At 52.7% G+C, this 60,948-nt stretch overlaps 3 protein-coding genes across 3 annotated transcripts in view; all 3 read left to right on the plus strand.

Moving 5' to 3' along the window:
* LOC135974682 (uncharacterized) overlaps positions 1-4,345 on the plus strand; it is a 5,629-nt gene extending 1,284 nt beyond the window's left edge. Inside the window, exon 2 of the mRNA XM_065563115.1 lies at positions 1,096-4,345. Within this exon, the coding sequence (XP_065419187.1) occupies positions 1,112-3,199 (2,088 nt within the window). The 5' untranslated portion in view covers positions 1,096-1,111 and the 3' untranslated portion in view covers positions 3,200-4,345. The remainder of the gene's footprint in view (positions 1-1,095) is intronic.
* A 1,765-nt stretch (positions 4,346-6,110) lies between these two features.
* Positions 6,111-13,928, plus strand: LOC135974683 (GRB10-interacting GYF protein 2-like). Its single transcript, XM_065563116.1, has 2 exons — positions 6,111-6,688; positions 10,648-13,928. The coding sequence occupies exons 1-2, from the start codon at positions 6,199-6,201 to the stop codon at positions 11,166-11,168; spliced, it is 1,011 nt and encodes a 336-aa protein (XP_065419188.1). The 5' UTR covers positions 6,111-6,198; the 3' UTR covers positions 11,169-13,928.
* A 15,442-nt stretch (positions 13,929-29,370) lies between these two features.
* LOC101934982 (tripartite motif-containing protein 10-like) lies at positions 29,371-52,569 on the plus strand. Its single transcript, XM_065564119.1, has 7 exons — positions 29,371-29,939; positions 32,622-32,717; positions 41,582-41,812; positions 42,585-42,607; positions 48,045-48,160; positions 49,422-49,454; positions 51,825-52,569. Exons 1-7 carry the CDS (start codon positions 29,532-29,534, stop codon positions 52,340-52,342), a joined length of 1,425 nt encoding a protein of 474 aa, XP_065420191.1. The 5' UTR covers positions 29,371-29,531; the 3' UTR covers positions 52,343-52,569.
* Positions 52,570-60,948: the final 8,379 nt, after the last annotated feature.

Here is a 60,948-nt window from a genome sequence, read left to right on the forward strand (position 1 = left end):
CGTGTCCTATTGCCTAGTTCTGACACCATCCTCTGAAGCAGGTGATGGTGGCTGCTGTCAGAGAGGAGACCGTATGCTATGCAGACGATATTCCCAGAGCTGATCTAGTCGGACAAGTCCTCCGTGCAGCCCTTTCTGCCTACTGCATTCAGCACATGAATTCCTTAGTAGTATTAACTGTTAGTATTACAGGAGCGCCTATGGGCCCCAACGGGGATTGGGACCCCTTTGGACTGGGCACAGCACAGACCCACAGCGAGAGACCGTCCCTGCCCCAGCTGAGATCAGGGCCCCATGGTGCCGGGCGCTGCCCAGACACACAGCGAGAGACAGTCCCTGCCCCAGCTGAGATCAGGGCCCCGTTGTGCTGGGCGCTGCCCAGACACACAGCGAGAGACAGTCCCTGCCCCACCTGAGATCAGGCCCCGTTGTGCCGGGTGCTGCCCAGACACACAGCGAGAGACAGTCCCTGCCCCAGCTGAGATTAGGATCTAACTTGACAATAGCAGAGGAAGGCAGTTGGACCAGTGGTTAGGCAGCTAATTTTAGACGAGACCCACATTCAGTTCTGACTTGGGGCCAGGTTTTTCAAGGTGTCTAACTCCCATTGACTTAAGTGGGAGTTAGGTGCCTAGACACCTTTGAACATCTGGTGCTTAGTTTTTCTGTGCCTCCGTTCCCATCCCTGCTATGAGGATGACAGGTCTGCCCTGCCTCCCTGAGGGGTGGGAGAGTAAAACATAAGAGATTGTGAGGTGCTTAGATACTGCTGTAAAGTGGGTCAGAGACATACCTAAGAGAGAAAGAAAGGCAGGATTATTAGCCCCATTGTACAGATAGAACCCAGGATTCTAAGTCCCAGCCCACCCCCATGCTAACACCTTAGACTCCACTCCCCTCCCAGAGCTGGGGGGAGAACCCAGGAGTCGTGACTTCCCCTCCCCCCCCCGCACTAACCCACTAGTACATGTTTCTTAGTAGGGAAGGGATCACATCTTCCCAGGTCTTTGTCCCACACCCAGCACAATGGAGCCTTTATCCTAATTGGGTGCTACTCTAAAATACACATTTAATAATAATTAATAATATTTTCAGGGTTACTGGCTGCACAATGGCAGATGAAGACAAAAAGTCCCAGGCACTGGTTAAAGCTGAGTTGAGTGTCAGCAAAGCCAAGGATGTGCGGAAGGAGACGGAGTTGAGGATGAAGTCCTATGCCAACTGGGAGGAGTTCCTCATGCCAGCCCCCATCTCCATCGCCATCCTGGGGCAACTAGTTTTCATTTCAGCGGGACAGGGTGACTTCTCCATCAATAAGAACCCCCCTCAGGGCGGCTTCAAGCACATCAAATACCCAGAATCCTTCAGGGCCTGCTTGTGTCAAGTCAGTAACCAAGGCTGGGCGGCCTTCAACACCGCACATGTCAATATGGACCAGATCAGACTCCTCTCCATGAGTGTCCCAGGACGGATGAAGGCGATTGTTAAAATTCTGTTCCAGGACATGGAGACGGTGAATGCCATGCTGCCGACGCACCTAAAGAACATGAAGGCCGTGGCAGACGACTGCAAAGACTTAGCGCAGGGGGTGAAGGACAAGTATTCAGATGTCATCTACCTGATCCAGGAGCTGATGGAGGCCTGTTTGAATGCCAAGAAAAGTTATGAGGATGAGCTGAAAGACATCCAGATAGCGCTGCAGCAAGCACAGATCAAGGAGAAAGCGGCCCAGGAGGCACAGAAGCTGGCTGAGCAGTATCACAACCAGATGAAGCAGCAGGTCGATGAATCCTTTAAGCAGTACAATGAAGCCATGAAAGCCATCCCCACAGGGTGGGATGCTGTAGGCATGGCTTTTGTGGAGAGTATTACAAATGTAATGACCAATACCATCACTGGGGCTACAAGCATGTCCAGGAGAAAACTTGACAAGATGCAAGCTGGGAAAATGGAAGGCAGTGCAGCAGATGACCCAGAGCAATTTGACCATGGAAACATAATACCGGCACTCAGCATTTTTGCAAAGTCAGGAACTCTACTGACTTTTGCAACGAAGCTCAAAGAGCTAATCAATGAGCAAAATGGCCTCAACATGAAGGAAGTCATCAATGAGAAAACTCAGGAAGTTAACACCAACTGGCTGAAAGACAATTTCCTAAAGACGAAGAGCAGCATAGACGGAGAGAATATGTGTGAGCCAAAAAATCAAGCTCAAGAGATCTGCGCATCTGGCCTCTATATCTGTGAACAGCTGGAAAAGATGGCCTTGTCCGAAAACAAAGGAATGGAAGAAGAAAAGTCTCTCATTGACGAGATCAAACGCTTATACCAAAGAGCATCAGAATTTGATTCTTACAGTAAATCCTCAGTGGGATCTCCTGCCTTCACCGCCAAGCCGCCAAACGTGGCAAAATGTCAGCAAGACTCAACGGGAGGATCCGGTGCCCTGCAAAATGCACATTTGAAGGTCGAACAGAGCCGGGAGATGCTGAAGTCGACCCAGGATGAGTATCAGAGGAGCTTTGAGAACTTCAAGAGGCAGAATGATGAGCTGATGGAGATCATGTGCACTATGGAGAAATGCAAGGTGCAAGATGTAGATTTTGAGGCAGCCAGGAAGATGCTGATCAAAGGGCTGGAGGCCTTGGGGAGCGTGAAGGAGCAGTGGGAGAAGATGGTGAGGTTCTTCCAGATGATCTCCAGCCTGATTGACTCCTGCCTCAGTCGGGACATCAAGGAATTTGTGAGCTCTGTCTCGGACGTACAGAAAATTGAAAATTATTCCTCCAAATCCTTCGTGATAGACACCATCTACACCCAGGCGTTCAATGCTTCCAACGTGGCCCACCTGGTGCACATGATCTCCGAGACCTACACTGAAGTGTCCAATAAATACCTGATGGATCGAGTGAGCAGCCTGGGGCGACTGATTGCCATGGAAACTTCTGATCCAAACTTCAAGTCAGAGCGGGAGGCATTACAGAAAGGTTGCAAAGAGGCCCGCCAAGCCATCTACGACATGGTGATCGAGAAGAAAAAGGAGTTTGATAGGAGTGTCGAGGCCAGGGTGGAGACGATCGACAGAGAGCTGAAGGCCGTGCTACCCCCCGTGAGCGTGGAAGAGCAGAAGGCAATTGAGGGAGCGGTGAAACAGGGGATGAAGGAGCTGACTGTGGAGGAAGAAGATCTGTTTGAGTAGATGGATGCATTGGTGGGGTCCTAGCTACTGGCTCACGCTACGGGCAGTCTCTATAATCAACCAATTATAGCCCCACCTCACTTCGCTCCAAATATGACCTTTGCTTTGCAAGACCCAAGCTTGAGAAAGGCCAGCGTTGCAGTCAAGGTGCTGTGCAAGGACACGGCAGACGCTGGTTCTAGTCTTTACTCTGCCACATGCTGTCCATTGTGACCCTGGGCAAGTCACCCTATTTCTCTGTGCTTGGGCTTCCCATCTGTAAGATAGGGATGTATTGTTACCGCATCTCAGCCATGGGGTAGTTGGGGAGATGAGACACTTAGGTAGTAGTTGGCCCTGATAAGAACCTACAGAGAGATTCATGGAGGGGGGAGATGAGGAAAATGCCCATTCTCTATGAAGCAGGATTTATAGATTTTTAGAAACATCACAAGCGACAGAGCTCCCGCTACTTGTGCTGGAGAGCAAACTCCACCTTCAATAACACAGGAGAAATTTGCAATGACAGAGAGGGTTGGAGGGGACTGGGAGTCAGTCTTTCCTGTGTCTCACTTTGTTAGCTGAAGGGCAAGTCACTTCACCACTCTCTGGGCCTCACATCTGCAAGATGGGGCCATAGCACTTGCTGGACTCACAGGGCCAGGTGTTCAAGGTACTTAGTCACATAACAGTGCAGATCGGCACCTGGTGGGATTTTAAATTGGATTGTGAGGGGAATTAGGCACCTAGTGGATTGCAAGGGGAGTTAGGCACCTAACCAGCTTTGGCACTTTTGAGCGTCCCACTAGGTTCCCATCTGCACTGTTAGGTACTTAAATCCTTTCAGAAACCTGGCCTGCAGGGGTCTGGCCTAAAAAGGGACCATCTTGTGCCCACTAACGTTGAGGCGAAACTCCCTTTGATTTCGACTGGCCCAGGGTTCCACCTGACAGTTGGAAGGAAATCAGAAGCTGACCTAGCTGCCTCACTTACGCTGAGTAGTTCCCCTGAGGCGCATGGGGGGATTCAGCCAAATGGTGGTGCACTACACACACCTGGCACGGAACCAACCATCAAGTGTGAGCTGCCCAGTTGGTCCTTGGATTTCCTGCTTTGCAGTGCCGCAGCACTGAGCGTTTTCAATAAAGCCTCTGGCATTTACTAGCATTAAGAAGCCTGTCATTGTTGTTATTTAGTAGAGGAATGCAGAATTAATGTTCTGTGCAGAATTTCATTGTTCCCTGCAGAATTGGTGCTGCAGAGCTCCTGGCCGCCATTAGGGGCTGCTGGACTCAGCAGAGTCTGGCTGCCCACAAATAGAGGACACAGTGGAGCGGAGGGGGAGCTGGAGGGTTCCCGGCAGCTGCTGTTCCCAGCATGCCCTGAAGGAAGGAGGCGGCGTGTCCCGCAGTAAGCAGAGTGTCCAGCCCAGTGGGTATGGAGCCTTGGGCAAGATCAGCTCTGCACAGCCCAGCACTGAAATCACCACAGGAACCTCCATCCACCCCGGTGTGACCAGCATCAGGCTGTGTCTGCCTCGGGATCCTTGGGCTTGGAGGGGATGGGGTGTGGGTGTCTGGGCAGAGGGAGGCCTGACGCAGCCTCCTCCAGCAACCCCCCAAATACCCCTCCAGTATCCCCCAAATACACACCCTTCAACACCCCCCAAATACTCCCCTCCAGTGCCCCCTAACTGTACCCCCTCTCTACCTCCCCATACCTCCTGCATTGTCCTCTATTTGGGAACCTCTATATGGTAACGCTATGGGGACAGGATGCAAAAACAAGAATCGACTAATAGATTGGAGGGGCAGCATTTTCCCCCAAGATGTGCCCAGCTGCCACGCATGATGCACCCAGACTGAGGTGCCCAACAAAAGCATAACAGAGAAACAGGAACTGGGTTGTCATAGGGTTTTTTTTAACTCTCTTCTCCTGGGGGAATCTTCTTTGTTGTTTGGATTGTTACAGACAGACTTGCTGACAGGTGTGTTGAAATGAATTACCAAAATAATTGAAACTGGTGTGATTATACTATTACTTTGTCTGATAAAATATGCAGATCTGTGCAGAATTTTAAAATGTGCACAGAATTTTTAATTGTTTGGCACAGAATTCCCCTAGGAGTCCTTATGCCAGGGGCTCGGTGTGCCTTCTTTGCTCCAATCCCAGAGTCCCTCATTCCCCCCTCATCATGGCATCTGTATGCCCCCTTTGCCACCTACGCCAGGGGCTCATTTACTTCCTTTCCCCCACCATTCCTACTGCGTTCCTTTCTCACTGGCAGACCCGTCATTCAGGGTGTTAGCATGTTCCCCTCTCCTGGGGCGATGGGCAGAGCGGAGCTGGGGTGCGGTTATGCTGGAAGATCCCAATGGCACCATCAGCCGGTTCGCTGACCTATGCCTAACTGCAGAGGTTGTGGAAGCTGCCACATCAGTTAATTGCCAGCTCCCAGCCCTCGCATCTGCCCCTTACATCAGTACAGCCCCAGACCTGCTCCCTGGTTCCACCACCCGCCCCCCTCATTTGTTCTGTGGTTACGTGAGGCTCTTTCCTATTAAAAACGTTTACATTACAGACGTGATGGTGCTTATTGGAGCTGATGCGCCTTGAATTTCAGAACCTCCGGGGAAAGGGTAGATGTGTCCTTGCAATGCAAGGAAGGAATCAGTCTGTCTAGTAGAAGATCCTATGGACCTGAAGAGGCCACAGAGCTTTTCTATTTGTGAGGAATCAAATAACGATAAAGGGCCAGATTCTGATCTGTGACCCAGTGTGAATCCAGAGTGATCCTCCTGCCCTCAATGGAGTCATGGCTGGATTCTGATCTCAATGACCCAGTGTGAATCTGGAGTGACCCTGCTGCACCAGTTGAGTTGTTCTGTACTTGCCCAGGTGTAACAATGCACAGGTTGGATAACAGCTGTCCTCTGCTAACAACTGGACCCAACATCTGTCTGTGATGCTCAGAGTTATTTTGTTCTTGCAGGCAGGGGATCATCTCGTGGCAGCTCCCCATGGCGCTTTCGACTTGCTCTGGACGAGATGAGGGTTATAAGCTGGTCGTCCGGGACCGTTTTGAGGCAGGGATGAGGGAGCTGGTGTGTTTCACCCAACACCTACTAGAAGCCGAGGCAGATCCGGATGCACATGGGAAAATCCGGGAACGAATCGAGGCAGCTTCCCGAGAGATGTCAGCAGCAGAAGAGGAGCTGGGAAGGCAGCTGAAGACGGTAGATGCCACAACCGAGGAGCTAGTAGCGAAGAAGAAAAGCCTGCAGGACGAGCAAGAGGAGAAGAAAGGGAACCTCGAGCGCTTAAGGATCCAGCTGGACTCCTGCCGCAGGTCGGAAAGAGAGACCAGAGAGATGCTGGAAAGGGCCAAGGGACACCTTGGAGAAATGCAGGCCGAGCTGCAGAGACAACGAGAGGAAGCAGAGCGCAACCGACTGCAACGAGATATCGGTATCGGGCTGATGTTTATTCCTCTCCTGGGGACAATTGCTGGTGAGTGGCTTGTGCTGTTTGTACGTTACAGCCTCATGGCGCCTTATCGCACACACTTTGCAGTTGCTACCAGGGATTTAGGACTTGGAGAGTCCGTCCATCCACTGGCGCGATAGGATGGGTCCACTTAATCTCATTTCCAGTAGTTCTCACTCTTCCAGTCTCTACTGAGCATGGAGAACCAGCCACAGACTGGCAAGCATAAGAGGGCTGGTGAATGGGATGGGGGTCTATCCCCTCTAGGGCATGCTGGCTCCAATCCAGCCTCAGGGAGGGGGAATGGCTGGCTCAGAGGTGCAGGGAATGGGGCATGGGGCCTTTCCCCTCTGGCTTGCAGTTTCAGCAGAAATGCTAAGGACTGATCAGGACACCGAGAGCAAAATTCCCTCTTCTCCAGAGATGGCTCATTTCACGGCTCAGGCCGAATGTTTTGTATGTGGTAGAAGGGGATCTTATCCACCAGCCAGCTGGGTGGATCCTACATTGCGGGGAGGGGACGCAAAGAGGCCTCCAAGCGAGTAGATGGATGGATGGATAGAGGATGTGTATGGGCTTGGAGAGATGGGGCTGTATGGGGATGGATGGAGTGCGGTGTATGTAGATGCATGGAGCGAGAGGGGGTGAATGGGGATGGATGGATGGGGGAGGTGTATTGGGATGGATGTATGCAGAGACGGGTGTGGGGGAATAGATGTATGGATGGAGGGTGTGTATGTGGCTGGATGGAAGAATGGATGGAGAAAGGGTGTGTGGGGATGGTTAGATGGAGAGCGGGATGGATGGATGGCAGATGACACTAAACTGGGAGGAGTGGTAGATACACTAGAGGGTAGGGATAGGATACAGAGGGACCTAGACAAATTAGAGAATTGGCCAAAAGAAACCTGATGAGGTTCAACAAGGACAAGTGCAGAGTCCTGCACTTAGGACGGAAGAATCCCATGCACTGCTACAGACTAGGGACTGAGTGGCTAGGCAGCAGTTCTGGAGAAAAGGACCTAGGGGTTACAGTGGATGAGAAGCTGGATATGAGTCGAAAGTGTGCCCTTGTTGCCAAGAAGGCTAACGGCATTTTTGTCTGTATAAGTAGGGGCATTGCCAGCAGATCGAGGGACATGATCGTTCCCCTCTATTCGGCATTGGTGAGGCCTCATCTGGAGTACTGTGTCCAGTTTTGGGCCCCACACTACAAGAAGGATGTGGAAAAATTGGAAAGAGTCCAGTGGAGGGCAACAAAAATGATTAGGGACTGGAACACATGACTTATGAGGAGAGGCTGAGGGAACTGGGATTGTTTAGTCTGCAGAAGAGAAGAATGAGGGGGATTTGATAGCTGCTTTCAACTACCTAAAAGGGGGTTCCAAAGAGGATGGATCTAGACTGTTCTCAGTGGTACCAGATGACAGAACAATGAGTAATGGTCTCAAGTTGCAGTGGGGGAGGTTTAGGTTGGATATTAGGAAAAACTTTTTCACTAGGAGGGCGGTGAAGCACTGGAATGGGTTACCTAGGGAGGTGGTGGAATCTCCTTCCTTAGAGGTTTTTAAGGTCAGGCTTGACAAAGGCCTGGCTGGGATGATTTAGTTGGGAATTAGTCCTGCTTTGAGCAGGGGGTTGGACTAGATGACCTCCTGAGGTCGCTTCCAACCCTGATATTCTATGATTCTATGGGGGAGTGTGTGGGAATTGATGGACAGATGGAGAGAGAGGTGTATGAGGATGAAAGGATGGAGAGGGGTGTGTGTGGGGATGGATGGATGCAGAGATGGTTGTGGGGGGATGGATGGATGGAGAGGGGGTGTATGAGGATGGATGGATGGAGAGAAGGATGGATGGATGGGGGGAGTGTGTGGGAATTGATGGACGGATGGAGAGAGAGGTGTGTGGGGCTAGATCGATAGATGGAGAGAGGGGTGTATGAGGATGAAAAGATGGAGAGGGGTGTGTGTGGAGATGGATAGATGGATGTTTTGTATGGAAATTGAGGAATGGATGGGGGTGTGTGGGGATGGAGGGGGGTGTGTGTATGGGAATGGATGGGTTCCAGGAATAGAAAGGTCCCATGACCACACATTCATCGCATACTTAAGAACCACGTGATTTTAAATAATTTCTTGCTGTGTAGTCAGCAAAGTAAAACCTTGGGCCTTGTTTAATCCTAATCATCCCTGGATCTTATCTAGCGCTTTCCCGTCGCAGAGCTCAAAGTGTTTCACAAAGGAGGGGGGTGTCATTGTCCATGTTGTACAGGTGGGGAAACTGAGGTACCGAGCGGGACAGTGACTGGCCCATGGTGACCGAGCAGGGCCCTGGCAGAGCTGTGAATAGACCCTGGTTCTCTCAAATCCCAGCCCATCAGCACCTTGGCCTAGCATCTGGGCAGCAGTGGTCCAACGGGGCCTTGATCCCGTTCGGGGTCTGGGTATGGTGCCCTCCACTGCCCATAGCAACAGCCGGGCTGTGGAAGCCGCCCTGCCCCGGTGCCCTGCCAGGGGGAGCACACAGGAGATGCCCCACAGGGCTCTGTCTGGATACCTGGCCATGCTGCCCCCTCCTCTGGTGGCTGGGGGGGAAGGGGCTGCTAGGGTTACCATATTTTATGCCTCCAAATGGAAGACACTCCACGGGGCCCCGGCCCCGCCCCCAGCCCCAACTCCGCCCCTTCCCCAAAGTCTCCGCCCCCTCCTCTGCTTCCCGCGAACATTTGATTCGCGGGAAGCCTGAAGCAGGTAAGGAGGGGTGTGGGGGGAGGAGGCGCGGCCCAGGCTGGCTCCCCCGGCGGCTCCAGCCTGGGTCGGCTCGGGCCCTGGGGTGCCGGCCCCAGCCCGCCCAGCACTGCCGGCCCCTGGGCCCCCGGCCGAGCACCCCCGGCCCGCCCAGCACCGCCGGTCCCCGGCCCGCCCAGCACTGCCGGCGCACCCCCCGGCGGCCCAGCGACCCCCCGGCGGCCCGGCCCCGCGACCCCGGCTCCCGGCCCGGCTCCGCGACTCTGGACCCCGGCCCGGTCCCGCGCCCCCGGCCCCCGGCACCGCGCCCCCGGCTCCCGGCCCGGCGACCCCGGCTCCCGGCCTGGCCCGGCGACCCCGGACCGGCTCCCAGCCCCGCGACCCCGGACCGGCTCCCGGCCCGGACCCCGGCCCGGCACTGCGACCCCGGCACCGCGCCCCTGGTTCCCGGCCTGGCACCGCGCCCCTGGTTCCCGGCCCGGCACCGCGCGCCCGGCTCCTGGACCCCAGCCCGGCACCGCGCTCCCGGCCCGGCACCATGCCCCCGGCCCCGCACCGCCGACCCCAGCCAAAGAGGCCCCGGCCGAGCACCACCGAGCCCTCCCTCCCTCCCAATTTTCCCGGACATGCCCGGCTTTTGGGGATTTCCCCCCGGACAGGGATTTGAGCCCCCAAAAGCCAGACATGTCCGGGAAAATCCGGACGTATGGTAACCCTAGGGGCTGCATTAGTCACTGGTTAGGGCACAAGCACCAGGCTGTGTGTTAGGAGCATCAGAGCCCAAAGGGAAGGAGGCCCCGGGCTGGGGCTGCTGGGAGGGGCCGTGGGACTGCGAGTGGCTGGGGGGGTGAGTCCTGGGTTAATGTCTGCCTCCCCACAGCCTGTTGGAGGGGTCTGCACCCCACAGCAAGGGAAGGGGACCCCCCCTCCACATATGCAGCACTTGGCCCCGATCTTTGTTGTGGGGTCCATGCAGCACCTGGCATGATAGGGGTCCTGAGCTCTGTTGGGGGGCGGGGTATCTGCGCAGCCCCGGTGGACAGGGCTCCCGACTTGGTCGGGAGGTGTCTGTGCAGGGCCTGGCGTGATGGGCAGACCCGATCTCTGCTGGGGGGGTGAGGGGGCAGTGTGTGCAGGGCCTGGCGTGATGGGTTCTCTGTCAGGGCCTCCAAGCAATAGTTTAATACCAGTAATAATCAGTATCCCATAACTAATTATATTCGGTTTCACCAGGCTCCGTCTTGGTTGGCTGTGGGCAGGTAGCTTTGGATGCCGCTGAGAAAGCCGCACGCGAGGCCCAGGATGCCGTTAATCGACACACAAACGAAGTGTCCAGGTACTCAGCTGAAGTCTTCAGGTACGAGGAGCAGGAGCGGCAGGCGGAGGCTGAGATCGCAGCCAACAAGGAGCGACTGGCTCAGATCGACGCGGAGCGACAGGCGTTGGCCGTGCTACAGGGGGAGATCATCACCCTGCAGAACGGGCTGAGGAAATGTGTTACCTTCATGAATGGGCTAGCAGGGAAGGTCTGCGTGGCCAAGAGGCTCACCGAGGACCTGCTGATCTACGAGGAGCTAGCCAACATCCTCGGAGAGGTCGTCCAGCACATGCTACCCACAATGAACCCGGGAGGTGAGGCTGGCACGAGATTCCTGGCCGCGGGGGAACTCCAGGGCCTCATTGAGAAGTTAAAGTCGGGCGGTCACAGGCTCAGAGCCCTGGCAGACACCGAGGCAGCAGCAATTGACTATTAGGGCCACGATTTCAAAAGCCGAAGTCCCAGGCCCATGGCCAGGCTATGGCGAGCGCATGGGTTTCCATCTACGCTTGAGCATTGTACTGGGCTAACAATGCTAGTTAGGTAGAGTCGCCACCTCTGAGAGGCAAAAAAGCAAACAAACCCAGCCATTGCCCCTCACCCCTACCAGCCTTACCCTCTTCTTCCTCTCTCAGGCACCCCCAGGCCTTGGACCCCCATTCTCCCACCCCTGTAACCACTCTTTACCCTCCCTGCTGGCAAGCCACACGTCCCTGTCCCTTCTCTGCCACGTGACCTGGTGTGGTCCTCACAAGATCCCTGCGCGGCCACGCGGGTTATAAGTGAAAACACCCCTGGCGCATGGCAACCAGCAGGAGGAAAACCGGCCAGGTAGCAATGCCACCTAGGGCTGTGCCATTTTAACCAATGCAGGGAAACCGGCACAGCCCCCTCTGTGCAAACAGTTATACTGGTGTAAATGGGCCTTATATTAGTCTAGCTTATTCTCCTTCCCCTGTGGGAATAGCTGTAGTGGTATAGGAACCAACATGCCAATATAGCTGCCTCCACACTGGAGTGGGATAGCTAGACGGGATGAGCTAAAGCAGTACAACTTCCTCGTGTAGACAAGACCTAAATTGTTTTTACATGGTGGAGTAAAACCATTGCGACCCCCATGTGGATACGCTTTATTCTGGTTGAGGAGTGACTGGTGTGAAGCTTGAGCTATGATTAAAACTTCTCTGGCTATTGCTGTGTTGGTCAGGGTGTGAAAACAACACAGCCCCAGCGCCATGACTGTGCTGGTAAAACCCCCAATGTAGACATGGGGGTGTCGAGAGAGGAGCGCATCTGACGGGTTCCTTAATGTCTTTTCGGGAGGTGGCATTTGCTGTGCTGTCCAAAAAGCTCCTGGTGTCGGCGTAAGCTGCGTCTACACGAAGGAACCCTGCCGGACAAGCTAGACTGACAGGCTCTGCGGTGTAGACACCGGTGTAGACGGTGTAAGTCAATTAGGCACAAAGTGTAAACCTGGGAACCAGTTCTGGTTTGGAAAAATGTTTTCCAACAAAACATGGCCACTTTCCGGAGAAGAAAAAGGAAAGTTTTTGGCAAAAATGTTGGGATTTTTCTCCAAAATGTTTTTGAAACAAACAAAAAAATCATATTGGTGATTTTGTTTGTTTGTCATTTGGGAGCTTCCTGCCATTGCTTATTTTGGATTTCCCGCCCTAAAAAACCTTTTTCTCTTTTGAAATTTGTTTTAAAAAAGGACGGAATTAACCAGAAGGAAAAAAATCTCAGCAGAACATAAGTTTTTAAAAGTCAGTTTGTTTTCAAACCTAGCAGAACAAAACCTTGTTTGACAGTTCAGCCAGCCCTAGAATTGGTCAATTCTGTGCATTTATGGCCAATCAAATGACAAACCACTCACAATTGTGGAAATTGGGAACACAAATTGTACGTTTCCCCCCATAGATTTTGGGTCTCCTTTTCTGAACATTTGTCCCTTACCCTTGGTATTTCAATCTGGAAAAAGCAAGGCTAGATGAATTTTCTTGCCTCAAAGTCGTAAAGAAATATCTGAATCTTGTATATTAATGATTGTTTTAACCATTTGCTGGGAAGTATTTGACATAGCCCTGTACTCAGTATTAGGTGTTTAATTTTTCTGATCTAGTGGTTAGAGGAAGGGAGCTGGGAGCCAGGACTTCTGGGTTCTCTCCTCAGCTTTGGGAGAGAAGTGGGGTCTAGCGATTAGAGCAGGGGGGCTTGAGAGCTAGGACTCGTAGGTCCCATTCCCAGCTCTGGGAGAGGAGTGGGGTCTAGTGAATTGGAGTGAGGGGGTCACTGGGGGCAAGGACAAGAGTAAGCCAGGGTGGGGCAGGGATGGGGACTACACAGGAGTTATCAGGGGATGGGGCAGGTATTACTGGAGATCAGATAGGGAGGGGATGTGGGCTGCATGGGGTCAACGAGGGCAAGATTTGCTCTGCAGAACCGTTCTTATTAGTCTTGATGTCCAATCCCGCCCTGCAGCTGTGAGTTGTTCAACTTGTAGGCTGGGCACTCTTGACCTGGCGTTGTTATGGGACCAGAGCCCCCAAAGCTTGACAGAAGCTTTCTGGAGCCCAGCTACATTTCTCAATCTCAGCAAGGGGGGGTGGAATGTATGAAACTTGCCCCGTTGGAGGCACACGGGGGCGTCTGTGTAGATCTGCATCTCAGAGGCAGTGCTAGCTCTTTGGGGCACTAAGCAGGAATATTTTTGGGTCCCCCTCACAACACTTGTTCTTATGAAAATAATAATAATATTAATTAATAAAAAGCAAATGGGGGGGCCCCCTTGACCTGCTCAGGCCCTAAGCACTTGCTTAGTCTGCTTATGCCTAGCACTGGCACAGAGCATCTGCTTATTCATAGATTATAGGACTGGAAGGGACCTCGAGAGGTCATCTTGCAAGTCTTGCTAATGCCCAAAGGATCTCGGTGCAGTGTTAAGCCTGGGAACTCAAACCCGTTAATGCGAGGAAGTTGGAAAGCTCAAGTTCTAGGGGGGCTTTTCCTAAGGCTGTTTTCTTCCCTTGATAATAAATGTATTGCTGTGCACCCCACCTGCATCTGTTACACGTCCTCCAGCGCTTTAGAGCATTTTACTGGTGTGGGGTGGATTTGCTTCCCAAGATGCATGGGACACGGCTATTAATGAGTTTAAACTCTTTTTACTGCAAAATAAAGGCTGTTTTAATGACAATAACGGAGCCCCCTGACCTTCGGGCATTTTTGTCTATAAATGGGGAGCTCTATTTTCTCTTATTCCCGTGATCAGGCTCTGGGATCCATGTTGTGATGCACTACGAGCCCTGTTCAGCATCGCCCTTGGCAGGAGAGGGATCTGTCCAGAAAATGAGGCCACAGACGTATTATTTTGTAATGAGATACTGCACCAAGAATAGCCGAGACACGCAATAGACGGTAATTCAGAATTTCAGACAGCAGAGGGGCCTATTGTACATGATTTGCAAGTTTAAAAGCAGTAAGAATTTAAGGCCATGAACATAGCTAGGTTTGAGGATGCAAGTTCAGCCTCGGGGTCCCAGCTAGTCCTTGGGATGCCAGTGAGCCTGGGTAGGGGGCTGGTGTAGGGCAAAGAGGATGGATGGAAAGGGGCTGCAGACCCACTCCAGGGCTAAGTGAGGGTCTCTCCAGAGCCAGCTAGAGAGGGGCTGAGGAACAGGGACAGAGAGTGGAGTCACAGGTGAGGTTCCCTATAGGACAAGGCCTGGAGGCCCAAAAAGGGTTTTGGTGGGTGCACTGGGGCAGTCTAACTGGGACATGGTATCTGGTGTGTGTGTTTGTGTAACACTCCCACACACCCAGAGCTGTGGTTGTTACATGTACATAATAATAACTACTATGACTAATAGTGACTCCGATAACATTCCTACCTGCTCCGGGAGGGGATGCTCAGAGGAAGGCGCCAGGAACTGCATCGGCCTTTTCAGCTGTTACCATAACGCCAGCCGGGCTTTGTGATTTCCGGCTGAATGGTGTAAACTCCGTCACCTCCGAGTCCTGAGGCCAATGTCCGCACATACCCCCAGCCCCATAAACTGCCCCACTGATGCTAGAACCTTCCTACCCCTCCCCGTCCATTTCCCAGTCACCAAATGGCTCGTCCTAGTCCAGAACCTTCCCCATCCAGACACCCCGAGTGCCAACCTGTGCCCCCGTCAGCCCAACTGCTCTGACCGAGCCAGAGTCACCCCCTGCCCTCCACGTCCCCGACAGTCTGTCCCCCCTCCACTGACTCCCTCTGCTCTTCCAGAACCTCCCCCCAAGCTCCTGTGACAACCCAGACGTGCTGCTGTCTGTCCCCTCGCACCGCTCCCCAGCTGCCCCAGCGCTGCCAGAACCTGCCATTCCTACCTGCCATCCCCCCTTTTCTGTTTCCATTCACTGTCTCCCTCTTCCTCCCCCAACAACGAACCTTCTGTTGGTGTCACTAGGCATCACCCTAGGTAACTTGGGGGGTTGGAAGACCCGAGAGTCGATGAAGCCCCCCCGCTCTAGGCCAAAGTGAATCAAAGCCCCTGCATGTTAAACTTTACTAACCTCACAGACCAGCAGCTGGAAGCAGTAGTGATAAGGGAAACCTACATGCTTCTAGCTGAAGGACAAGATTACTTGCAGAAAGAAAAAGTGAGAACAAGCTGCACAGCCAAGGTCGTGTAATGTAGCCAGAGGGAGAAAGGGGGAGAGGTGGGAATGGAGGAGGGGGGGGTGAGAAAGGGCTGGGGAAGAAGGGAAAGGGTTAGCTGCAAAATGTATAAAAGACAAAGGCTGCTTATGTTGGTGTGCTTGATTTGAGATGGGCCTGTCTCCTTGCACCACTTTGAGATCTCAAATAAACTTTGTTTGCTTCTCCACCCTGGCGTGTTTATTGGCGCGAAGCAAACCGGGCAACGGACACCCCTGTTGCTGTCCTCGGGCACTGTGCTGGTAACACTTCCACCCTCCCCATTGACAACCCCCACCCCCTGAAAAACAGCCAGTTCCCCCCACTGCGGCCCCAAACAGCCAGTCTGTCCTCTCACCCCACCCGGAGCCTCCTAACTGCCCCAAGCCTGAGAGTTTTCTGCCCCAGCTCCTGTAATAACCTTGACTGATTTCCAGTCTGTCCCTCCTGCCCCACATACAGCTAATTGCCCCCGTTCTTCCCCACCCTCCCCCCACCTCCCTGACTAACTGCCAGTCGGTCCCGCACAGACAGAGCCCCGCTCTTCCCAACCCTCCCGCACATCCCTGACTAACTGCCAGTCTGTCCCACAGACAGAGCCCCACTCTTCCCGGCCCCGGCCCCACCCCCACATCCCTGACTAACTGCCAGTCTGTCCCCCACAGACAGAGCCCCGCTCTTCCCGACCCTCCCCCACATCCCTGACTAACTGCCAGTCTGTCCCCACAGACAGAGCCCCGCTCTTCCCAACCCTCCCCCCACATCCCTGACTAACTGCCAGTCTGTCCCCACAGACAGAGCCCCACTCTTCCCGGCCCCGGCCCCACCCCCACATCCCTGACTAACTGCCAGTCTGTCCCCCACAGACAGAGCCCCGCTCTTCCCGACCCTCCCCACATCCCTGACTAACTGCCAGTCTGTCCCCACAGACAGAGCCCCGCTCTTCCCGACCCTCCCCCACATCCCTGACTAACTGCCAGTCTGTCCCCCACAGACAGAGCCCGCTCTTCCGGACCCCCCCCCACATCCCCGACTAACTGCCAGTCTGTCCCCCACAGACAGAGCCCCACTCTTCCCGACCCTCCCCACATCCCTGACTAACTGCCAGTCTGTCCCCCACAGACAGAGCCCCGCTCTTCCAGACCCCCCACAATCCCTGACTAACTGCCAGTCTGTCCCCCACAGACAGAGCCCCGCTCTTCCCGACCCTCCCCCCACATCCCTGACTAACTGCCAGTCTGTCCCCCACAGACAGAGCCTCGCTCTTCCCGACCCTCCCCACGTCCCTGACTAACTGCCAGTCTGTCCCCCACAGACAGAGCCCCCGCTCTTCCCAACCCTCCCCCCACATCCTGGACTAACTGCCAGTCGGTCCCCCACAGACAGAGCCCCGCTCTTCCCGACCCCCCCCCACATCCCTGACTAACTGCCAGTCTGTCCCCCACAGACAGAGCCCCGCTCTTCCCGACCCCCCCCACATCCCTGACTAACTGCCAGTCTGTCCCCCCACAGACAGAGCCCTGCTCTTCCCGACCCTCCCCCCACATCCCTGACTAACTGCCAGTCTGTCCCCACAGACAGAGCCCCGCTCTTCCAGACCCCCCCCACATCCCTGACTAACTGCCAGTCTGTCCCCCACAGACAGAGCCCCGCTCTTCCCAACCCTCCCCCCACATCCCTGACTAACTGCCAGTCGGTCCCCCACAGACAGAGCCCCGCTCTTCCCGATCCCCCCCACATCCCTGACTAACTGCCAGTCTGTCCCCCACAGACAGAGCCCCGCTCTTCCCGACTCTGCCCCCATGCCCCTGACTAACTGCCAGTCTGTCCCCCCACAGACAGAGCCCCGCTCTTCCCGACCCACCCACATCCCTGACTAACTGCCAGTCTGTCCCCCACAGACAGAGCCCCGCTCTTCCCGACCCCCCCACGTCCCTGACTAACTGCCAGTCTGTCCCCCCACAGACAGAGCCCCGCTCTTCCCGACCCCCCCCACATCCCTGACTAACTGCCAGTCTGTCCCCACAGACAGAGCCCCGCTCTTCCCAACCCTTCCCCCACGTCCCTGACTAACTGCCAGTCTGTCCCCACAGACAGAGCCCCGCTCTTCCCGACCCCCCACATCCCTGACTAACTGCCAGTCTGTCCCCCACAGACAGAGCCCCGCTCTTCCCGACCCCACCCACGTCCCTGACTAACTGCCAGTCTGTCCCCCCACAGACAGAGCCCCCGCTCTTCCCGACCCCCCCACATCCCTGACTAACTGCCAGTCTGTCCCCACAGACAGAGCCCCGCTCTTCCCGACCCCCCCACATCCCTGACTAACTGCCAGTCTGTCCCCCACAGACAGAGCCCCGCTCTTCCCGACCCTCCCCCACATCCCCTGACTAACTGCCAGTCGGTCCCCCACAGACAGAGCCCCGCTCTTCCCGACCCCCCCCACATCCCTGACTAACTGCCAGTCTGTCCCCCACAGACAGAGCCCTGCTCTTCCCGAGCCCCCCCCCCACATCCCTGACTAACTGCCAGTCTGTCCCCCACAGACAGAGCCCCGCTCTTCCCGACCCCCCCCACGTCCCTGACTAACTGCCAGTCTGTCCCCCACAGACAGAGCCCCGTTCCTCCCGACCCCCCCCCATGTCCCTGACTAACTGCCAGTCTGTCCCCACAGACAGAGCCCCGCTCTTCCCGACCCCCCATGTCCCTGACTAACTGCTAGTCTCTAGTCTGTCCCCACAGACAGAGCCCCGCTCTTCCCAACCCCCCCACATCCCTGACTAACTGCCAGTCTGTCCCCCACAGACAGAGCCCCGCTCTTCCCAACCCCCCCACATCCCTGACTAACTGCCAGTCTGTCCCCCACAGACAGAGCCCCGCTCTTCCCGACCCTCCCCCACATCCCTGACTAACTGCCAGTCTGTCCCCACAGACAGAGCCCCGCTCTTCCCGACCCTCCCCCACATCCCTGACTAACTGCCAGTCTGTCCCCACAGACAGAGCCCCGCTCTTCCCAACCCCCCCCCACATCCCTGACTAACTGCCAGTCTGTCCCCACAGACAGAGCCCCGCTCTTCCCGACCCTCCCCCCACATCCCTGACTAACTGCCAGTCTGTCCCTACAGACAGAGCCCCGCTCTTCCCAACCCTCCCCCACATCCCTGACTAACTGCCAGTCTGTCCCCACAGACAGAGCCCCGCTCTTCCCGACCCCCCCACGTCCCTGACTAACTGCCAGTCTGTCCCCACAGACAGAGCCCCGCTCTTCCCGACCCTCCCCCATATCCCTGACTAACTGCCAGTCTGTCCCTACAGACAGAGCCCCGCTCTTCCCGACCCTCCCCCATATCCCTGACTAACTGCCAGTCTGTCCCCACGGACAGAGCCCCGCTCTTCCCAACCCTCCCCCCACGTCCCTGACTAACTGCCAGTCTGTCCCCACGGACAGAGCCCCGCTCTTCCCAACCCTCCCCCCACGTCCCTGACTAACTGCCAGTCTGTCCCCCACAGACAGAGCCCCGCTCTTCCCGACCCCCCCACGTCCCTGACTAACTGCCAGTCTGTCCCCACAGACAGAGCCCTGCTCTTCCCGAACCCCCCCCCCACATCCCTGACTAACTGCCAGTCTGTCCCTACAGACAGAGCCCCGCTCTTCCCGAACCCCCCACGTCCCTGACTAACTGCCAGTCTGTCCCCACAGACAGAGCCCCGCTCTTCCCAACCCTCCCCCACATCCCTGACTAACTGCCAGTCTGTCCCCACAGACAGAGCCCCACTCTTCCCGACCCTCCCCCACATCCCTGACTAACTGCCAGTCTGTCCCCACAGACAGAGCCCCACTCTTCCCGACCCTCCCCCACGTCCCTGACTAACTGCCAGTCTGTCCCCCACAGACAGAGCCCCGCTCTTCCCGACCCTCCCCCACATCCCTGACTAACTGCCAGTCTGTCCCCACAGACAGAGCCCCGCTCTTCCCGACCCTCCCCCCACATCCCTGACTAACTGCCAGTCTGTCCCCCACAGACAGAGCCCCGCTCTTCCCGAACCTCCCCCCACGTCCCTGACTAACTGCCAGTCTGTCCCCCCACAGACAGAGCCCCGCTCTTCCCGACCCCCCACATCCCTGACTAACTGCCAGTCTGTCCCCCCACAGACAGAGCCCCGCTCTTCCCGACCCTCCCCCCACATCCCTGACTAACTGCCAGTCTGTCCCCCACAGACAGAGCCCCGCTCTTCCCGACCCTCCCCCGACATCCCTGACTAACTGCCAGTCTGTCCCCCACAGACAGAGCCCCGCTCTTCCAGACCCCCCACATCCCTGACTAACTGCCAGTCTGTCCCCACAGACAGAGCCCCGCTCTTCCCGGCCCCGGCCCCACCCCCACATCCCTGACTAACTGCCAGTCTGTCCCCCACAGACAGAGCCCCGCTCTTCCCGACCCTCCCCCACATCCCTGACTAACTGCCAGTCTGTCCCCCACAGACAGAGCCCCGCTCTTCCGGACCCCCCCCACATCCCCGACTAACTGCCAGTCTGTCCCCCACAGACAGAGCCCCACTCTTCCCGACCCTCCCCCACATCCCTGACTAACTGCCAGTCTGTCCCCCACAGACAGAGCCCCGCTCTTCCCAACCCTCCCCCCACATCCCTGACTAACTGCCAGTCGGTCCCCCACAGACAGAGCCCCGCTCTTCCCGACCCCCCCCCACATCCCTGACTAACTGCCAGTCTGTCCCCCACAGACAGAGCCCCGCTCTTCCCGACTCTGCCCCCATGCCCCTGACTAACTGCCAGTCTGTCCCCCCACAGACAGAGCCCCGCTCTTCCCGACCCTCCCCCCACATCCCTGACTAACTGCCAGTCTGTCCCCCACAGACAGAGCCCCGCTCTTCCCGACCCCACCCACGTCCCTGACTAACTGCCAGTCTGTCCCCCCACAGACAGAGCCCCGCTCTTCCCGACCCCCCCACATCCCTGACTAACTGCCAGTCTGTCCCCACAGACAGAGCCCCGCTCTTCCCGACCCTCCCCCACATCCCTGACTAACTGCCAGTCGGTCCCCCACAGACAGAGCCCCGCTCTTCCCGACCCTCCCCCCACATCCCTGACTAACTGCCAGTCTGTCCCCCACAGACAGAGCCCCGCTCTTCCCGAACCTCCCCCCACGTCCCTGACTAACTGCCAGTCTGTCCCCCCACAGACAGAGCCCCGCTCTTCCCGACCCCCCACATCCCTGACTAACTGCCAGTCTGTCCCCCCACAGACAGAGCCCCGCTCTTCCCGACCCTCCCCCCACATCCCTGACTAACTGCCAGTCTGTCCCCCACAGACAGAGCCCCGCTCTTCCAGACCCCCCACATCCCTGACTAACTGCCAGTCTGTCCCCACAGACAGAGCCCCGCTCTTCCCGGCCCCGGCCCCACCCCCACATCCCTGACTAACTGCCAGTCTGTCCCCCACAGACAGAGCCCCGCTCTTCCCGACCCTCCCCCACATCCCTGACTAACTGCCAGTCTGTCCCCCACAGACAGAGCCCCGCTCTTCCGGACCCCCCCCACATCCCCGACTAACTGCCAGTCTGTCCCCCACAGACAGAGCCCCACTCTTCCCGACCCTCCCCCACATCCCTGACTAACTGCCAGTCTGTCCTACACAGACAGAGCCCCGCTCTTCCCAACCCTCCCCCCACATCCCTGACTAACTGCCAGTCGGTCCCCCACAGACAGAGCCCCGCTCTTCCCGACCCCCCCCCACATCCCTGACTAACTGCCAGTCTGTCCCCCACAGACAGAGCCCCGCTCTTCCCGACTCTGCCCCCATGCCCCTGACTAACTGCCAGTCTGTCCCCCCACAGACAGAGCCCCGCTCTTCCCGACCCTCCCCCCACATCCCTGACTAACTGCCAGTCTGTCCCCCACAGACAGAGCCCCGCTCTTCCCGACCCCACCCACGTCCCTGACTAACTGCCAGTCTGTCCCCCCACAGACAGAGCCCCGCTCTTCCCGACCCCCCCACATCCCTGACTAACTGCCAGTCTGTCCCCACAGACAGAGCCCCGCTCTTCCCGACCCCCCCACATCCCTGACTAACTGCCAGTCTGTCCCCCACAGACAGAGCCCCGCTCTTCCCGACCCTCCCCCACATCCCTGACTAACTGCCAGTCGGTCCCCCACAGACAGAGCCCCGCTCTTCCCGACCCCCCCCACATCCCTGACTAACTGCCAGTCTGTCCCCCACAGACAGAGCCCCGCTCTTCCCGACCCTCCCCCACATCCCTGACTAACTGCCAGTCTGTCCCCCACAGACAGAGCCCCGCTCTTCCCGACCCTCCCCCACATCCCTGACTAACTGCCAGTCTGTCCCCCACAGACAGAGCCCCGCTCTTCCCGACCCTCCCCCCCACATCCCTGACTAACTGCCAGTCTGTCCCCACAGACAGAGCCCCGCTCTTCCCAACCCTCCCCCACATCCCTAACTGCCAGTCTGTCCCCCCACAGACAGAGCCCCGCTCTTCCCGACCCTCCCCCCACATCCCTGACTAACTGCCAGTCTGTCCCCCACAGACAGAGCCCCGCTCTTCCCGACCCCCCCCACGTCCCTGACTAACTGCCAGTCTGTCCCCCACAGACAGAGCCCCGCTCTTCCCGACCCCCCCCACGTCCCTGACTAACTGCCAGTCTGTCCCCCCACAGACAGAGCCCCGCTCTTCCCGACCCCCCACACGTCCCTGACTAACAACCAGTCTGTCCCCACAGACAGAGCCCCGCTCTTCCAGAGGCGGATTAACAGGGCCCTCGGTCTATTTGGGGCTCCCAGGTAGGGTGACCAGATTTCCCGATTTTATTGAGACATTCCCAATTTTGGGGTCTTTTTCTTAATGAGGCTCCTATAACCCCCCATCCCGTCCCGATTTTTTGCATTTGCTGTCTGGTCACCCTACCCCGAGGTGCTTCCCGTGGCTTGTTGCCACTGCTGGTGACGGGCTCCCCCTGCATCCACCCGTGCCGGGCCAGGCAGCCAGGGCTAGGCGGGGAAGGAAGATGGGAACCACCCTCTGCTGCGTCCCCTCCAGCCCCACGCTGCGGCCACCTAGGGCACTGGTTCTCAGACTTTTGTACTGGTGACCCCTTTCACATAGCAAGCAGGGCCAGCTTTAGGCCAATTTGCCTGATTCCCTGGAATCGGGCCCCGCGCCTAAGAGGGCCCCATGCTCCAGCCGGATTGCGGCAAGCCCCGCAGCCCCCTCCCCCGGCCGGAGCGCCGCCGAAGACTCGAGCGCCACCCGCCTGGTGAGTACAAGCCCTGCCCCCCCGAATCGGGCCCCACACTTGGTAAAGCCGGCCCTGACAGCAAGCCTCTGAGTGCGACCCCCCCTTATACACTAAAAACACTTTTTTATATATTTAACACCATTAGAAATGCTGGAGGCAAAGCGGGGTTTGGGGTGAAGGGTGACAGCCCGCGACCCCCCATGTAATAACCTCACGACCCCCTGAGGGGTCCCGACCCCCAGTTTGAGAACCCCTGGCCTAGGGCAGCAAGATTTGGGGGTACCAAAAAGCGGGCTGCGCTGTTTCTCAGGCAGCTGCTTGGCCACCTCTGCTCCCGCTAGGCCCCGGCTTGGGTGTTGCTTGGCAGAGGGACGCCAGCTCTGAGGGGAGGAGGCCGGTTGGCGCTGGGTGCGGAACGGGTCCACACGGCAGGATGGGGCTGGAGATGGAGCCGCTGCTCCAGGCATGGAGCTACTTCAGGCAGCGGAAGTTCCAGCGCTGCGCGGATCTCTGGTTCCAGCTGCTGGAGAAATCCCCTGGACACCAGCTACTGGACCTGGCCGCGGGGGTAGGGGTGCTGCGTGATTGATGGGCGGGCGGAGGTTTAGGTCCCAGATTCACGGGAGAGCTGGAGCAGGGGTAAGACTGGGCGGGCACCGGGGCGTGTGTGTCAGCGCCCCCCTCACTCGGGGTGGGCGGAGTGTGCCCGTGCAGTAGGGTTTGTAGCTATACCTGGTGCACCCAGCTTTCCCCTGGCCCCCAACATCATCAATTTCCTGCCTCCAGTCCAGCCTGGGACTGGGTTGCTCGAGGAAGTACATGAGCATCAGAGCTTAGGAGAGCCATGCTTCCTCCAAGGGAGGCTCGGGCAGCGTCTCTGCTTTATCGCATGTTGCCATCCTGGCCTTCCAAACAGCTGCTCCAAGTGGGCGACTGTCTCTTAGTGACAGAGGAACGAGTGTAAACCAATACATTGCATCAGCCAAAAACATTCGCTAGACAGTCTGGAGGCACCTAGACTGAATTTAATCAGTATAGAAGGTGGACCAATACAAGATATTACCTAACTGACCTTGTCTCTCTAATATCCTGGGACCAACGCAACAACATCAACACCGCAAAATAATGTTAGCTATCTCTTATGTTTTGCTTATTAGTAGATCTCTCAGAAGTGCTATTAACTTGATCAGAACTGAGCAAGAACAAAAATCAAAAACTTGAATGTATATCTGCTGTCCGGATTTGATGCTAAGCCTCCCTATTAAGACAAAAAATGCTAAAAAAAAGGAAGAGGTGAGCAAGCTACTACTGACCTCCCTGAAATCTTTCTTTCCTTCTAGAGAAGGCAGTGGAGCCCCCACAGATTTACTTTAAATCAGTGTTGAAGGGACATCTATTACTCTAGTGGCATGAGATGGCATATGCACTTTAGATCCCCAAATCCAAAGCAAGTAGTGAAGTAGAAGAGAAAGGTACTTCTATAATTAAAATATATACATTATAATAGTAATAAGATAATTGTGGCCCTTTATCTCCCCCCCCCCAAGTCCAGTCCACCCGAAAACTCCCCCAGCCCAAGCAGAGTTCTGACCCTGTAAAAGGAGAAGTACTAGAGACATCATGAAGTGCACAAGGGATTTTGCTATTGATTTTATGTCAAAAGTGCTCAGATGCTATTGTGATTGGCAGAAGAGTAAGTAAAACTAAGATAGATTGATATTCCTGCTAGTCTTCAATATCTGGAAAAGGGACGGTATACTTGAATTTGTTGTTTAATCATCAATTACATGGAACTGACAATTTGTTCCATCTGAATGGGTATTAATGCTCTAAGTGTTCAGCATGCTGTTCAAGGTATACACTTTACTTATACATACTGCATGAAAAAAGAGTGTTCTCCAACTTCCATTCTGGATAAATATCATTTTATGTAAAGGTCATTATTGCTATTATTTCTTGGAGAACAGCAGCTAGCTGGGCTTTGCCTCTGGGCATGATATACGGGGAAGATTTTAGCTCTCACAAAATGTCCTATGCTTCAGTTTCTCTTAAGAGCTCGGCACCCTTCCCCATAAGCCGAACGTGTATTAAATCTAATGAACAATGCCATGTTATGCAGTATTCATTTTTGAAAGTTTATAATAAGCGACGCTCCGGGGGGGTGGGGAGGGGAGGAGAAGGAGGAGTGGGGGCGCAAGGTGGAAGTTTCGCCTAGGGCGCAAAATATCCTTGCACCGGCCCTGTGTGGCAATGCCCCCTCCCGGTTGGAGTCCTACTCCCTGGGCCGAACTGAGCCGCGACGGTACCGACTGCAACCTGCAGCACATCAGCGACCAGGAGAACATAGACGGTAAGAGGGTGGGGGTGCTCTGGGGTGGGGAGCTCCCCGCAGCCAGGGGAGCCGGGGAAATCCCCACCCCCTCCACCCACAGGGGCAGCCCTAGGGAAATGCAGCCCTACCACATGCAGAAGAGGAGCCGGTGGCGGGAGCTCTCTGCTGTCCTGCTTATGGGGGAAACATGGAAACCCTCAGCCCTCTCCGCCCCCACACACACACTCTGGTGGCCCCCATCGCCTCTTCCTTGCCTCGCAATGTTCAATCACTTCTCTCCCCCAGGCGGGACCTATTCTCCTCCCCCCATCCCCCACTTCCGGTTTTTTTTCTCTGTGAGACAGAGTCTTTGTTTGGGTTTTTTATGCCTTTGGATGCCCCTGTCCCTGTACGTCCCAATGCAGCATTATTTACCCCATCCTAATATGTCATGATGTAGCCCTATTTAACTCCCCCCCCTCCGCACACCTGAGACCTTTGTGGATCCCACCTCCCCAAGCCTGTGGTTCACAGCCTTGGGCTCTTAGTGTGGATTCTTGCCACGTCCACTGTGATGGGGAGTTATTTACCTGCCTACTCAGCTGATCTGAGCCTTCCATAGTATAGTTCTCCCCCGTTAACATTGGGTGAAAGACTGTGCGATTTTGGCATATATATTAGCATTTCTTCTTTTTGATCGGAGTTTGGCCCGCACAGATTCTTCTCCCCATACAGCAATCAGATCCAGTGTCTCCCGTTTGCTCCATGCCGGAGCTCGTTTGCAATTCTGGGACTGCATGGTCACCTGTGCTGCTGAGTTCGCCACTCTGACCAAACAGGAAATGAAATTCAAAATTTCCCGGTGCTTTTCCTGTGTACCTGGCTAGTGCATCGGAGTTGAAAGTGCTGTACAGAACGGTCACAGTGGAGCACTCTGGGATAGCTCCCGGAGGCCAATACCGTCAAATTGCATCTGCATTACCCCAAATTTGACCCAGCAAAGTCAATTTTAGCGCTACTCCGCTCGCCGGGGAGGAGTACAGCAGTCAATTTTAAGAGCTTTTTAGATCAACAGAACGGGGTTGGTTGTGTAAACACATTGCTTATAAAATTGACCTAAGGCAGCTAAATTTGACCTAACCTCGTAGTGTAGACCAGGGCTAAGAAAAAGAACTGTAAAACTATGTGTAAAAGTGCCATTTGTTGGCTTTCACCATAATTATATCCCCTAGCTTGACCAGAAGTTATTGGACTTTATGAAGTAATGTCTGGGTGGGATTCTCTGGCTTGTATCATGTTAGCGGTCAGAACAGAGGGTCAGAATGGCTTTAACATCTGTGAATTTGGGGCAGATTTTGCTTTGGCAGGAGACACATTTTTTCAAAAAAAGCGACTGAGGTTACACTCAGACACACAACTACACTTGTGCATAGTTAATGCAGTTGTGCATAGGCACGCACAAATCCCCTGCTAGCTATTTAACTAGCCACATCCTGGTGAGTTTATTGCATTTACAAGTGTAGTTCATAACGAGTGTGTCTACAAATCACACACAGGCCTTTCCAATCTTCAGTCCTTTGAAAATGCGGCAGCCTAAGGTAACCCATACCAGCTAACAATGGTTTTCCTCATTGACATATAGACAGTGGGACAATTGGCTAGTTTCTACCAAAATTCACTAGGCTTGGCAGAATTTGATTTTTTATATAAATATACATAATTTCAATAGATAATATCTATGTTTAGTTTACGCTTTTTATTTTTATCAATTTAAATTTTCACAGTTATGGGACACTATGGGGGATGGTCAGACAATTATTTAATGACAGATGTTGAGATTCAAAACGTTTAAGTTTTATTACCATTAAAACACAAATTGTCAATATCACGTCAGAGAATAAAAAATAAATATCCTTAAATCAAACTCTAATAAGGTCTCAAGCAGCATTTTTCTTACCTTGCCTACCTGTAAATTTCAATTATTATTTATAAAATTATATTTTGTCTGTTTGATGAAATTGCTGTTTACCAACATTTACCAATAAAAATCGAATCCTTCCTAGCCTAATACACACATGGTCAGGCAGCATGGCAGAAAAGTTGCTGTGTGAACACACACGGAACCCTGGACTTTGTAACTAGTAAAGGTGCCTGTGCCTTTAATCATCAGTTACTAAGGGTATGTCTTCACTACCAATGTTAAAGCACTGCTGTGCAGTCACAACACCAGCGCTGGGACAGAGCTTTCCCAGTGCTGTAAAAACCCCACTCCCACGAGGGGAATAGCTACTAGCACTGGGAGTGCGGCTCCCAACGCTGGTGCACTGTCTACACTGGTGCTTTATAGCACTGAAACGTGCATTGCTCGGGGGGTGTTTTTTCACACCCCTGAGCGAGAAAGTTACAGCGCTGTAAAGTGGCCGTGTAGACAAGCCCTAAATCACAGTTAACAGAGAGTTGTCTTAGGTGCTGATACTTCCTGCTAGAGAGTCCAAATTTCTCTGCAAAGGCATCAGCCTCTCTGATTGTCTAACCTGTTCTTAAAAACCTCCAGTGATGGAGATTCCACAACCTCCCTAGATCATTTGTTCTAGTGCTTAACCACCCTGACAGTTAGGAAGATTTTTCTAATATCTAAACTAAATCTCCATTGATGCAATTTAAGCCCATTGCTTCTTGTCCTGGCCTCAGTGGATAAGGAGAACAATTTATCACCCTCCTCCTTAAAACAACCTTTTAGGTGCTTGAAGACTGTTATCATTCCCCTCTTCAGTCTTCTCTTCTACAGACTAAACAAACCTATTTTTTATAAACTTTCCTCAGAGGTTATTTTTCTAGATCTTTAATCATTTTTTTTGCTGTCTATGGGACTTTCTCCAATTTGTCCCCAAGTGTGGTGCCCATAACTGGACACCGTACTCTAGTTGAGGCCTTATCAGTGCTTAGTAGATTAGAAGAATTACTTCTCGTTTCCAGCTTACAACATTCCTGTTAGAACATCATTCTGGGATGTATTCTTTTTTTGTAACTGTATTACACTGTTGGCTCATATTGAGTTTGAGATCCACTATAACCCCCAGATCCGTTCCTGCTCTATTCCCTCCTAGGCAGGCCTTTCCCGTTTTGTATTTGTGTAACTGATTATTCCTTCCTTGTACTTTGCATTTGTCCACTGAATTTAATGTATTTGTAAAATGTCATCTTGTTCCCCTTCATATCCCTACCTGGTTTAATCTGGTTTTGTGCCTTAGCCTTCCTAATTTTATCCCTACATGCTTGTGTTGTTCTTTTATATTCATCCTTCATAATTTGACCTACTTTCCACTTTTTGTAGGACTCTTTTTCGAGTTTCAGGTCAAAAAGGTTGAAATGTTCCTTTTGACATTTCACAATGGATTGGTTCACATTTTTGTTTCAAAACATCTTTTCATTTTGAAATTTGATCTTATTTTTTAAGTCAAAAGCAGAATGAAACATTTTGATTTCATTAAAATGAAATGTGTTGATTGACCCAAAATGATTTTTTTTTCAACATTTTCATTTAATAGGAAATTTCAATTTTTAAAATTCTGATTCAGAATCAAAATAAATTTTGAAATGTCAGAACTTCCCCTGGAACAGAAATTCTGTTTCAACCAACGCTACTGAAAACACGACACACGTGTTATCTAATGGCTCAGTAACCAGAAGGCAAATAAAAAAAATTAAATGTGTTATTTTTTTTAATCTCTCACTCTTTTTTTCTTTTTTTTTCTTTTAGGGCGTATTCATGATTTTTGAATACATGGTGTTGGCAATACTGAATGTAGATGAATGTTTCAAATACATTAAAAAGCGGATTTAACATGGCACTCTGTAGTTCTGGATTTTAAATTTAATTGTTTAGATAACTCGTAGGAAGTTTTTAAATGTTGCAACATACAGTAATAATACAATTACACCTGTTATTTGTATTAGTATGGAGCTGATTAGATCGAGAACACCAGAACTTTGGCAAAGTTCCAGCCCCAATCAAACCAAGATGGCAAATCTGATCTATTTCTCACTCATATCAGATCCTGTTTTGAAGTGTTTAAAAATAATTTCTAACTATGATGGTTGAAGGAAAGTGTAATGGCATAATTCTGCCAATACTGTTGGCCTCTATAAAGTTTTCGTGGGCATGGAATGAGGGATTTTATGACCGGCTCTTTTATTTAGAAAATGCTTGTATCACTTCAGTGACTTGACTGACTTAATTCTGTTTATGACTGTATGGGGAAATATTTGTTTAAAGTCTAATCTGTACAAATGTAGGAGTTCAATATATTCATTATTTTATCTTTATCTACATCTCTTCTATCTCCGTATATTTTCTCCTTTCCAGAACGGAAGGATCCCAGGCTCCAGCGAACACATTCACAACAGCTCAGCAAGGAGGCACCAGGCAGGCAGCTGCAGGCTGCTGCAGGAAGGGCGGAGGCCAGCGTCAGTCGGGGATAGACACATTGCTGAGCAAAGTGAAAGTAAAAGTTACTTTCCTCGGTCTCGTAGGTGCCATGGCCGCAAGCAGTCAGGTAAAAGATCTCCAAGAGGCTGTTATCTGTTCCATTTGCCTGGCTTCTTTTGACGATCCGGTGATTCTCAAGTGCGGGCACAATTTCTGCCGATCCTGCATCACTCAGTACTGCAAGGACTCCAAAACCTCCCCCCGGTATTCCTGCCCTCAGTGCAGAGAACCATTCCAGGAAGGGGAATTCCAGCCTAACCGGGAGCTGAGGAATGTAGTTGAAATAGCCAAAAAATTCCCAGAGCCGAGGGGGAAGAAAGCGTGTGAAAAACATGAGGAGCTTTTGAAACTCTTCTGTGAAGTGGATCAAACCCCCATCTGTGTGGTGTGCAGAGAGTCCCGCAGTCACAAAGACCACGCCGTGCTTCCTCTCGATGAAGCTGCTGTGGATTACCAGGTAATTTTTGCATTTGGGACACATCCCAGCCCAGACACGCTCGAACAATCAGAACAGCCATCTGACAAATACAAAACCAGCAACGTAATATAACTAGCTTCCTACAATGACAAGGTAGAAAAGCAGAAGGGATTTTATACAGGAAGAACGTTGAGAGACATGTTTTTAAGGCCTGCTCTGCATATAGTTTTTGTACTGATCTGTGTTGGGGAGGGCTGGGATTTTTTTTTTTTAAACAAAAGAGTTATGTCAGCAAACCCCCCGGTGTGCATACAAGTTGTACTGGTATAAAGGTGCCTGATGCCAGGAACGCTTGTTTCCCTTTCCATACAGGAATAAGCTACACCCGGTTATACAGGTGTAACTACACCCACGCTAGCAGGGCTGTATGGCTTTAATAGTACCAGGAGATGGAAAGCAGGGTATGATTTGTGTGCCCTAGAGCAAGGGCATCCCCTGTGCAGGGAAAAATCCACACTGGGGCAGGAAACTCCACAAGTTCCAGCTCACAGAGTTTCCTTTTAATTGTTGCAGGGTGGGGGGAGCAGGGTTTGCTTCTCAGACACAATGGACAACGGCTGGGGGGGGCCTGGCCCATTCCAGCAGATTTCTTGAAATCTGCGGAGGCAGGGGTAGGGTGACCATATTTTCAAAATGAAGATCCAGGGTCCTGTTATCTGGGGGGAAGGAGGTGGAGGATCAGGGAGGAGGACACGCCAGCTTTGGCAACTGGGAAAGAATTATGTCCATTCCTTACCATATTTTCCTACTCAACCAAGCAACACCCCCCTTTCTCCTTCTCGTCCCTCTCCATAATAAAAACCAAGGCACGTGAAATTCTTTTATAGCAGGGATTCTTGAAAATATAACTCATGTACATTAATCACGATGGTGTAACGATGTGGTTCTGGCGGGACCCAACTGAGAGTGCCAATTCAGGACAAATTGCTAAAACAGTGCAGTTACAGCCCAAGGCTGGGGTTTTTCCACCTCTAAGGCAAACCAAACCAGCCAGACAAAGAGGACTTTGGTCTCACCCCACTGGCTAACCACAAGTCACACAAGCAATTCCCTTAGACACTCCAGTTTGCCAGTATCACCACCAGGGCCACTCGTTATGGGGATGAATGGTTATGAAAACCAATACCCCAGTAAAAGAAAAAAGGTTCTCCTGATCCCAAAGGACCAAGCCCCAGACCCAGGTCAATATACAAATCAGATCTTACCCACAAATCACACTGTTGCCAATCCTTTAGAATCTAAAGGTTTATTCATAAAAGGAAAAAGATATAGGTGAGAGTTAGAATCGGTTAAATGGAATCAATTACATACAGTAATGGCAAAGTTCTTGGTTCAGGCTTGTAGCAGTGATGAAATAAACTGCAGGTTCAAATCAAGTCTCTGGAACATCCCCAGCTGGGATGGGTCATCAGTCCTTTGTTCAGAGCCTCAGTTTGTAGCGAAGTTCCTCCAGAGGTAAGAAGTAGGATTGAAGACAAGATGGAGATCAGGCATCAGCCTTTTATAGTCTTTTCCAGGTGTAAGAACACCTCTTTGTTCTCACTGTGGAAAATTACAGCAAAATGGAGTCTGGAGTCACATGGGCCAGTCCCTGCATACTTTACTGAGTTTCAAGGCGTATTTGCCTTCTCTCCATGGGGGTAAGGAAGAATTAAGGATGGTACCTGCCCACAGTTTCTGTGTGTCACTGGGTTAGATCTGTTTGGACGGTGTCCCAGTGACTCATCTCACTGACTCTCCCCTACATTCTCCGGCAATCCCAGTGCTTAGTGGGTGTCAGGAATTGGTTATGAGTAGGGGGAGGGGGGAAGATTATTTCTCAGGCCCACTTAGAAATGCCAAGGCCGGTGATATATCAAAATATGTCCTGCCTGAGAATGTGGTTCGGAGACTGCTCAGAAAATTCGCAGTGAGCATGAGCAGAGTGTGAACACACGTGCACTGAGGCAGTGAAGCCTCAGTCCAGCCCCGTCCTTAGCTCAGTTTCCCTGTCAGTGAGGCCTCGATTCACAGTATTTACGTAGGTGCCTAAACCCCAGTTTGAGGCTACACTGCAATTCACAACATTCCTGCTGAACCCTGGAGCTGCCTAAACTCCCTCGGCCTCTGTGTTTTCAGTAACTAGTTCCCTCAGCACCTGTGCTACTACTTCTGGCCATGCGCACTGCATCTCAATGCCGGTCTCCCACCTAAGCCCCAGGGAAGATCAGCCTTAGGCCACCTAACTCCTGTGTGGGGCTTAAGCTGGTAGGCGGCCTGAGGCCCCTCAGGTGAGTTCGCACAGAGAAAGTTCTCCCTCATCATTTTTAGCCCGGTGTTTAGAGCACTCACCTGGGACATGGGAGGCCACAGGTTCAAGTCCTTCTTCCACCTGATGAGGAGACGGGATTTGAACAGGGATCTGCCCCCTCTCTATGGGATATTCTGAGATAGGCTCCCTCCATCTCTCCTGCAGAAGCTGTTCCACTGGGGATGAATACTTAGAGAGTCATTTGCAGGAGAGAGAGAGAGAGAGAGACCGCAAGCTTGAGAAGGACTCTATAGTCATGTGGTTAGAGCACTCACCCATTTTATTATGCATTTAATATTCTTGAAAATATAAATAAAATGGGGAAAAGCCTCCAAAAGCAACTGAAACTAAACCAGTTTTTCTTTTGTTAGGAAAAAATTCAGATCCGTTTGGAGAGTTTGAAAAAAGAGAGAGACGAGATTCTGTCGTATAAATCGAGTGGGGAAAATACAAGCCAGAAACTACTGGTAGGTGCTGTTCTTACTCAGGGTATGTCTACACTACGAAATTAGTTCGAATTTATAGAAGCCGGTTTTATAGAAATCGGTTGTATACAGCCGATTGTGTGTGTCCCCACATAAAATGCTCTAAGTGCTCTAGTCGGCGGACCACGTCCACAGTACGAGGCTAGCGTCGACTTCCGGAGCATTGCACTATGGGTAGCTATCCCACAGCTATCCCACAGTTCCCGCAGTCTCCGCCGCCCATTGGAATTCTGGGTTGAGATCCCAATGCCCGGATGATGCAAAACAATGTCGCGGGAGGTTCTGGGTACATGTCGTCAGGCCCCTCCCCCTCCGTCACAGCAACGGCAGACAATAGATTCGCACCTTTTTACCTGGGTTACCTGTGCAGACAACATACCACGGCAAGCATGGAGCCCGCTCAGCTCAGCTCACCGTCACCATATGTCCTCTGGGTGCCGGCAGACGTGGGACTGCATTGCTACACAGCAGCAGCAGCTAACTGCCTTTTGGTGGTAGACGGTGCAGTAGACTGGTAGCCTTCATCGGCGATCTGGGTGCTGGCAGACGTGGGGCTGCATTGCACCAGCCCCTTGCCTTTTGGCAGTAGATGGTGTATTACGACTGGTAACCGTCCTATTACAAGTTGGATCATCGCACATTAGCAGAATCTTCCCTGAGCAGCAGATTGTGCAATAGGCCTGAAGACCATCGTCATACGCCGCCCCGTATTTGCTGCCAAGCACCCAGAAAGATGCCGAGGGCTATCAGTCACGCTGCACCATCGTCTTAAAAATAGATTTGCTCTGTATTCATTTGCTTCCCCCTCCCTCCGTCAAATCAACGGCCTGCTAAACCCAGGGTTTTCAGTTTAATCTTTGGGGGGACCATTCTGTGTGACAGTTGTTTGTGTTTCTCCCTGATGCACAGCCACCGTTCTTGATTTTAATTCCCTGTACCTGTACCTGTATGCCATGTCGTCACTCGGCCCTCCCTCCCTCCCGCCCTCCCTCCTTCTCCTGGTCCGTCAGATACTAGTTTCGCGCCTTTTTTCAGACCAGGCGCCATAGCTAGCACTGGGATCATGGAGCCCGCTCAGATCACCGCGGCAATTATGAGCACTATGAACACCACGCGCATTGTCCTAGAGTATATGCAGAGCCAGGACATGCCAAGGCGAAACCCGGACCAGCCGAGGAGGCGATTGCAGCGCGGCGAAGAGAGTGATGAGGAAATTGACATGGACATAGACCTCTCACAAGGCACAGGCCCCAGCAATGTGGAAATCATGGTGTCACTGGGGCAGGTTCATGCCGTGGAACGCCGATTCTGGGCCCGGGAAACAAGCACAGACTGGTGGGACCACATCGTGCTGCAGGTGTGGGACGATTCCCAGTGGCTGCGAAACTTTCGCATGCGTAAGGGCACTTTCATGGAACTTTGTGACTTGCTTTCCCCGGCCCTGAAACGCCAGGATACCAAGATGAGAGCAGCCCTCACAGTTGAGAAGCGAGTGGCGATAGCCCTGTGGAAGCTTGCAACGCCAGACAGCTACCGGTCAGTCGGGAATCAATTTAGAGTGGGCAAATCTACGGTGGGGGCTGCTGTGATCCAAGTTGCCAAGGCAATGAAAGACCTGGTGATATCAAGGGTAGTGACTCTGGGCAACGTGCAGGCAATAGTGGATGGTTTTGCTGAAATGGGATTCCCAAACTGTGGTGGGGCCATAGACGGAATCTATATCCCTATCTTGTCACCGGAGCACCAAGCCACCGACTACGTAAACCGCAAGGGGTACTTTTCAATGCTGCTGCAAGCCCTGGTGGATCACAAGGGACGTTTCACCAACATTAACGTGGGATGGCCGGGAAAGGTACATGATGCTCGCGTCTTCAGGAACTCTGGTCTGTTTCGAAAGCTGGAGGAAGGGACTTTCTTCCCGGACCAGAAAGTAACCGTTGGGGATGTTGAAATGCCTATCGTGATCCTTGGGGACCCAGCCTACCCTTAATGCCATGGCTCATGAAGCCGTACACAGGCAGCCTGGAGAGGAGTCAGGACCTGTTCAACTACAGGCTGAGCAAGTGCCGAATGGTGGTGGAATGTGCATTTGGACGTTTAAAAGCGTGCTGGCGCAGCTTACTGACTCGCTCAGACCTCAGCGAAAAGAATATCCCCATTGTTATTGCTGCTTGCTGTGCGCTCCACAATATCTGTGAGAGTAAGGGGGAGACATTTATGGCGGGGTGGGAGGTTGAGGCAACTCGCCTGGCCGCTGATTACGCGCAGCCAGACACCAGGGCAGTTAGAGGAGCACAGCAGGGCGCGGTGCGCATCAGAGAAGCTTTGAAAACAAGTTTTGTGACTGGCCAGGCTACGGTGTGAAACTTCTGTTTGTTTCTCCTTGATGAACCCTCCAAACACCCCCCCGACCCAGTTCACTCTACTTCCCTGTAAACCAACCACCCCACCCTCCCCTCCCCTCCCCTCCCCTCCCCTCCCCTCCCCTCCCCTCCCCAATTCGAGCACCGCTTGCAGAGGCAATAAAGTCATTGTTTTTTCACATTCATGCATTCTTTATTAATTCCTCACAGAAGTAGGGGGATAATTGCCAAGGTAGCCTGGGATGGGTGGGGGAGGAGGGATGGAAAAGGACACAGTGCATTTTAAAACTTTAACTCTTATTGAAGGCAAGCCTTCTGATGCTTTGGCGATCATCTGGGGTGGAGTGACTGGGTGGCCGGAGGCCCCCCACCGTGTTCTTGGGCGTCTGGGTGAGGAGGCTATGGAACTTGGGGAGGAGGGCTGTTGGTTAAACAGGGGCTGTAGCGGCGGTCTCTGCTCCTGCTGCCTTTCCTGCAGCTCAACCATACGCTCGAGCATATCAGTTTGATGCTCCAGCAGACGGAGCATTGACTCTTGCCGTCTGTCTGCAAGCTGACGCCACCTATCGTCCTCAGCCCGCCACTTGCTCTTTTCATCCCACCATTCAGCCCGCCACCTCTCCTCTCGTTCATACTGTGCTTTTCTCATGTCCGACATTCACTGCCTCCACGCATTCTGCTGTGCTCTATCAGCGTGGGAGGACATCTGGAGCTCCGTGAACATATCGTCCCGCGTCCTACGTTTTCTCTTTCTAATGTTCACTAGCCTCTGCGAAGGAGAAACATTTGCAGCTGGTGGAGGAGAAGGGAGAGGTGGTTAAAAAAGACACATTTTAGAGAACAATGGGTACACTCTTTCATTACAAGGTCGCATTTTTCCTCTGCCTGCCGGTTTGGTATGAGAGATCACTCACGCAGTGCCCCAGGCAACATATTTCGGCTTGCAGGCAGCCTTGGTAGGCCACAGTCTTTTGGCTTTTTTAACCTTCTTAACATGCGGGAAAGGTTTCAAACAGCAGCGCATTTCCCATATCAAGAATGAATTGGGTTGGCCATTGAAAATGGGTTTTCAATGTAAAAGGAGGGGCTGCGGTTTCCCGGTTAACATGCGGCACAAACCCAAGTAAACCACCCCCCCCACACACACACACGATTCTCTGGGATGATCACTTCACCCCTCCCCCCACCGCGTGGTTAACAGTGGGGAACATTTCTGTTCAGAAGAGCAGGAACGGGCACCTCTGAATGTCCCCTTAATAAAATCACCCCATTTCAACCAGGTGACGGTGAAACATATCACTCTCCTGAGGATAACAAAGAGAGATAAGGAATGGATATTGTCTGCATGCCAGCAAACACCTGGACCATACGCTGCCATGCTTTGTTATGCAATGATTCCAGACTACGTGCTACTGGCCTGGAGTACATGAAGGAGAGCTTTCTGGAGATGTCCCTGGAGGATTTCCGCTCCATCCCCATACACGTTAACAGACTTTTCCAGTAGATGTACTGGCCGCGATTGCCAGGGCAAATTAATCATTAATCATTAAACACGCTTGCTTTTAAACCATGTGTAATATTTACAAAGATACACTCACCAGAGGTCTCCTGTGTGCCCTCAGGGTCTTGGGTGAGTTCGGGGGTTACTGGTTCCAGGTCCAGGGTGACAAACATATCCTGGCTGTTGGGGAAACCGGTTTCTCCGCTTCCTTGCTGCTGTGAGCTACCTACAGTACCTCCATCCTCATCTTCCTCGTTCCCCGAACCGTCTTCCCTGTGTGTTTCTCCATTGACGGAGTCATAGCACACGGTTGGGGTAGTGGTGGCTGCACCCCCTAGAATGGCATGCAGCTCCGCGTAGAAGCGGCAAGTTTGCGGCTCTGCCCCGGACCTTCCGTTTGCTTCTCTGGCTTTGTGGTAGGCTTGCCTTAGCTCCTTAATTTTCACGCGGCACTGCTGTGTGTCCCTGTTATGGCCTCGGTCCTTCATGGCCTTGGAGACCTTTTCTAATACTTTGCCATTTCTTTTACTGCTACGGAGTTCAGCTAGCACTGATTCATCTCCCCATATGGCGAGCAGATCCCATACCTCCCGTTCGGTCCATGCTGGAGCTCTTTTGCGATCCTGGGACTCCATCACGGTTACCTGTGCTGATGAGCTCTGCGTGGTCACCTGTGCTCTCCATGCTGAGCAAACAGGAAATGAAATTCAAACGTTCGCGGGTCTTTTCCTGTCTACCTGGTCAGTGCATCTGAGTTGAGATTGCTGTCCAGAGCGGTCACAATGAAGCACTGTGGGATAGGCCAATAACGTCGAATTCCGTCCACACTACCCCAATTCCGACCCGCAAAGGCCGATTTTATCGCTAATCCCCTCGTCGAAGGTGGTGTAAAGAAACCGGTTTAAAGGACTCTTTAAGTCGAAAGAAAGGGCTTCGTCGTGTGGACGTGTCCAGGCTTAATTCAATTTAAAGCTGCTAAAGTCGACCTAAACCCGTAGTGTAGACCAGGCCTCAGAGACAAACGTGCACAGGGACATTATTGATACTCTGCTTAGTCTAACAGAAAAAGAATAGTGAGAAACATCTTCCCTTCCATGAAAGATTGTTACTTATTTATTCGCATTGGAAAGAAAAACTGTTCTGCTTTAATTGAGTATAAACACGAAAATGGAGCATTAAGGGAAGTTTTAATAATCCAAATATTTCCATTGATAATGTTAGTGTAATTTGTTTAGCTAACAGTAGTTTCTCCTTTAGTCTTTCAACTAGAGCTGGTCGAAATTCAACCACAAAAAAGTCCTGTAGGAAAATGGAATTTAGTAGAAAACAATTTTTTTCCATGGGAAAATGTCTTTTGCAAATAAATAAATAAATAAATAAGCAGTTTTTTTTACAGGAAATTTCAGAATGAACAAAAATGTTTATTTTCATTTCAAACTGAAGTTTCCATTTTGGTTTTTAAAAGCTGAAATTTTTTCAGAATTTCAAATGTTTTTATCCCTTTGTTTCCCCATTTCCTCCCTTTAGCCACTGATACAATAACATGAATAATTTCCAGTTTTTTTCTCCTAGATTTTCCTTTTTCCCAATTTTTCTAAAATGGGAGAACTTTTGAAGAGTTCCGGAGAGAATGGAATAAAAGGAACAAATGGGGTGGTGGTGGAAATGGACATTATTTTATTACATTTTAGGAAAAAGGGGAAACAGAAATGTGAATTTTTTTCAAGTTATTTCATGATATTTTTCAAACAAATTAAAAGTCCCATTTTGAACACTGAAAAATGGAAACAACTTTGAAATTTCAAATTTTTTTGCAAATTCCTCCTCCATTTTTTGGCTTTACTTTCAACAGACGTAACTGTTAGCATATAAGCCTGTTTGTTAACCTGAGATACAATTTTGGGTTTGACTTTAGATATTCTGACATCCTTACTAATGTGTGTGAAGGACAAAGACACTGTGTGTTGCTTCTGCCTGGCCAGATGGGTTTGTTAGTATGATGGGAACAGATAAGAACAGAGAAAGTGTTACAGGGTGACTTTTAAAAACTAACTTTATATTTGTGGATAATCTAAGCACTATACCCAGATGTACAGACACTCCCTTTTCCCAACCTATGTATTATATACATTTCTAACATTAGCTTCAATAAAATTTTTAAATATTAGCACACTGGAAGGCTGCCTGGCTCCTCTCTCAAGCCAAGGTCAAGCAACCAGTTAGGAGTGGCAAAGGGGAATTGGGCAGAGGCATAAGAACCACTAAAAACCAAAGAAATGCCTGGCCTTGGCCAGGACACAACCTTACTCCTCACCCCTCCCCTGGGGTACAGAAGAGGTGGGATGAAGACCTCAGACTCCCGACCCTCCAGAACAGAACATGACCACAAGTTGTAAGGGGTGTGACTAGGGGCGCGCACTGCAGGTATATTTGGACCTGCTGAGAAGGAGGAAATGGGGAACGGGGACACAGGCAAGGCTCTGTGGTGTCAGAGCTGGGAAGGGGGGTGTAATGATGCTCGTTCAGGTGGGACCCAACTGAGAGTGCCAATTCAGGACAAACTGCTTAAAGCAGGGCAGTTACAGCCCAAGGCTGGGGTTTTTCCACCTCTAAGGCAAACCAAACCAGCCAGCCAGGACTTTGGTTTTACCCCACTGGCTAACCACAAATCACACAAGCAATTCCCTTAGACACTCCGGTTTCCCAGTATCACCACCAGTGCTACTCATTATGGGGACAAATGGCTATGAAAACCAATACCCCAATAAAAGAAAAAAGGTTCTCTCGATCCCAAAGGACCAAGCCCCAAACCCAGGTCAATGTACAAATCAGATCTTGCCCACAAATCACGCTGTCGCCAATCCTTTAGAATCTAAAGGTTTATTCATAAAAGGAAAAAGATATAGGTGAGAGCTAGAACTGGTTAAATGTAATCAGTGACATACAGTAATGGCAGAGTTCTTGGTTCAGGTTTGTAGCGGTGATAGAATAAACTGCAGGTTCAAGTCAAGTCTCTGGAACATCCCCAGCTGGGATGGGTCCTCAGTCCTTTGTGTAGAGTTTGTAGCAAAGTCCCTGCAGAGGTAAGAAGCAGGACTTTGAAGACAAGATGGAGGAGCTGTAGCAGGTTTTTATAGTCTCTTGCCATGTGGTCTCTGCTTTCTTTGTCCCAAGGACAAGCTGTCCATCACATGGCCTGGAAAAACCTCAGAGTTCTGTCCATAGGCATGTCCCTGCATACTTTGCTGAGTCACAAGGCGTATCTGCCTTCTCTCAATGGGTCCATTGTATAGCTGATGGTCTGTGATGGGCCATCAAGCAGGGTAGGCATTGCTGACACCAAATTGTCTGGGGTGTCACCCAGAAGCACAGCACAAGTTTGAAATACAGACAGGATAGAGCCAATATTCATAACTTCAACTACAACAATGATACACACATACAGAGAGCATAATCATAACCAGCAAACCATAACCTTGTCTTAGCACCTTATTTGACCCCCTTTATACAAAATTTGGTGCCACTACAGGACTTTGGTTGCAACAATGATCTGTACCGTTACAGATTCTGTCAATAACGTCACAAGGGGACGCGGGGTAAACACTCTGTGGCATGAGAGCTGGGAAGGGGGTCACGGGGTAAAGGTTCTGCGTGTCAGAGCTGGGAGGGGGAGGTGGAGTAAAGGCTCTGCGGCGTTGGAGCTGGGAACGGGGTCACGGGGTAAAGGCTCTGCGGCATTGGAGCCGGGAAGGGGGGTGCCGGGTAAGGGCTCTGCGGCGTCAGAGCCGGGAAGGGGGACGCGGGGTAAGGGCTCTGCGGCGTCGGAGCCGGGAAGGGGGACGCGGGGTAAAGGCTCTGTGGTGAGGGTGATACAGGGTAAAGGCTCTGCTGGTGTATAGAGCTGGGAAGGGGGACATGGGGTAAAGGCTCTGCTGCTGTGTAGAGCTATGGATATCCTTGCTTGGAACTAACCCCAGCAAACATCGCATTGCCTGCGCTTCGGACTTCTGGTCTCCTGCTTTCTGTCTGCGTGACAAGAACCAGGGCAGGGTTAAGGGAAAAGCCTCGAACAATAACCACAACAGAAGAGTGCGGGCAGCCACTAGAGAAATCTGCTGCCCCAGAGAAGGCTGGTCACTTAACACCTCACCAAACCCTACTGAAGTCATTGGAAAGACTCCTATTGATTGTGGTGAGCTTTGGAACAGGCCCTAGTGATATCGCTGCTAGACGTTGCCATGAAGAAGATTTGGGTTCTAAATATGATGTAAGTTTCTTGCTCCTGGGGTATTAGGAGCTAGACTGCTCCAGAAATGGCATGAATTGGTGGGCTTCTGTCCAGTTCACATGCACACGTTTCTAAGTGCCCTGCAAATTCAGATTTGAACATGAATATACGTGTCTTGCCAGCCACCCAGTTTGTGCTCAGAAACCCTCTGTGGATAAAATTGGAGATTTATGATGTGACAAAATGTATATATCCTAACCTGTGCATTCAAAGCTCATCAGAGCAATTGTTGCTCTAATTTTAAATCCTGTTTTAGAAACATGGCCCTATTCACTAGGTGTATTTTGTGGAGAGCCTCTGTTCCCCAGTTCAAGTCTAGCGCTTCTGAATTTGGGTTCTGCTGTTTGCTCCCCAGAAGTAACCTTGCCTGTCCAGTCCTGGATCCCACACCTGCTGTACTTTTTGTTGTTTGAAGGATCTGGTTTTCTAGATGCCACTGATAACAGAATATCCCAATCATGCAAGATACATTCATGTTCTAAACACCCGTTAGGATTCTTGAAAATCCACTGGAAAATCATCTGTCTACTGAGCATAGAGTTTGTTCTCCATAAAATATCGGGAGTTAAATTCTACGGGGTTGCAATGACATGCTCCCATGTGCATACATAAGGCTTTACAAAATGTCCCATAACTCACTCCGTGTTCCTGTCCTTGACCTGTGCTTTCTCTGTTTGTCTCTTTTTCATTTCAGAAACAGCTGGAAACTGGGAGGCAGAAGATTGTGGCTGAATTTCAGCAACTGCGCCAGTTTCTGGAGGAACAAGAGCGACTCCTGCTGGCCCAGCTGGAAGAGCTGAATCAGGAAATTGAAAAGAGGAGGGCTGAGTATGCTGCCAAACTATCTGAGGAACTATCCTCTTTCAGTTCCCTGATCAGTGAGATGGAGCAGAAGTGCCAGCTGCCAGCGAGTGAATTCCTGCAGGTGAGATGGTGTTAGAAACTCCCTGGAACCTTTCTCAGGGCAAGAAAGTCTCCTAACCCTTCACTTTTGGAGTGTAGGAGTGAATGGTCAAACATAAAGTATTGCTAAAATATACATTATTTCTCCTGAAGGGGTTGATAAAATTCCCAGTAAAGTCAATGGAAATATACTTCTTGAGTACAATGGGCATTGGATCAAGCCCTAAATGGAAAAAAAAATTGCATTTGAATTCTAGTCGGAGAAGACTCCTCCAGAAATGGCAAACTCCAAATTCTGTTCTCCCTGTCTCATAATGCAAGAACAAAGGGACATTCAATAAAATTAGAAAGTGACAAATTCAAAACTGATCCACTGAACACATTTTCACACATCACGTAATTAGACTGTGGAACTCATTGCCACCAGATGTCGTTGAGACCCAGCATTTAGCAAAACTCAAAGTGATCAGCTATTGCTATGGATAACACAGAATCCAGAGTGATATTAAACCTCATTCATCACTAGACTGAGCCCTCCGATTCCATGTGCCGGGTGGTTGTTCAAAGAGCTAGTGTGCTTCCACGTAGAAACTTCCTGGGCCCAGATCCTGAAGTTACAGCACTTTTCCAAAGGAGCAAAGGCAACACATTCAAAGTTTTTGTTTGTGTTAATAAATAACAAATAATTTCACTTTGAACCTCAAGTTATGAAGACAAAGTGAGTCCCCTCCAGAGCAGGAGGGATCCTTAGTATGAGATTTGGGACTGAATTTCCTTTTATCTTTCTCCTCTAGGACATCAAAGGTACCTTGAGCAGGTACGTGGCTCCTTCTCACTCTCCCTTTCACTCCCCAATGCAGGGAAGGGATTTTGGACAGGAGACCTGGCTCCCCATGGTCCAGCAGTGCAGAGTGTGGGGCTGGTTCCCAATCTCCCTCTGTTAAATCTAATCTTGGGGCTGTTGTCATTCTGACTAGACTCCAGAATAGAGCAGCCTGAGAAAAGAGTGATTGACCTACAGATGGGGTATTGATTTGTAGTGTGGCTGGTGGAATGGAGACCTCAGGAGATTGGGGATGGAGGATGAGTCTCTCATTTCTAGGTCATAGACTCCAAACTCCACCTCAGTTGGTAGGGATGGAAAGTCAGGGCCATCTGATGACTATTCAATGAGCTGTTTGTTAATTGTTTCTTATTATGCAGTGAACTCTATCTGTGTGCTGGGCGTGGCAAGAGATCTGATGGAAGAGACATTCCCGGCTCTAAGGAGTTTATAATGGGCTATTATCAGTAGTACTATGGCAGTGCCTAGAGGCTCAAGGCAAAACCAGGGCCCAACATGCTGGGTGCTGCACAGACACACAGACAGAGACAGTCCCTGCCCCAGGGCGTTTACAGTCTAAATAGACACAACAGACACAGGGCAGAGGGAGGAAGGATTAAAATCAATTGAAGGGGACATTCAATAAAGACAAAGTGCTGCACTTTGGAAGGAAAAATCAAATGTACAACTACGAAATGGGGAATCACTGGCTAGGCAGCAGGACTGCAGAAAAACATCTGGGGGTTCCAGTGGATCACACATTGAAGGAGTCGGCAGTGTGATGCTCTTGTGAAAAAGGCAAATGTCATTGTGGGATGTTGTCCCAGGTTGCTGTATTCACCGCAGGTGGTGCCTCCTCCTGGCTGTTTGGGGGATTAGCTCTCTTCCAGGGCCAACCCCTCCCCTTGCCGTCTCTCCCCCGTTGTCTCTCTCTCACTCTGCAGCCTCATCTCTTGCTCCAGGAGATGCAGCTTCCTCTTCGTGACTCAGCCTCCAGCCAGGTCACTAAATGGTTTCCCCTTCTGGGGTATAGAGTCTCCCTGGTCCCACTGCCCAGGCAATGCTGCTCCATCAGTGGCTGGTAGGGGAACTCGACCCCGCCCACTGCTCCAGGGTCCAGCTCAGGGACCCTACCACATGCAGGCAAGGTCTGCTCACTCCCTGGGCTGCTTCCTACTCACCTCCCATAGGCTTTCTTCTCCACCCTTCTCTCTTCTAGGGGTTAGACGAGGTGACCCTGGCAGTCCCTTCTAACCCGATGATTCTAAGTACTCTCTTCCCCCAGGGCCAGGCTCCCAGCATGCTGTTCTTTCCCTGGGTTCCCTCTTTCCCGTTCAAATGCACAGAGGGGGGCTGCAGACTTCCTCACTGCAGCCAATTTCTGTTGCCAGCTTCCTGGCTTTATACTAGCCCAGCCCCCACCTGCTCAGCTGAGCTTCATCGTCCAATCAGAGGTTGCTTCTCTGGCCTAAACCACTCATGTGTGACCTGTCTCACTAATCTCCTCTTTCTCAGCTTCCTTCACTCATTCGGGGGCTGATGTGGGGTGAACACCCACCACAGATATATTAACAGGAGTGTCAATGTAAGACACAGGAGGACGTTGTTCCACCCTTCTTGCCACGGTGAGGCCTCAGCTGGAATCCTGTGTCCAGTTTTGGGCACCGCACTTTCAGAAAGATGTGGAAAAATTGGAGAGAGCTCAGAGAAGAGCAACAGAAATGATCCGAGGTTTGGAATGGATGAGCTGGGAGGAAAGGTTGAAATAAATGGGTGTGTTGAGCCTTCTCTTCTCTAGACTAAGGGAGACCCTGCGAACAATCTTCAGCTATGTCTGAGGCTGTTCTACAGAGAGCGGTGATCAGTTGTTCTTCACGTCCCCTGAGGGCAGAACAAGGAGTAATCGGTTTAATCTGCCACAAGGGAGATTTACATCAGTGTGACGGGTTCCCGGGGCGCAGCCTGGACTGTGGGACTGCTGAGCCCTCCAAATCCGCAACCTGGGCTGCCTCTCGACTGTGATGCTGATGTCAAGCTCCAAGCCTGACAGGCCCTGCGCTGACACAGACCCCTACGGGCAGGGACCCGCCCAGCTGTGTTACATGAATCCTCTCCCAACCATTGATGAACCAGCAATAGAAGGCGTCAGCCAGTTCCCCGGGCCCTTCTCCACCTTCTCCAGACAGGGCCGGCTTTAGGAAGTGCGGGGCCCGATTCGAACAGTTTCGACGGGGGCCCGACAGGGATGACTTAAAAAAAAAAAAAAACGTTAAAAAAAACACGTGGAGCTTGTACTCACCAGCCCGCGCTCCTAGTCTTTGGCGGTGGGTCCTTCACTCACTCCAGGTCTTTGGCGGCACTGAAGGACCCGCCGCCAAAGTGCCACCAAAGACCCGGAGCAAGTGAAGGACCCGCTGCCAAAGACCTGGAGCACCGCCGGGTGAGTAAAAATTAAAAAGGTGCCTCTAGCTAGGGAAGGGATTCTCTGCCACTTGCCCCCCACTCTGGGCGACCCTGCCACTGGGCGCGGGGCCCTCTTAAGCGCAGGGCCCGATTCGGGGGAATTGGTGGAATTGGCCTAAAGCCGGCCCTGCCCCCAGATCCAGCCCTGCCCCCCAGAACTGCACCGACTCACACTGCTCAAGGTTCCCTCGGGCAGTGCAAGTTCATTCAGTAGTTTGCCGTCCCTCCGTTTGGAGTGGAGACACACTGGCCTTTGTAAGCTGAGAACCCCTGTGCTAGTGGACTGACCATTGTATGTATCCAAAGAGCTAGATAAGAACGTAAATTATTTTTGAAATGGGTTAGTGGGTCTCACGCCAGGTCCTGGTACGATGGGTATCTACATCACCACAAGGATTGTCACTAATTGTCTCCCTTAAATGGTGTACAGGATATAAGTCAGGGGATCCTGCTTACCCACACTCACAATACAAGACCGAGGGGACGTTCAGTGCAACTGAAAGGCAACTAGTGTAACACTGAGAAAAGGAAAGACTGTTTTTTCATTACACAATACATTATTAACCTGTGGAACTCATTGCCCCATGATATTACTGAGTTTCATAAATGCATAAAGTTGAATGCCAAAAACAACTGTAAGATCATCACATTTGACCTCCTGTATATCACAGCACAGGCTCCGACTTTCTCATTTCCCTGTGGGTGTTAGACCCCTGCTCGGCCCCGGGCCCTGCCCCCACTTATCCCCTTCCCCCAAGGCCCCGCCTCTTCCTGCCCTACCCCGCCTCTTCCCACCCTTGCTCTTCCCCTCCCCCCAGCACCTCCTGCCTGCTGCTGAACAGCTGATCCCCGGTGGGTGGGAGGCAGAGGGAGGAGCTGATCGTCAGAGCCAGCTAGCGGGTGGGAGGCACTGTGGGGGAGGGGAGAAAGCTGATCTATGGGGCTGCTGGTGGGTGCTGAGCACCCACTATTTTTTTTCTGGAGTTGGTGCCTCTGTATCACAGGTCCCTAAATTTCACCCAGTTATTCCTGTATTCAGCCCAATCACTTGAATTTGACTAAATCCTAACGTGTGTTGACTAAAGCACCTTCCAGAAAGCCAGTCAGTCTAGATTTGAAGACATCAACAGACAGTAACTCCTCACGCTCCCTAGAAGTGGGGGGGGCAGCGGTGCCCAAACCATGGCCCCAGCCCTGGTCTGCTTCTTCCCCCGAGACCCCGCCCCCTGATCGCTCCTCTCCACCCCCTCCCTCCATCACTTGCCTTTAAGACAGGTACAAAGGCAGAGAGCAGAGCTCTCCCACTTTTAAAAATGATGGGGCCACGGCCCCCGTGTTCTGGTGCCCCGTCAAGAGATGGAGAATCCACCACTTCCCTTGTCAGTTTCTTCCAATGGTTAATCCACCCGCACTGTTAACAATGTCTGTCTGATTTCCCATTGGAATTTCTCTGGCTTCAGCTTCCAGCAGTTGGTCCTTGTTATGCCTTTGTCTGCTAAACTGAGGAGCCCTTTTGTGACAATGCGGTTCTGGCGGAACCCAACTGAGAGTGCCAACTCAGGACAAATTGCTAAAATAGGGCAGTTACAGCCCAAGGCTGGGGTTTTTCCACCTCTAAGGCAAACCAAACCAGCCAGACTAAGACTTCGGTCTCACCCCACTGGCTAACCGCAAGTCTCACCAGCAATCTCCTTAGACACTCCAGTTACCCAGTATTACCACCAGTGCCACACGTTATGGGGACAAATGGTTATAAAAACCAATACCCCAGTAAAAGAAAACGGTTCTCCCGATCCCAAAGGACCAAGCCCCAGACCCAGGTCAATGTACAAGTCAGACCTTACCCACAAATCACGCTACTGCCAATCCTTTAGAATCTAAAATCTAAAGGTTTATTCATAAAAGGAAAAAGATAGAGATGAGAGTTAGAATTGGTTAAATGGAATCAATTACATACAGTAATGGCAAAGTTCTTGGTTCAGGCTTGCAGCAGCGATGGAATAAACTGCAGGTTCAAATCAAGTCTCTGGAATACATCCCCTGCTGGGATGGGTCCTCAGTCCTTTGTTCAGAGCTTCAGTTTGTAGCAAAGTCCCTCCAGAGGTAAGAAGCAGGATTGAAGACCAGATGGAGATCAGGCATCAGCCTTATATAGTCTTTTCCAGGTGTAAAATCACCTCTTTGTTCTTACTGTGGAAAATTACAGCAAAAATGGAGTCTGGAGTCACGTGGGCCAGTCCCTGCATACTTTGCTGAGGTACAAGGCGTATCTGCCTTCTCTCAATGGGTCCATTGTATAGCTGATGGTCCTTAATGGGCCATCAAGCAGGCTAGGCAGAGCTAAACTCAGCTTGTCTGGGATGTCACCCAGAAGCATAGCATAAGTTTGCCATACAGACAGTACAGAGCCAATATTCATAACTTCGACTACAAAACTGCTACATACATATAGACAGTATAATCATAACCAGTAAACCATAACCTTGTCCTAGACACCCCATTTGACCCCCTTTATACAAGATTTGGGGGCCACTACAGGACCTTGGTTGCAACAATGATCTATATGGTCCCAGTTTATGTCAATAACGTCACACCTTTAGTACCAAGTCTGTTCTCCCCGTGACGGTATTTATACCCCACACTCAAGTGCCAGGGTTCTCTCAGTGCGAGGCGTTTTTACCAGCCCTCAAATCTGTTTTGTGGGTCTTCTCTGCACCGTCTCCAGTATTTCAACGTCCATTTTAAAATGGGGACACCAGAACTGGAGGCAGTTTTCCAATATCGGTCTCACCAAAATGAAGGGGAAGCTTGTAGTGTCCAAGCTGGGATTGGACCAATTCTTGGGGCAACAGAGACTTTAATCCGCCAGGGTCTGCTGAGCTACAACCATTCACTAGAGTAAAACACATTTTAGTAAAACACAAATATGACCGAACTCCACAACGAGTAACACTGGGTTGTTCTTCAGATGCGAGAGGGAGAAGTTTCAGAACCCAGTGGCCTTTTCTTCTGAACTGAAATGGAGAATCTGGGAATCTTCTCAAAGAAATGCACCTCTGGAGACCATAATGAAGAAATTCACAGGTAATAAAGGTTTCAGAGTAGCAGCCGTGTTAGTCTGTAGCCGCAAAAAGAACAGGAGTACTTGTGGCACCTTAGAGACTAACACATTTATTAGAGCATAAGCTTTCGTGGACTACAGCCCACTTCTTCGGATGCATACAGAATGGAATAAATATTGAGGAGATATATATACACACATATAGAGAGCATGAACAGGTGGGAGTTGTCTTACCAACTCTGAGAGGCCAATTAAGTAAGAGAAAAAAAACTTTTGAAGTGATAATCAAGCTAGCCCAGTACAGACAGTTTGATAAGAAGTGTGAGAATACTTACAAGGGGAGATAGAGTCAATGTTTGTAATGGCTCAGCCATTCCCAGTCCTTATTCAATCCTGAGTTGATTGTGTCTAGTTTGCATATCAATTCCAGCTCAGCAGTCTCTCCTTGGAGTCTGTTTTTGAAGTTTTTCTGTTGTAATATAGCCACCCGCAGGTCTGTCACTGAATGACCAGACAGGTTAAAGTGTTCTCCCACTGGTTTTGAGTATTATGATTCCTGATGTCAGATTTGTGTCCATTAATTCTTTTGCGGAGAGACTGTCTGGTTTGGCCAATGTACATGGCAGAGGGGCATTGCTGGCACATGATGGCATATATCACATTGGTAGATGTGCAGGTGAACGAGCCCCTGATGGTATGGCTGATGTGATTAGGTCCTATGATGTAAAGTTGATTGAATGCTAATCAGTGAAAAAGTGTCTGTGTATGGGTCTGTCTGTGAATTATGTGTTGGTTTCAAAGGGTTTCTCTACACAGCAATTAAACACCTGTGGCTGGCCCGTGTCCCCTGACTCCAGCTCACGAGGTTCGGGCTCGGGCTGGAGCCTGGGCTCTGCGACCCCCTCCCATCACAGGGTCCTAGAGCCCAGGCCTCAGCCCAAGCCTGAGCATCTACACCGCAATGAAACAGCCCCAGTGCCCGAGCCCTGCGAGTCCAAGTCGAGTGTCATGGGCCAGCCACAGGTGTGTAATTGCTGGGAAAACATCTGTGGGTCTGTCGTGTAACCTTAGGTCATGTCCTTAGTTTTTAATGTTTGTGGTTAGTTTTTAGTGATGTGTGTAACGATTTGTATTGGTCTGAATTGCACTTAACCTCCTTAACTAGAACTGCATAAAGTTTGTTTTCTTTTCATTTTGCTTTTGTGTTAGAACATTAACAATGTGAATATATCCCTAACCATGACAACCTGACATTTCATCTTTTTCACCCTTTTCTTCCTCTAGACTCTCTGTCATCTAAACCTCAGTGGGACAAAGGTAAATTTCTGGGATCAAAGGGGGAGTGAAAACTTCCTTATGAATTATGGTGGCTCATTGGCAGCACCATAGTTCAGGTTTTGTTTCAAGTTTGCATTTGACAGGAGCTGAGCAACATATTACTGGTGGCTGCCCAGATCTTTCCTAAAAACAGAAAAGTCGATTCTTTCCTCTCTTAGGCTTTGTAACTAGTGGTTGGGGTAACCAGATGGGCTGGGGTGCAAGAGAGGAGGTGAGCAGTGGATCTCCGTAGATCTAAGAATTTAAAAATGAGCCTTTTGGAAAATCAGAGAGGAACATCTCACCTCATTCTCATAACTCTTTATGCCCATACATCACATCCTCTGGCCATATTATTATTATTAGCAAATGCACAAGTGGTGCAATGAAGAATGGGAAAATTCAACATAGAAAAATAGACATTTCTGTTTTATCCCTACTTTATAAGTCAAAAGAAAAAAATGTTCAAAATGTCAGAAGGGGTTAGGTAGACATCACCTATTAGCAGACATGCCAACTCTCACAAATTGAGTGAGAGAGATGCGATTTCTGAGTAAAATTAAGCCTCACTCATGATCTCACGATAGAACTCTCAGCTGTGGCTGAAAAAAAATCCCGACATTTGAGAGTTTTAAAAATGAGGCTTCATTTTACTCTGAAATCCTGTCAGCTGCCCTGGGCGCGGCTGGGACTCCCGCTGTCACCACCCCCGTGCGGCTGCTCCCTTGCCTTGGGAGGGTGAAGAACCCCAGGAGGAGCAGAGGTGATGCTGGGAGGGTTTTATTATGGCCTGAGGGCTGCAGGGGGCCTGAAGTGAGCGGGGGGCTGATGGGCTGTGGGGGCTGTACTGATGGTGGGTTCTGAGCAGATAGGGTGAGTGCTGGCAGGGTGAACTGAGGGCGGTGGGGTAGGGGTGCTGAACTGATGGGGAGGTGATGATGGGGGCTGGGGGACTGAATTGCGGGGGGTTGGATGGGGACAGAACTGATGGGGGCTGGGGGACAGGATTAATTGCTGGGCAGGAGATGGGCAGATGTGGCGGTGAGAGCTCCTGCAGCAGGAGCCAAAATCCCCTTCCCCAGGATATGTGGGCGAGTGGGCAACACTGATTGTCACATGCGCACACCCTGGGGAGGGGCCAGGGGAGTTCAAACATCCAGAGACTGACCTAGAAACCACAATAGAATCCTTTAAACATGTCATGATTGTTGGGCCAATCTCATGAGATTTGATCCCTTGAAGTCGGCAATACTGTATTAGCCATTGCATGGCCTTGGGGCCAGCAGTGTGGGGTTTGGAAAGTCCCCGATAGCCCAGCACAAGCCGAGCAGCCGTTCAGTAAGTGTGCGGTGTCCTCACCCCCCCGCAGCTACACACAGTCCTGGGGGCCAGGGGGGTCTCTGTAAAAGCAGGTTTTCTAGTGCTCAGCTGGCTGATCGTTGGGGGGGGGCTCTGCCAGGAGACGGGCTGTGCAGAGTCGCATCATGGGACAGGGGGACGTTGGATTCCCTGTAATCTGCTGGGAGCCTCCTATGATGCCAGGATCTCTAATCACATCTGTGGGGAGAGGTGGGTGCAGGTGGGGAAAGATTCCAGGGCCTGATTGTCAGGCCCTTTTGTGCTGCTCTGTCAGAGCAAAGGGGCCTTAATGTGCCTGGAAACAGTCCCCAGAAAATAGCCTCTGTGCCAGGGAGGCCCCCCCCATCCGTGTGAAGTTGGCACAGGGGCTCCACAGCAACTCTGCTCCCAGCCATTATTGTAGCAGTGGGTTGGCCCCCATGCTGGGGGTCAGGGCTGTCCCTAGGGGGGTGTGGGGTCCAGGGTGGAAGTGACGGATTTGTCTCTTCTGGGAGCGACAGCGACAGCCAATCGCACTGGCCCGTGGAGCCCCCAAAGCGCAGGGCCCAGAGCGGTTGCCCTGATTCACCCTCCCCAAGGGACGGCTCTGCTGGGGGCATAGACAGGAGGCATCGCACTGCTCTCTGCTTTTCAGCGCTGAGGCCCCTGTAAAGAGGGGCCAGGGAGACTAAAGGAAGGACAAAAGTGCCTTAAACCCACCTCCCTCTAACCCCCCTTGTCTTTCCCCCAAGCACAAGGATGGAATCACTGAGACTCAGACTCTGGGTCTGGGGGCCTGGCTCAGCGGAGCTGATCCTTTCACTCTGTCCCTGAACTGGCTCTGTCGGGGTGTGAATCCCCCCCGCCCATGGCTGAGATCTCAGCGCTGCTCCCCAGGCACAGCTGGGTAAATCCTGGAGGCAGGAGGTTGCCTGGTTCACTCCCCAGCTGGGGCAGGTTCTGTCACTGACACGATCAGACCCTGTCCCAGGGCTGAGCTCTGCCCCTCACGCTCTGATTCTCTCTCTGCAGCGAACGTGACCCTGGATCCAGACACGGCCCATCCCCGACTCACCGTGTCTGCGGATCGGAGAAGTGTGAGATGGGGACTCAGACCACAGGATCTGCCCAACAACCCTGAGAGATTTGACACTATGTGCTGTGTGCTGGGCTGTGAAGGATTCACCTCAGGCCGACATTACTGGGAGCTGGAGGTGGAGAAGGAGAAGTGGGGACTCTGTGATGTGGGGGTGGCCAGAGCGTCTGTGAGCAGGAAGGGACAGATCAGCTTTACCCCTGAGCAGGGGATCTGGGCTGTGCGGTGCTGGAACGATCAGTACCGGGCTCTCACATCCCCTGAGCAGAGCATCCCCTTCCCCCCGAGCCGGGCACCCCGCAGGATCCGGGTGTATCTGGACTATGAACGGGGGCAGGTGATGTTTTTCGATGCTGGTACCGGGGACATGATTGTCACTTTCCCGCCGGCCTCTTTCGCCGGGGAGAGACTCCGCCCGTACTTCCGGGTCGGTGTTACTGTGCGGCTCCTCTAGCCCCCACCCCACTGATCTCTAGGACCTGGAGGACTCAGCCAGCCCAGCCAGACAGGGCTGAGGGGGGTGATGCTCTACCCGTAGCTCTATGGCTGTGGAGGTCTGTGTGAGGCTCTAGGCTGGTCTCTGTGCTCCTGGGAGGCCAACTCTGTGTGCAGTGAGTGGAGGGGGTCCCACCAAGGACGGAGGGAGCCCCTTGTGGGAGGGACCCAGCTGAGGGCCAGGGAGAGACCCCTTAACTGGGGGGGGGCAGGGGGAGGCCTGGCTGAAGGGGCTGGGGGGAGGGGAGAGCAGGGGGGAGGCCTGGCCGAAGGGGCCGGGGGGGAGCGGAGAGCAGGGGGGAGGCCTGGCCGAAGGGGCTGGGGGGAGGGGAGAGCAGGGGTAGGCCTGGCTGAAGGGGCTGGGGGGAGGGGAGAGCAGGGGGGAGGCCTGGCTGAAGGGGCTGGGGGGGAGCGGAGAGCAGGGGGGAGGCCTGGCTGAAGGGCTGGGGGGAGGGGAGCAGGGGGGAGGCCTGGCTGAAGGGGCTGGGGGGAGGAGGGAGCAGGGGGGAGGCCTGGCTGAAGGGGTTGGGGGGAGCAGGGGGGAGACCTGGCTGAAGAGACAGAGGTGGGGGGGACAGACCAGAGGGCAAACCAGGCGTCAGGGGGGGGAGAGGTTCCCAGGAGATCAGGGGCAGGTATCGCAGGGGAAGCAGAGCTGAGCAGGGAGGACCCAGCTGCACAGACAACGTCCTGCCCCTTGGCTTGGGGGACACAGAGGCTGGGGACCCGTCGGGCCCCCCGGGGTTCCACCAATCAGAGCCCAGGACTGGAGTCCTCTGCTCCCCTTCGGCGGCTATTCTAGCAGCGTGAGCAGGACACTGGGTGGCGGATTGGGACTGACGAGCTCCTAAGCGCCCTGTGGGCCAGCGCTTGAGTCTTGTTGACTGTTGAGAGTCGCCCACGTCCACCTTCATTGAATTGGCTCGTTAGCACTGACCCCCCCCTCGGTAACGCAACTCCCATCTGGTCATGTGCTGTGTGTTTATACCTCCCTACTGTATTTTCCAGTCCATGCATCCGATGAAGTGGGTTCTCGCCCACGAAAGCTTAAGCCCAAATAAATGTGTTAGTCTCTAAGGTGCCACAAGGACTCCTCGTTGTTTTTGCTGATACACACACAGGAGGGAGTTGTGGTGTGGGAGGGGGTACGTGGGGTGGGGGTGCAGGCGCTGCGAGTGGGTTGTGGGGTGAGAGGGGGGTATATGGGGAGAGGGTTGGGGTGCAGGCTCTGGGAGGGGGTCGGGGAGGGAAGGTGTGTGTGGGGGTGCAGGCTCTGGGAGGGAGTTGGGGGGTGGGAGGGTGTATGTGCGGAATGGGTGGGGGTGCAGGCTCTGGGAGGGGGTTGGGGGTGGGAGGGTGTATGTGGGGAAGGGGTGGGGGTGCAGGCTTTGGGAGGGGGTTGGGTGGTGTGAGGGGGTACGTGGGGTGGGGGTGCAGGCTCTGGGAGAGGGTTGGGGGTGGGAGGGGGTTCGCGTGGTTGGGGTGCAGGCTCCGGGAGAGGGTTGGGGCGTGGGAGGGTGTATGTGGGGAAGGGGTGGGGGTTCTCTGATCGCCATCCCTAGGACAGCTGGCTTCTACCCGGCTCTGGGAGGGGAGTGGGGGCTGGTGGCTAGCGTAGGGGGGGCTGGGAGCCAGGACTCCTGGATTTTCTCCCCAGCTCGGGGGGGGGGAGTGGAGGCTGGTTGTGAGAGCAGGGGGGCCTGGGAGCTAGGACGCCTGGGTTCTCTCCGCGGCTCTGGGAGGGGAGTGGGGGCTAGTGGTTAGTGTGTGTGTGGGGGGGGAGCCAGGACTCCTAGGTTCTTCTTCGAGTGCTTGCTCATATCCATTCCATTAGGTGTGCGCGCGCCGCGTGCACGATCGTCGGAAGATTTTCTACCCTAGCAACACCGGCGGGTCGGCTGTGGAGCCCCCTAGAGTGGCGCCTTCATGGCGCTGAATATATACCCCAGCCGACCCGGCGCCCCCTCAGTTCCTTCTTACCGCCCCTGACGGTCGTTGGAACTGTGGAGCGCTGCTTAGCTGTTCTCCACTCTCCCTAGCTTAGTTAGTCATTCGCAGTTATAGTTATAGTTGTAGTTATAGTGTTTGTAGATAAATAGTTTTAAAGTTGTTCTAGTTGTTATTGTAGTTCAGGGGATTAAGGGGGTCGTCTCCCCCTTTCTCCCCCGGCCGCGGGGCCGGGCTCATGCCCAACGCTCCCGGCTTCAAGCAGTGCGCCTCCTGCTCTAAGCCTATGCCCACGAGCGACCCGCACGACTCCTGTTTGAAGTGCCTGGGAGAGTCCCACCAAACAGATAAATGCAAGATCTGTAAGGCCTTCAAACCAAGAACCAAGAAGGAGCGGGACTTTCGGCTCAGACAACTCCTGATGGAGGCGGCACTTAGCCCGGACACTCCTTCTACGGGCCAGGCTCCGGCGCCTAGCACCTCGGTGCGCAGTGCCCCGGCGGCACCGGCTATGACGACCACGCGAGTGGCGTCAGACAAGCCTCCCCGGCACCGGACCTCGTCGGCACCGCAAGCACAGCAAGTGCCTCGGCGCCGGTCATTATCCCCAGGGCATAAAAAAGCCCATAAGACGGGGACATCCGTGCCGAAGACGCCGGCTCCCCCAGTGCCGGGGGTAGAGCCGCGTCCGCCGGTGGAGCAACGAAAACAGGTGCCTCCAGCACCGTCGACTCCGGCGCCGAGGCCGTTGAGTCCGGTGCAAATAGCGTCTCCACCGAGGCCGGCGGTGATACAGTGTCTCCCGTCGACTCCAGAGACCTTCGCGGCGGCGAGAGACTTAATAGCTCTCACGGAGCCGGCACCGCCCCAACCACCGGCACCGACTGCACCGTTGACTCGCCCGGTCCAGTCGAGAGGGAAACCTGCCTTGATGCGCCCTCCATCACAAGGGCTGGAACCTCGGCACCGATCCAGGTCCCGAAGCAGGTCCCCACGCCGCTCGCAGTCCCGGCACCGAATATCGTCTCGGCACCGGTCGTACTCGCGGCCAAGATCTTCTTCGCGGCACCGCTCTACGTCTCGGCACCGATATGATCGTCGGCACCGATCAACGTCGAGACGTAGTTCTCGGCACCGCTACGGTCGACGTTCGACGTCGAGGGGCCGCTCCCGGCACCGGGCATACTCCAGGTCCTCGTCGAGGTCCAGATCCGACTCCCGGCACCGACGAGGTCATCGGCACCGGTCGCGGTCCCGGCACCGATCGCCGGCACCGCGCAGAGATAGATCATCTCCGGACCGGCACCGTGCGGCACCGCAGCCCACGGGGATCGTTTCATCTCTCTCGGCACCGCCATGGCCGTCAAGATCGGTGTCTCGCTCCTCGGAGGACCTGTCGAGATCGGCATACCCCCCTCAAGGGCAAGCCGAGGAACGAAACTTGGGCCATTGGCAGGAGATGGCAGAGGACCACTCTCATGGACCATCTCACTGGTCGTTTTGGACCCCGTGGGCGTACCACCAGGAGCAAGGGGCTCCAATACCATCGACCTCTCGCTCGGGTCACTCGGTCAGAAGGGCCCCAGAATCCACCATCTCTCGGCCTCCGCCAGGAGGCATGGAGGCTTCCGTGTCCACGCCACCCGACACCATGGACCCAAGTGCAGGTGATGCTCCGGCCCAAGAGCAGGGGGATCAGGACCCCCCCTTGGATCCAGTACCACCGGAGGCATCCTCCTCCTCCTCTCCGGATGAGGCAGTGGCGGGCACTTCATGTACGGGTCCCCCTCCGATAGATCTTCGGGCTCACCAGGATCTCCTGCGTAGGATGGCCCGTAATATGGACCTGCAGGCGGAGGAGATAGTGGAAGTGCACGACCCGATCGTGAATATCCTTGGAGCGGATGCCCCATCGAGGGTGGCGTTACCCCTGATCCGCACGATCCAAACGAATGCGGATACGATATGGCAAACTCCTGCCTCTATTCCACCCACAGCGAGAGGGGTGGAAAGGAAATACTTTGTCCCGTCTAAGGACTATGGGTACTTGTATACCCACCCCCAGCCGTGTTCACTGGTGGTGGAATCAGTGAATGCACGAGAGCGCCACGGCCAGCAGGCTGCAGCGCCTAAATCAAAAGAGGCTAAGCGGCTCGATCTGTTTGGCCGTAAGGTTTACTCAGCCGGAGGGCTACAACTTAGAGCGGCGAACCAACAGGCGCTACTGAGCCGCTACAATTTCAACTCCTGGAACTCTATGGGGAAGTTTAAGGAGTTGATTCCCCAAGAGTCCAGGGAAGAGTTTGGAGCCATGGTAGAGGAGGGCAAGAAGGTGGCTCGGACCTCCTTGCAGGCCTCCTTGGACATTGCAGACTCAGCTGCGAGGACCCTGGCTTCGGGTATCGCTATGCGCAGGATCTCCTGGCTTCAAGTTTCGGGTTTGCCTCCGGAGCTGCAGCAAACCCTACAAGATCTGCCCTTTGAGGGCCATGGATTGTTCTCAGATAAGACGGACTCTCGCCTGCAGAGCCTCAAGGACTCGAGAACAATCATGCGCTCCCTGGGGATGCATGTTGTGGGCCCTCAGCGCAGGCCATTTAGGCCGCAGCCTCAGCGCTTCTACCCCCCCCCGCCTCGCCAGAGACAGGACTCGGCCCGGAGGCGAGGGCGAGGTGGTAGAAGAAGGTGGACCGGCCCTCAACCCGGCCAGAACCAGGGGCCACCTAGACCACCTTCAGGCCCCAGGCAGAACTTTTGAAGGTGCGGTCGAGGACGGCGCCCCAGTCATCCCCCAGGATCCAGCCCCCTCCTTTCGGGATCGCCTCTCCCACTTCCACCGTGTTTGGTGCCTTATAACTTCGGACCGTTGGGTCCTTCGCACGGTGGAGAGGGGATACGCTATCCAGTTTTCTTCAATCCCCCCCTCCCACCCCCCTTCCCCGTCCCTCTTCAGGGACCCTTCTCACGAGCAACTTCTTATACAGGAGGTTTCTACGCTCCTTGCTATGGGGGCCATAGAGGAGGTTCCAGTGGAGTTAAAGGGCAGGGGATTTTATTCCCGTTACTTCCTCATTCCCAAGTCCAAAGGAGGTCTGCGACCCATCTTGGACTTGCGCGGACTCAACAAATTCGTAGTAAAGTTTAAGTTCCGCATGGTCTCTTTGGGGGCCATTATCCCTTCCCTCGATCCTGGAGACTGGTTCGCCGCCCTCGACATGAAAGACGCATACTTTCACATCTCAATTTACCCACCTCACAGACGCTTCCTGCGATTCGTGGTAAACGCGGTGCACTACCAATTTGCAGTCCTTCCCTTCGGCCTATCCTCGGCCCCAAGAGTGTTCACGAAATGTATGGCTGTCGTGGCAGCGTACCTTCGTCGACAAGGGATACAGGTGTTCCCGTACCTAGACGACTGGCTGGTACGCGGTCGCACCAAAGAGCAAGTTCAAGCTCACGTCCACATAATAGTGCACACATTCAACGAGTTGGGCATCCTGCTCAACAAGGACAAATCCACTCTGGAACCTACCCAGAGAATAGAATTCATCGGCGCAGTTCTAGACTCCAGACGTGCACAAGCCATCCTGCCAGACAATCGCTTCTGCACCATCACGAGCCTCATTCAAGGACTCAAGGCCTTCCCAACTACCACGGTGAGGTCGTGCCTTACCCTGCTGGGTCACATGGCTTCCTGCACGTACGTAACCAGGCATGCCAGACTTCGGCTTCGCCCACTCCAGACCTGGGTATCATCAATATACCGCCCACATCGGGACAGCCTGAATATGGTGGTCACAGTCCCGAACTCGGTCCTGACCTCCCTCACATGGTGGCTAGATCACAATGTGGTTTGCGAAGGGATGCCGTTTCACGCCCCACAACCCTCTCTGCACCTGGTCACAGACGCTTCATCTCTGGGTTGGGGCGCCCATCTCAACGAGCACCATACACAGGGCCTGTGGTCTGCACCCCAGCTAGCCCTGCACATCAATGTTCGGGAACTGATGGCGGTGCACCTGGCGTGCCAGGCATTTCTCAATCTCCTACGTGGTCGTTGTGTGTTAGTTCTCATCGACAACACCACGGCCATGTTTTACATCAACAAGCAGGGAGGAGCACGTTCGTCAATTCTATGCCAAGAGGCCATTCGCCTGTGGGACTTCTGCATCGCCCACTCAATCCTTCTCACGGCATCGTTCCTCCCTGGAGTCCAGAACACTTTAGCGGACCGACTCAGCAGGTCCTTTCAAACACACGAGTGGTCTATCCGTCCGGACATCATACATTCCGTTTTCCAGAAGTGGGGGTTTCCCCAGATAGACCTATTTGCATCTCGAGACAACAGGAAGTGCCACGTGTTCTGCTCCCTGCAAGGTCGAGCTCCCGGCTCCCTCTCGGATGCGTTTCTCCTTCCCTGGAAGGACCACCTGTTTTATGCCTTCCCTCCGTTTCCTCTGGTCCACAAGGTACTGCTCAAATTGCGCAGAGACCAGGCACAGGTGATTCTGATCGCCCCAGCGTGGCCGAGACAACATTGGTACACCACGCTGTTGGAACTCTCGGTTCGGACACCGATCCCGCTTCCATTATGTCCGGATCTCATCTCTCAGGACCACGGCCGGCTGCGTCACCCCGACCTGCAATCACTCCACCTCACGGCGTGGCTGCTCCATGGTTCACCCAGGCAGAGCAGCAGTGCTCGCACTCTGTCCAACAGATTCTGCTGAGCAGCAGGAAACCCTCAACACGGACCACATACTTGGCCAAGTGGAAGCGGTTCTCCTGTTGGTGCGAACAACGAGCCACGTCCCCGTTACAGGCACCTATCCCTCTCATTTTGGAATATCTCCTCTCCCTAAAACAGCAAGGGTTGGCGATATCTTCAATTAGAGTTCACCTGGCCGCTATATCGGCCTTTCACCCAGGGGAACTCGCGTCTTCGGTATTCTCTAACCCGATGGTCGTTAGATTCCTCAAGGGCTTAGACCGGATGTACCCACAGCAACGTCAGCCCGTTCCGACGTGGGACCTCAACCTGGTTCTTTCCAAGCTCACAGGTCATCCATTCGAGCCACTGGCCACCTGTTCACTTCTGTACCTATCCTGGAAGACAGCCTTCCTCGTAGCCATCACCTCAGCAAGGCGCGTTTCTGAACTCAGGGCGCTTACATCCGAGCCCCCTTACACAGTTTTCCATAAGGATAAAGTGCAGCTTCGTCCACATCCTGCCTTTCTCCCTAAGGTGGTTTCTCCTTTTCATATCAACCAGGATATATTCCTCCCGGTCTTTCATCCTAAACCACATGCCACTCGCCAGGATCAACGTTTGCATTCTCTGGACGTACGCAGGGCCCTGGCCTTCTATATTGACCGCACAAAGCACTTTAGAAAGACGACGCAACTCTTCGTTGCAGTGGCCGACCGAATGAAAGGCTCACCGGTCTCCTCACAACGCCTATCCTCCTGGATTACGTCTTGCATCCGGACTTGCTACGACCTGGCAGGTGTCTCAGCACCACACCTCACCGCTCACTCCACGAGGGCCCAAGCTTCCTCGACGGCTTTCCTGGCGCAAGTTCCGATCCAGGACATTTGTAGAGCTGCGGTTTGGTCGTCAGTCCACACGTTTACAGAGCACTATGCACTAGTGCAGCAGTCCAGAGACGATGCTGCCTTCGGGTCAGCGGTTTTGCACACAGCAATGTCTCACTCCGACCCCACCACCTAAGTTGGGCTTGGGAGTCACCTAATGGAATGGATATGAGCAAGCACTCGAAGAAGAAAAGACGGTTACTCACCGTTGTAACTGTTGTTCTTCGAGATGTGTTGCTCATATCCATTCCAAACCCGCCCCCCGTCCCCACTGTCGGAGTAGCCGGCAAGAAGGAACTGAGGGGGCGCCGGGTCGGCTGGGGTATATATTCAGCGCCATGGAGGCGCCACTCTAGGGGGCTCCACAGCCGACCCGCCGGTGTTGCTAGGGTAAAAATCTTCCGACGATCGTGCACGCGGCGCGCACACACCTAATGGAATGGATATGAGCAACACATCTCGAAGAACAACAGTTACAACGGTGAGTAACCGTCTTTTTCGTGGGCTACAGCCCACTTCTTCAGATGCATAGAATGGAACATATATTGAGGAGATATATATACACACATACAGAGAGCATGAACAGATGGGAGTTGTCTTACCAACTCTGAGAGGCCAATTAAGTAAGAGCAAAAAAAACTTTTGACGTGATAATCAAGATAGCCCAGTACAGACAGGTTGCGTACATTGGCCAAACTGGACAGTCTCTACACAAAAGAATTAATGGACACAAATCTGACATCAGCAATCATAATACTCAAAAACCAGTGGGAGAACACTTTAACCTGTCTGGTCATTCAGTGACAGACCTGCGGGTGGCTATATTACAACAGAAAAACAGACTCCAACGAGAGACTGCTGAGCTGGAATTGATATGCAAATTAGACACAATCAATTTAGGATTGAATAAGGACTGGGAATGGCTGAGCCATTACAAACATTGAATCTATCTCCCCTTGTAAGTATTCTCACACTTGTTATCTAACTGTCTGTACTGGGCTAGCTTGATTATCACTTCAAAAG

Source organism: Chrysemys picta, chromosome 12 (assembly GCF_011386835.1).
Source record: "Chrysemys picta bellii isolate R12L10 chromosome 12, ASM1138683v2, whole genome shotgun sequence".
Classification (NCBI taxonomy): Eukaryota; Metazoa; Chordata; order Testudines; family Emydidae; genus Chrysemys; species Chrysemys picta.

Coding starts and splice junctions, on each gene's coding strand:
- LOC101934982 (XM_065564119.1), top strand. CDS start 29,532: ATGGCCGCAAGCAGTCAGGTAAAAGATCTCCAAGAGGCTGTTATCTGT. Junction 48,161..49,421: donor CATAATGAAGAAATTCACAG/GTAATAAAGGTT, acceptor TTCTTCCTCTAG/ACTCTCTGTCATCTAAACCT. Junction 49,455..51,824: donor TAAACCTCAGTGGGACAAAG/GTAAATTTCTGG, acceptor CTCTCTCTGCAG/CGAACGTGACCCTGGATCCA.
- LOC135974683 (XM_065563116.1), top strand. CDS start 6,199: ATGGCGCTTTCGACTTGCTCTGGACGAGATGAGGGTTATAAGCTGGTC. Junction 6,689..10,647: donor TCTCCTGGGGACAATTGCTG/GTGAGTGGCTTG, acceptor CGGTTTCACCAG/GCTCCGTCTTGGTTGGCTGT.